We start from the raw sequence: 60,948 nt of genomic DNA on the forward strand, positions 1-60,948 counted from the left end.
GTTTGTATGTTTTCTTATCCGTTGAATATATACCTATGTGTGCAATTGTTGGCTCATATTAGAACCTGAGGAATTGTTTTCCAAAGCAAACAGCTAGACTCTTTTCTTTGCTTCTCTTTTCTTTTCTTTTTTCTTTCCTTTCCTTTCCTTTCTTTTCCTTTCCTTTCCCTTTCCTTCCTTCCTTCCTTCCTCTCTCTCTCTTTTTTTTTTGAGACAGGGTCTCATTCTGTTGCACAGATTGGAGTGCAGTGTTGTTATCACGGCTCACTGTAATTCCAAACTCCTCGGTTTGAGTGATCCTCCCACCTCAGCCTCCCGAGTAGCTGGAACTACAGGCATGTGCCACCACACCTGGCTAATTTTTTTTTTTTTTTTTTTGATATGGAGTCTCGCTCTGTTACCCAGGCTGGAGTGCAGTGGCATGATCTCGGCTCACTGCAAGCTCCACCTCCCAGGTTCACGCCATTCTGCTGCCTCAGCCTCCCGAGTAGCTGGGACTACAGGCGCCTGCCACCACGCCTGGCTAATTTTTTTGTATTTTTTAGTAGAGATGGGGTTTCACCGTGTTAGCCAGGATGGTCTCAATCTCCTGACCTTGTGATTCGCACACCTCGGCCTCCCAAAGGGCTGGGATTACAGGCGTGAGCCACTGCGCCCGGCCTACACCTGGCTAATTCTTTTGTATTTTTTGTAGAGACAAGGTTTCGCCATGTTGGCCAGGCTGGTCTCGAACACCTGGGCTCAGGTGATCCACCTTCCCCAGCCTCCCAAAGTGCTGAGATTATAGGCATGAACCACTGCACCCAGCCTAGACCATTTTCTAAAGCAATGGCACCACTGGCCAGGCATAGTGGCCCATGCCTATAACCTAGAGCTTTCTGAGGCTGATGTGGGACAATCATTTGCCCCCAGGAGTTCTAGAACAGCCTGAGCAACATAACGAGACTCCCATCTCTACAAAAAATAAAAAGTTAGCCATGGTAATGTGCACCTGTAGTCACAGCTACTCAGGAAGCTGATGTGGAAGAATCACTTAAACCCAGGAGTTCCAGGTTACAGCGAGCCATGATCACACCACTGCACTCCAGTCTGTGCAACAAAATGAGACCTTGTCCCTAAAAAAAACACAAAAGAAAAAGAAGGAAGAAACTCATTTAAAAAAAAATAATAAGGCCGGGAGTGGTGGCTCACGCCTGTAATCCCAGCACTTTGGGAGCCAGAGGCGGGCGGATCACCTGAGGTTGGGAGCTCAAGACCAGCCTGACCAACATGGAGAAACCCCGTCTCTACTAAAAATACAAAATTAGCCAGGTGTGGTGGTGCATGCCAGTAATCCCAGCTACTTGGGAGGCTGAGGCAGGAGAATCGCTTGAACCCAGGAGGTGGAGGTTGTGGTGAGCCAAGACCATGCCATTGCACTCCAGCCTGGGCAATAAGAGTGAAAGTCTGTCTCAAAATAATAATAATAATAATAATAATAATAATAATAATAATAAAAACAATGACATTATTTTACCTTCCCACCGGCAATGTATAAGGATTACAATTTCTCTGAATCTTCGACAACACTTGTTATTTTCTTGTTTGTTTTTGTTGTTGTTTGTTTTTTGTTTTTTGTTTTTTTGAGACGGAGTTTCACTCTGTCACCCAGGCTGGGGTGCAGTGGCGTGATATCGGCTCGCTGAAACCTCCACTTCCTAGGTTCAAGTGATTATCCTGCCTCAGTCTCCCAAGTAGCTGGGATTATAGGCGCACGCCACCATGCCCAGCTACTTTTTGTATTTTTAGTAGAGATGGGGTTTTGCCATGTAGGCCAGGCTGGTCTCGAACTCCTGACCTCAGGTGATCTGCCTGCCTCAGCGTCCCAAAGTGCTGGGATTAGAGGTATGAGCCACTGCCCCCAGGCCTATTTTCTGATTTTTATTGTGGCCATACTAGAAGACGTGAAGTGGTGTCTAATTGTGGTTTGGATGGTTATTACTAGCTGGGTGTGGTGGCTCACAGCTGTAATCCCAGCACTTTGGGAGGCACAGGAGGGAGAATTGCTTGAAGCCAGGAGTTCAAGACTAGCCTGGGCAACAAAGTGAGACCCCATTTCTAAAAAGAAAAAGAAAACATTAGCCAGGCCTGGTGGTGTAGCGGTGGGCCTCTGCAGTCTCAGCTACTCATAAGGCTGAGGCAGGGAGGATCGCTTGAGCCCAGGAGTTCAAGGCTGCGGTGAGCCATGTTCACGTTACTGCATTCCAGCATGGGCGACAGAGCGAGATCCTATCTAAAAAAAAAAATAGAAACAGGCTGGGCACGGTGGCTCATGCCTGTAATCCCAGCACTTTGGGAGGCCGAGGCAGGTGGATCACGAGGTCAGGAGATCAAGACCATCCTGGCTAACACAGTGAAACCCCGTCTCTACTAAAAATACAAAAAATTAGCCGGGTGCAGTGGCAGGCGCCTGTTGTCCCAGCTACTCCGGAGGCTGAGGCAGGAGAATGGCGTGAACCCGGGAGGCGGAGCTTGCAGTGAGCGGAGATCACCCCACTGCACTCCAGCCTGGGTGACAGAGCGAGACTCTGTCTCAAAAAAAAAAAAAAAAAAAAAAAATTAGAAACAGGCCGGGCACAGTGGCTCATACCTGTAATCCCAACAATTTGGGAGGCCAAGGTGGGTGGATCACCTGAGGTGAGGAGTTCAAGACCAGCCTGGCCAACATGGTGAAACCCTGTCTCTACTAAAAATACAAAATTAGCTGGGCGTGGTGGCACATGCCTGTAATCCTAGATACTTCGGAGGCTGAGGCAGGAGAATCGCTCGAACCCGGGAGACAGAGGTTGCAGTGAGCCGAGATCACGCCACTGCACTCCAGCCTGGGCGACAAGAGCGAAACTCCGTCTCTATTGATCACGACACTCACAGTGCAGTCCATCTTTCTTTTCTTTCTTTTTTTTTTGGCGGGGGCTGTGGGGGTTAAGGTCTCATTCTGTCATGCAGGCTAGAGTGCAGTGGAACACAGTTTATTGCAGCCTTGACCTTCTGGGCTCGAATGATCCTCTTCCGTTAGCCTCCCAAGTAGCTGGGATCACAGGCATGCAACACCATGGCCAGCTAATTTTTTCATTTTTAGTTTTTGTAGAAATGGGGTCTCCACATGTTACCCAGGCTGGTCTCGATCTCCTGGGCTCAAGTAATTTACCCACCTTGGCCTACCAAAGTGTTGGGATTATAGGCATGAGCTCGCTGTTTTACCCAAGCTGGTCTTGAACTCCTGGCTTCAAGGGATCCTCCAACCTCGCCCTCCCAGAATGTTGGGATTACAGGTGTGAGCTAACATGCCTGGCAAACAGCATACATTCTTTTTATTGCTTTAATAAAAATGTAATTTTATTTCTCTTTGAAGGATACCGTTGAGAAGTATAATTACTATGATGTATAATTTGTCCACTTAGGGGTACTTGCTTTTTTTTTCTTTACTTGACTCTTTGTTTTTTTTGAGCCAGAGTTTCACTCTTTTGCCCAGGCTGAAGTGCAGTGGCGCAATCTCGCCTCACTGCAACCTCCTCCTCCTGGGCTCAAGTGATCCTCCTGCCTCAGCCTCCCGAGTAGCTGGGACTACAGGCACCTGCCACCAGGCCAGCCTAATTTTCTTTTCTTTTCTTTTCTTTTTTTTTTTTTTTTTTGAGACAGATTCTTGCTCTGTCACCCAGGCTGGATGCAGTGGCACAATCTAGGCTCACTGCAACTCCTGCCTCCTGGATTCAAGCCATTCTCCTGCCTCAGCCTCCCCAGTAGCTGGGATTACAGGCGTGTACTGCCACGCCTGGCTAATTTTTGTATTTTTAGTAGAGATGGGGTTTCACCATATTGGCCAGGCTGGTCTCGAACTCCTGACCTCGTGATCCGCCCACCTTGGCCTCCCAAAGTGCTGGGATTACAGATGTGGGCCACTGCACCGGGCCCTAATTTTGTATTTTCAGTAGAGAACAGGTTTCACCATGTTGGCCAGGCTGGTCTCAAACTCTTGACTTCAAGTGATCTGCCTGCCTTGGCCTCCCAAAGTGCTGGGATTACAGGCATGAGCCACTGCACCCAGCCTCCAGTGTCTGGGAATGTGCCGTTTGTCTTACCAGGAATACATTTCCTTCCTCTTTTTTTTTTTTTTTTTTTTTTTGGCTAACTCCTACTCATCCATTAGATTCCATGATAGACATTTCTAGCATGGACAACAATCCATTGAATGAAAAACTGCCATTTGCACGTAGCTGGCTCTCCTGACTAATTCTGACCATTGAAGTGGGAGTGAGGTGGCATACATTATTCTATATGTCTTTCAGTTCTGAACAGAGGCATCCAAAAACTTATGCATGGCTCTCCTGTCTGCCTCTTGCTCCTCTGTGATAACTGAAGCAGAGAGTTTCAGACAGTGCAGCCACAAGATGATGGGAGACTTGTCATCCTGGGCTCCTGAATGACTGTGTGGAGCTGAGCCCCTGCCAGTCCATATAGGATGAATAGCCTGAGGGAGAAATCAACTTTGTGTTAAACCACTGAGCTTTGGGCTTGTTTGTTACTGCAGCAAATCTTGACCTACTCTGACTAATACAGAACCCAACTTAAATGTGGCTTCCCCAGAGAAGTCCTCCTGGATCACAGCCCCCAGAATCAGTTTCTTCCCCTTTTGTAAGCTTGTATGTTCTTACTTGATCATTACTGCAAACATAACTGTATAATTATTTGTGTGATGAGTTCATCATCTCTCTGCTCCACCCCATCTCCAAAACCCCAAGGGGAGACGACAGTGTGGATTTTCCATTGCTGCAGCCTGGACTCAAAATAGTGTCTGGTGCATAGTAGGTACCCTGGATACATTTGTTGAATGAAAGAGTTTTGTGGCAGGGCGCGGTGGCTCATGCCTGTAATCCCAGAACTTTGGGAGGCCGAGGCAGGCTGATCACGAGGTCAGGAGTTCGAGACCAGCCTGGCCAATATGGTGAAACCCTGTCTCTACTAAAAATACAAAGTTAGCTGGGCATGGTGGCACGTGCCTGTAGTCCCAGCTACTCGGGAGGCTGAGGCAGGAGAATCTCTTGATCCCAGGAGATGGAGGTTGCAGTGAGCCGAGATCATGCAACTGCACTCCAGCCTGGGCAACAGAGTGAGACTCCGTCTCAAAAAAAAAAAAAAAAGAAAAGAAAAGAGAGAGAGTTTTGCATCCTTTCAGCCAAAGGCAGCAAGACCAGGCACAGTGGCTCATGCCTGTAATCCCAGCACTTTGGGAGGCCAAGGCGGGCCGATCTTCTGAGGTCAGGAGTTCAAGACCAGCCTGGCCAACATGGCGAAACCCCGTCTCTACTAATAGTAAAAAAATTAGCCTGGGCATGGTGGTGCAAGCCTGTAATCCCAGCTACTCAGGAGGCTGAGGCAGGGGAATCACTTGAACCCTGGAGGTGGAGGTTGCAGTGAGCCGAGATTGCGCCACTGTACTCCGGCCTAGGCAATAGTGAGACTCTGTCTCAAAAAAAAAAGGCAGCAATTAGCAGGGCTCATTTCTAGAACATCATTCATGTAACCCACATGGTAATGGATGCATGAGAGGCGGGACTGGATGGCCCCAAGAAACAGAGGAAGTTTGACAAGGAACATGATCTATCGTGAGAAAGTACCTATCCACATAGTTAACGTTTTCTTCAAGACTGTAATTTGTTCCAACAACTGCTCTGCCTGGGAGGGATTTCCGGGCATGATTTATTTCACTAAGAGGCATGGGAACTGGGTGGAGATGCATGGAAACATTTTTTGAATAGTTGAGAGGCCCAGGATAAAATTCATGCACAGACGCCACAATGCAGTCAGTAGAAGGAAATGTTATCTTATTGGGTTCTACTCAAGGGCAGTTTTGAGTCAGTGCTCTAATGCCACCATACTGATTTGTTTTCTCAACTCTATTAAGGAATACTTGACATGTAATAAGCTGCACATACTTAAAATATTCCATAGCAGAACATGGGGGCACATGCCTGTAATCCTTGCTGCTCGGGAGGCTGAGGAGGGAGGATCACTTGAGCCCAGGAGTTTGAGGCTGCAATGAGCTGTGGTGGCACCATTGCACTCCAGCCTGGGAGACAGAGTGAGACGATAACAAAAATAAAATAAATTAGCTGGCCAGGCGCGGTGGCTCATGCCTGTAATCCACACCTGTAATCCCAGCACTTTGGGAGGCCAAGGCGGGTGGATTGCCTGAGCTCAGGAGTTCGAGACTAGCCTGGGCAACACGGTGAAACCCCATCTCTACTAAAAATACAAAAAATTAGCCGGGCGTGGCAGTGTGCGCCTGTAGTCCCAGCTACTTGGGAGGCTGAGGCAGGAGAATTACTTGAACCCAGGAGGCAGAGGTTGCAGTGAGTGGAGATCGCGCCACCGCACTCCAGCCTGGACAACAGAGTGAGATTCCGTCTCAAAAAATAAAAATAAAAAATAAAATAAATTAGCTGGGTGTGGTGGCACATGACTATAATCCCAGCTACTGGGGGAGGCGGAGGCAGGAGAATCGGGAGAATCGATTGAACCGGGAAGCGGGGATTGCAGTGAGCTGAGATCGCAGCACTGCACTCCAGCCTGGGTGGCAGAGCAAGACTCCGCCTCAAAATAAACAAATAAAATAAAATAGTCTAGTTCCTGTACATCTTCTCCAACACTTGTTAAGGTCAGTGTTGCTCATTTTAGAGGTTCTAGAGGATTTGGGGGGGTATCTGATTTCTATGTTATTTTGAATTTTCCTGACAGCTAATGATGTTCAGATTCTTTTTTTTTTTTTTCCCCACAGAACCATTCAAGTGTAACTTTTTTTTTCTTTTTATAGAGACAGAGTTTCACTATGTTGCGCAGGCTGGTCTTCAGCTCCTGGCCTCAAGCAATCCTCCCACCTCGGCCTCCCAAAGTGCTGGGATTACATGTGTGAGCTACCATGCCAGTCTTTTTTTTTTCTTTATAGAGACCAGGTCTCACTCTGTCACCCAGGCTGGAGTTAGTGGCACGATCTCAGCTCGTCACAACCTCCGGCTCCTGGGCTGAAGCGATCTTCCCACCTCAGCCTCACAAGTAGCTAAGACCAGAGACATGTGCCATCAAGCCCGCCTATTTTTTTTTTTTTTTGTAGAGACAGGGTCTCCCCATGTTGCCCAGGTTGGTCTCAAACTCGAACTCCTGGGCTCAAGCAATCCTCCTGCCTCAGCATCGCAAGTGCTGGGATTACAGTCATGAGCCACCGTGCCTGGCCATAATGGATATTCTTTTTTTTGAGACAGGGTCTGTCTCTCTCTGGTACCCAGGCTGGAGTGGAGTGCAGTGGCGCACTCACAGCTCACTGCAGCCTCCACCTCCTGGGCTCAATGCTCCCACCTTAGCCTCTGAAGTAGCTGGGACTACAGATGAGTGCTACCCTGCCCAGCTTTTTTTTTTTTTTTTTTTTTTTTTTTGTAGAGACCATGGTCTCACTATATTGCCCAGGCTGGTCTCAATCTCCCTGGCTCAAGTGATCCTCCTGCCCTGGCCTTCCAAAGTCCTGGGATTACAAGTGTGAGACACTGCACTCGGCTGAGAGTTTTGTTCTTACAGCCGACTGACAGATTCACAAGCAATGACACAGCTGATTAGGAATGATGTCAAGTGTGATCAGGTGGACCTGAGAACACACACAGGGCGACTTGCCCAAGCTGGAGGTCAGGACAGGCCTCTGAGCTGTGGGTGGGCAAGCTGAGGCCTGCTGGAGAAGAGGGAGAAACCGACTCCATTCATTTCCAGGCTTGCAGTAATTAATTAGCACAAATTAGGTGGTTTAAAACAGACGTGTATTCTCTCACAGCTCTGGAAGCTAGAAGTCCAAAGTCAAGGTTGGTGGTAGAGCTATGCCCTGTCTGAAGGCTCTAGAGGGGAATTCATAGTTGGGTCCTTCCTAGCTTCCCATGGTCTTTTTGTTTGTTTGTTTGTTTGTTTTTGAGATGGAGTTTCCCTCTTGTTGCCCATGCTGGAGTGCGGTGGCACAATCTTGGCTCACTGCAACCTCCACCTCCCGGGTTCAAGCGATTCTCCTGCCTCAGCCTCCTTAGTGCAGGTGCCTGCCACCACGCTCAGCTAATTTTTGTATTTTTAGTGGAGACAGGGTTTTGCCGTGTTGGCCAGGCTGGTCTCGAACTCCTGGCCTCAAGTGATCCGCCCACCTCAGCCTGCCAAAGTACTGGGATTACAGGCGTGAGCCACCGTGCCCCACCCATTTGACAAAAATTTTTTAAAATTAGCCAGGCGTGGTGGTGTGCTCCTGTAGTCCCAGCTACTCGGGAGGCTGAGGCAGGAGGATAGCTTGATTCTTGTAGTTGGAGGCTACAGTGAGCTATGATTACACCACTGCACTCCTGGGCCATAGAGCAAGATCGAGTCTCTAAAAATTAATCAATCAATCTGCAAAGACTCTATTTCCAAATAAAGGCACATTCACAGATACCCAGGGTTAAGACTTCCACATGAATATTTGGAGGACAGAGAATTCAACCCACAATCCAGGCTGACCTGTGACAGTGACAGTTATTTGGCATCCAAAGTGTGGCTACGAGTTTGATCTTGGAAAGCCTGGGACAGCCCAGCCAGGGGGTTCCTGAGGTGTAGGTGTGTGGTGACTGGCTTTTTTAAGGGCACGAATCTTTTGGGAGCAGAAGGAGGAAGACAGGAGGAAGGGAAGAAATTGTTGAGAGACCTGGGTCAGTCTCACCAGACTGAGTGCAGAAGCCGAAGACCCCTGGCCTCTACACTGGGCTCAAAGTGGTCAACTCCACGGCCAGGGGCAATGGCTCACACCTGTAATCCTAGCACTTTGGGAGGCTGAGGCAGGTGGATCACATGAGGTTAGGAGTTTGAGACCAGCCTGGCCAACGTGGTGAAACACTGTCTCTACTAAAAATACAAAAATTAGCTGGGCATGGTGGCACGCGCCTGTAATCCCAGCTACTAGGGAGGCTGAGGCAGGAGAATCGCTTGAACCCAGGAGGCGGAGGTTGCAATGAGCCGAGATTATGCCACTGCAATCCAGCCTGGGCAACAAGACAGAAACTCCAACTTAAAAAAAAAAAAAAAGGTGGTCAACTCCAACAGAATGTAGTGGTGTGTGCCCATGGTCCCCCCTACTCGGGAGGTTGAGGCAGGATCGTTTGAACCCAGGAGGTCAAGGCTGCAGTGAGTACTGATTGCACTACTGCACTCCAGCCTGGGTGACAGAGACGCTGCCTCAAAAATAATAATACGGCTGGGTGCAGTGGCTCACGCCTGTAATCCCAGCACTTTGGGAGGCTAAGGCAAGAGGATCACTTGAGCCCAGGCATTTGAGACCAGCCTAGGCAACATGGAGAAACTCTGTCTCTACTAAAAATACAAAAAATAGCAGGATGTGGTGGTGCACGCCGGTAGTTCCAGCTACTTGAGAGGCTGAGGTGGGAGGATCACATGAGGTCAGGAGGTCAAGGCTGCAGTGAGCTGTGATTGCACCACTGCACTCCAGTCTGGGTGACAGAGCGAGACCCTATCTCAATAAAATGAAATGAAATAAAATAAAATAAAATAAAATAAAATAAAATAAAATAAAATAAAATAAAATAAAATAAAATAAAAATATTACATTTTTAAAGTGGTCAACCCCAGCTGGGTGCAGTGGCTCACACCTGTAATCCCAGCACTTTGGAAGGTCAAGGCAGCAGTTCAAGACCACCCTGGGCAACATACTGAGTCCTCATCTCTACTTAAAAAAGACACATTAACCAAGCATGGTGGCACGTGCCTGTAGTGCTAGCTACTCAGGAGACTGAAGAGGGAGGATCTCTCGAGCCCAAGAGGTTGAGGCTGAAGTAAGCCATGATCACCCCACTGCACTCCAGCCTGGGTGACAGAGACCTTGTCTCTATTTCATTACATGTTGAGATGATAACATTTTGGATGCATTGGGATAAATAAAAAGAATTATTAAAATTGATATCACCTGTTTCTTTTTACTTTTAAAAAATGTGGCTAGTAGAATATTGAAAATTATATTTCATGTTATTTTTCTACTGGATTGTACTTCTCCAATTTTGGGTTTTTTTTTTTTTTTGGTTTGTTTGTTTTTGTTTTGTTTTGTTTTTTTAAACGGAGTCTCAATCCCGTCGCCCAGGCTGGACTGCAGTGGAGCAATCTCAGCTCATTGCAACCTCCACCTCCCGGGCTCAAGCGATTCTACTGCCTTAGCCCCCCGAATAGCTGGGACTACAGGTTCCTGCCACTATACCCAGCTAATTTATGTATTTTTAATAGAAACAGGGTTTCATCACACTGTCTAGGCTGGTCTCGAATTCCCGACCTCAAGTGATCTGCCCGCCTCGGCCTCCCAAAGTGCTAGGATTACAGGTGTGAGCCACAGCCGCCGGATTCTTTTCCAGATTTTTTTGGCATGATGGAATTTGTTTATAAAAATACCATTCTAAGCTGAGTGGAGTGGTGTGTACCTGTAATCCCAGCTACTCGGGAAGCTGAAGTCGGAGGATTCTTTGAGCTCAGGAGTTGGAGACCAGCTAGGGCAACACAGCAAGACCCTGTCTCAAAAAAATAATAATAAACATTAAAATTAAAAAACAGCTAGGTCCTTCTAGCTGTTTGTGGATTTGAGGGGTCAGACATAGCAGCTAAGAGACCAGGGACTGGGATGACGGATGCTGGACCCAGGAGGGCAGTGGTGGGAATAAGAATAACAAGAACAGTCATAATTCACACTGACGTGGTGGAGACCATGTGCCTGGCACTGTTCTAAGCATTTTGCATATTCACTTCATCCTTCTCCCAAGCACTGGAAGGGAGGCAGTATCACTACCCCATTTGGCAGATAAAGAAACTAAGGCAGTGGCCGGGCACCGTGACTCACCCCTGTAATCCTAACACTTTGAGAGGCTGAGGCAGGAGGATCACTTGTGCCCAGGGATTCAAGGCTGCAGGAAGCAATGATTGCACCATCACACTTCAGCCTGGGCAACAGAGTGAGACCCCATCTCTCTCTTTTTTTTTTTTTTCCAATGAATCAATTTTATTTTCAGACTTTCATAGTTAGTCTAATTAAATCAATTTAAAGTTCTCACTTTCTTGACATGCTTAAGAAGTATAGTGTAGTGGGTGAAATCATAGACGCCAGAGACAGGACTTCCTGGGTTAGAATTCCAGATCAGCAACTTACTAGCATGTAACCTTGGCCACATTATGTCATCTCTTTGCGTCTCCATTTGCTCATTGCTTGGCGATAGGTGATTGTCTCACCGCTCAGCGATAGGCGATGGTCTCACCGCTCGGCAATTGGCGAAGGTCCCATCTGGGTCGCCAAAATGTGCCCGGAATTGGTGGGTTCTTGGTCTCACTGACTTCAAGAATGAAGCCGCGGACCCTCCCGGTGAGTGTTACAGTTCTTAAAGGTGGCGTGTCCGGAGTTTGTTCCTTCTGGTGTTCAGATGTGTTCGGAGTTTCTTCCTTCTGGTGGGTTCGTGGTCTCGCTGGCTCGGGAGTGAAGCTCCAGACCTTCGCAGTGAGTGTTACAGCTCTTAAAGGCAGTGTGGACCCAAAGAGTGAGCAGTAGCAAGATTTATTGCAAAGAGCGAAAGAACAAAGCTTCCACAGTGTGGAAGGGGACCCGAGCGAGTTGCCCGACCCCGTCTCTCAAAGAAAAAGGAACTGAGGCAGAGAGTGGCGAGGTCCCTTATCTGAGCCATCTGGCTGCAGAGTCTGTACTGAGTGCAGAATCCAAAGACCCCTGGCCCTACACTGGGCTCAAAGTGGTCAACTCCAATGGAATGCGGTTGTGTGTGCCCATGGTGCCAGCTACTCAGGAGGCTCCGGCAGGATCACTTGAGCCCAGGAGGTCAAGGCAGCCATGAGTCCTGACTGAACCACTGAACTCCAGCCTGGGTGACAGAGGGAGACTCTGTCTCGAAAATAATACACTTGGGCACAGTGGTTCATGCCTGTAATCCCAGCACTTTGAGAGGCTGAGGAGGGCAGATACCCTCAGGTCAGGCGTTCAAGACTAGCCTGGCCGACATGGCGAAACCTGTCTCTATTAAAAATACAAAAAATTAGCTGGGTGTGGTGGCACGTGCCTGTAATCCCAGCTACTCGGGAGGCTGAGGCAGGAGAATCACTTGAATCCATGAGGTCGAGGTTGCAGTGGGCCAAGATCGCACCACTGTACTCCAGCCTGGGCAACAGAGTGAGACTCTGTCTCAAAAAAAAAAAAAAAAAAAAAGGGAATTGGGGTTGGACGCAATCTTGAGGGTGGGGCCCTCACACCATTCTCCTGCCTCAGTCTCCTGAGTAGCTGGGACTACAGGCACCCGCCACCATACCTGGCTAATTTTTTGTGTTTCACCTTGTTAGCCAGGATGGTCTTTATCTCCTGACCTCATGATCTGCCTGCCTCGGCCTCCCAAAGTGCTGGGATTACAGGCATGAGCCACCGAGCCCGGCTGAGACCAGGATGTCAAGGCTTCAGTGAGCCAAGATCATGATGCCACTGCACTCCAGTACTGGCAACAGAGTGAGACGGTGAGAAAAAAAAAAAAAAAAAAAAAAGAAGGCAGGTGAGAGGATATAAGATAAGAAGAGAATCTCAGCTGGGCGCGGCAGCTCACGCCTGTAATCCCAGCACTTTGGGAGGCCAAGGCAGGCAGATCACCTGATGTTAGGAGTTCGAGACCAGCCTGAGCAACATGGAGAAACCCTGTCTCTACCAAAAATACAAAAAATTAGCCAGGTGTGGTGGTGGGCGCCTGTAATCCCAGTTACTCGGGAGGCTGAGGCAGGAGAATCGCTTGAACCCGGGAGGTGGAGGTTGTGGTGAGCCGAGATTGCCATTGCACTCCAGCCTGGGCAAAAAAAGCGAAACTCCATCTAAAACAAAAACAAAACAAAACAAAACAAAAAATAGAAGAGAATCCCACCAAGAACCATGCTGGCACCCTGATCTGGGACTTTCTAGCCTCTAGAACTGTGAGAAGCAAAGGTGTGTTGTTTTAGACCCCAAGGCTATGGTATTTGTCACAGCAGCCCAAGGGGACAAAGACAGTAAGGTTGTGATAACTACTCCCATGCGGGGGGTGGGGAGGGGGGGGAGAGAAGGCAGGGAAGAGAAGGAGACCAAGGATGGAGATGGGGGAGAATTTTGAGAGTGGTAATCATCGTGCAGGGGTGATATTTGAATAAAGACTTGCGGCCAGGCACAGTGTCTCACGTCTGTAATCCCAGTACTTTGGGAGGCTGAGGTGGGTGGATTACTTGAGGTCAGGAGTTCGAGACCAGCCTGGCCAACATGGTGAAATCCCATTTCTACTAAAAATATAAAAATTAGCTGGGTGTGGTGGCACATGCCTATAATCCCAGCTACTCAGGAGGCAGGAGGATCACTGGTGCCCAGGAGGTCGTGGTTGCAGTGAGTTATGATCGTGCCACTGCACTCCAGCCTGGGCAACAAAGTGAGACACTGCCAAAAAAAAAAAAAAAAAAAAAAAAAGACCTGAAGGAGGTGACGGAGAGCCATGGTAAGAAACGTGGTCTGGGCAGAGGGAACAGCAAGTGCAAAGACTCTGAGGTGGCATTGGATCTGTTGAGTTTGAGAAAGGGTGCACTTGGCTGGTTGCAGTGGCTCAAGCCTATAATCCCAGCACTTTGGGAGGCCCAGGCGGGCAGATCACCTGAGGTCAGGAGTTCAAGACCAGCCTGGTCAACATGGTGAAACTCCGTCTCTACTAAAAATATAAAATTAGCCGGGTGTGGTGGCTCACACCTGTAATCCCAGCTACTCCAGAGGCTGAGGCAGGAGAATTGCTTGAACCTGGGAGGCGGAGGTTGCAGTGAGCTGAGATTGTGCCAGTGCACTCCAGCCTGGACTACAGAGCAAGACTCTGTCTCAAAAAAATAAAATAAATCAATAAATTAATAAATTAATGAAAGAGAAAGGGGTCAATTGTGATTGAAGGCGACTGGGAGGAGAGGGGAAAAAAGGAAAGTCAGGAAGGTGACTGCCCCTTTTGTGCCTTCTCCTTCTTGGATCACACCCTCATTCAAATCGTTCTTACCTCCTTCAGAGAGCTGAGGACAGAGCCCCGGGGCTGGCCACTAGAGGCCACCCTCTCCATGGCTCACAGGGTCACTGCATTGTCATCATGCAGTTGGCTCTCACTGGGCCCCAACTGTTCCTCAAATACCACTCTAAGCACTTTACATTGGTAAGTTCAGCTCATTCCCATACATCTTTATGAGTTAGACACATTTAAAACTTTTTCCTGGCTGGGTGCAATCGCTCATGCCTGTAATCCCAGCACTTTGGGAGGCCGAGGCTGGCGGATCACCTGAGTCAGGAGTTCGAGACCAGCCTGGCCAACGTGGTGGAACCCTATCTCTACTAAAAATACAAAAATTAGCTGGGCGTGGTGGTGTGCGCCCGTAATCCCAGCTACTCAGGAGGCTGAGGCAGGAGAATTGCTTGAACCTCAGAGGTGGTGGTTGCAGTGAGCCGAGATTGCACTACTGCACTCCAGCCTGGGCAACAAGAGCGACACTCCATCTCAAAATAAATACATAAATAAATGAAAATAAAATAAAAAATAAAAATTGTCCCTGGCCAGGTGCAGTGGCTCATGTCTGTCATCCTAGAACTTTGGGAGGCTGAGGCTAATCGTTTCAGCCTAGGAGTTCAAGACTAGCCTGAGCAACACTGGGAGACTCTATCTCTACAGAAAATTTTTAAAAATTAGCCAGGGGTGGCCAGGCGCGGTGGCCCACGCCTGTAATCCCAGCACTTTGGGAGGCCGAGGTGGGCGGATCACAAGGTCAGGAGATCGAGACCGTCCTGGCTAACACGATGAAACCTCGTCTCTACTAAAAATACAAAAAATCAGTCAGGCGTGGTGGCGGGCGCCTGTAGTCCCAGCTACTCGGGAGGCTGAGGCAAGAGAATGGTGTGAACCTGGGAGACAGAGCTTGCAGTGAGTCGAGATCGTGCCACTGCACTCCAGCCTGGGCAACAGAACGAGACTCCGTCTCAAAAAAAAAAAAAAAAATAGCCAGGGGTGGTGGCATGTGCCTGTAGTCCTGGCTACTCAGGTGGCTGAGGCAGGAGACTTGCTTAAGCCTCGGCAGTTGAGACTGCAGTGAGCCATGATCAGGTCACTTCCCTGTAGTCTGGATGACAGAGCAAGACCCTGTCTCAACAACAACAACCAAAATCTGTTTGGGCCTCGCAAGGTTAGAGAAAAAAAATTAAAAAATAAAATAAAATAAAATATTTTCCTGTAGTCTCAGCTACTTGGGAGGCTGAGGCAGGAGGATCACTTGAGCTAAGGAGTTTCAGGCCAGCCTGGGCAACATAGAGAGAACTTGTCTCTATAAAAAGTTAACTGATTACTTTTTAAAACAAAGGGTTTTTTTTCAGCCTTATTGAGGTATAATAGACATATACAAAACCATGCAAATTTTAAGCGTACAATCTGATGAATTTTCACACCTGTGAAGCCACTATTACAGTTAAGATACTGAATTTATCCACAGCTCCAAAAAATGTCTTCCTGCCTGAGGTGGTGGCTCACGCCTTTAATCCCAGCATTTGGGAGGCTGAGGTGGGAGGATCTCATGAAGCCAGGAGTTTGAGACCAGCCTAGACAACATAGCGAGACCCCTTATCTACAAATAAAATTTAAAAAATTAACCAGGCATGGTGGCTCCTGTCTGCGGTCTCAGCTACTCTGGAGGCTGAGGTTGGAGGATCAGAGTTGGAGGCTGCAGTGAGCTATGAAAGCGCCACTGCACTCCAGTCTGGACAACAGAGCCAGATGCTGTCTCGACAAAACAAACACTGAAAAAAACTTTCCTGGAGCACTTCATTCATCCCTCCCTCCCGCGCCTGCCTACCCCTGGATTTTTTTTCCCTGAGCATAATTCTCATGAAGATTCGTCTATGTTGTTGCGTGTATTCCAGCCCTATTTTGCACATGAGGAAACTGAGGCACAGAGAGGCGTGGCTTGCCCCGGAGGTCACACTAGTCGATTTGGTCCCAGGCCAGGGCGGGTTCTGGGTCGGCAGCCGGCGCAGGTGCGCTCGGGAGGCGGGGCGGGCGCTGCAGGTGCGCAGTCAGTCTCACCTGGGCGCCTGCCAGGAGGTCAGTCCTGGGCCCTGGGGGGCAGGACTAGGGGCGGGGCCAGGGGCAGGGGTTCCCCAGCTCTGCTGCCTCCGATAAGGGCCTGAAGGGGCTGTCGCGCTCCTGGCGGTGTGATAAGGAGGGCGGGGGGAGGCCGCGGGGAGGCGTCGGGGTTTGAGGTCCCCGCCTGGCGACCCGGGATCGGGGCAGGAAAGGCGGCTGGGCGGGGAGAGGGCGGGGCGGGGCATCTGGCTTGGCCACGCCCACCGTCATCCGGGGTCCTGGCCCGCTAAGATGGCGATGGTTACGGTAGCAGCAGCGGCGGCGGCTGTCGCCGGGCCCGGGACCCTAGGGACGGGGGCCGAGTAGCGCCTTCCCCGGGCCCCGTGAACCGGCTGCGGGTCGCCCTTGGGGGGCAGCGACCGCAGCCCCCCACCTGGGCCCTCGGTCCGCCCTCCCGGCGCGTCCATGAACTCAGTGTCGCCGGCCGCCGCGCAGTACCGGAGCAGCAGCCCGGAGGACGCGCGCCGCCGGCCCGAGGCCCGCAGGCCGCGGGGTCCCAGAGGCCCAGACCCCAACGGCCTGGGGCCTTCCGGAGCCAGCGGCCCCGCTCTTGGCTCTCCCGGGGCTGGCCCGAGTGAGCCGGACGAAGTGGACAAGTTCAAAGCCAAGTTCCTGACAGCCTGGAACAACGTCAAGTACGGTGAGGAGGGGGCCCGGAGATTGTGGGGGTGTCGGGGGCCGTTGAGGAAAACCAGACCCCGGTCCTGCCAGTTATCCCACCCTTGTTCCCGTCCTGAGTCACCTGCGGGTCCCCTCCCTGCCCGGCCCAGGGTGGACCTGTGGCAGGTCCAATAGTGTTTTCAAGCCCCGCCCATTCCCCTGTGTGACCTTGGGCAAGATCCTTTGCTTCCTGGCGCCTCCGTTTTTGCCCCTCTCTGTAAAATGGGTACAATAATCAGAACTGCCTTCCTTCATCCTGAATTGATGGTGGACACTCCTGTAGCTGTCACTGGGGGCCCCACCTCCGACGGAATCCCCAGAGCCACCCCGGAGATAGGAACTAGGATCGTGCCCATTTCACAGATGGGGGAATGGAAGCGCTGTTGCTGTCATGCAAGTGCTTTATCTCGCTGGGCGCTGCCCCTACGTCTCCCCAGGTTGGGTGGTTAAAAGCCGGACCAGCTTTAGCAAGATCTCCAGCATCCACCTCTGTGGCCGCCGCTACCGTTTCGAGGGCGAGGGTGAGCTGGTGGTTGGGACCAGGGTTGGGGGAGGCCTCTCCACGCCCGCCCGAGTGTCCCTGGTGGCAGCTGACAGACCCGCTCTTGTAGGTGACATACAGCGTTTCCAGCGGGACTTTGTGTCCCGCCTGTGGCTCACATACCGCCGGGACTTCCCGCCCCTTCCTGGGGGCTGCCTGACCTCGGACTGTGGCTGGGGGTGCATGTTACGCAGCGGCCAGATGATGCTGGCACAGGGCCTTCTGCTGCATTTCCTGCCCAGAGGTGAGCCATGGGGGGGAAGGGGTGCACTAGGAGTACAGGGTCAACTGCCATATCAGCAGTATTAGAATTACTTACCAACTACGAGTTCAAAGTCACGTTAGAATTGTGTGTCAAGTAAATTTTGGAGAGATGAGAGTTGTTTATAAGAGTTTCAGCCGGGGTTGGAAACGGTGGCTCATGCCTGTAATCCTAGCACTTTGGGAGGCTGAGGCGGATGGATCCCTTGAGGTCAGGAGTTCAAGACCAGCCTGGCCAATATGATGAAACCCCATCTCTACTAAAAATACAAAAATTAGCCGGTTGTGGTGGCACACGCCTGTAATCCCAGCTACTCCCGAGGCTGAGGTGGGAGAATCTCTTGAACCCAGGAGGCGGAGGTTACAGCAAGCCAAGATCGCGCCACTGCACTCCAGCCTGGGCAACAGAGGGAGACTCTGTGTCAAAAAAAAAAAAAAAAAAGTTTCACCAGGCACGGTGGCTCTTGCCTGTAATCCCAGCACTTTGGGAGGCTAAGGCTGGTGGATCATGAGGTCAGGAGTTCAAGACCAGCCTGGCCAAGATGGTGAAACCCCATCTCTACTAAAAATACAAAAATTAGCTGGGTGTGGTGGCAGGCACCTGTAATTTGGGAAGCTAAAGCAGAGAATTGCTTGAACCGGGGAGGCGGAGGTTGCAGTGAGCTGAGATCCGTGCCACTGCACTCCAGCCTGGGTGGCAGAGCGAGACTCAGTCTCAAAAAAACAAAAGAGTTTTGGCTGGGCACTGTGGTGCATGCTTGTAATCCCAGCTACCTGGGAGGCTGAGGTGGGAAGATTGCTTGTGCCCAGGTGTTCAAGTCTGCAGTGAACTATGATCCTGCCACTGCACTCCAACCCGAGTGACAGAATGAGACTCCAACAATAACAGGTCGAGTGTGGTGGCTCATGCCTGTAATCCCAGCACATTAGGAGGCTGAGGCAGGAGGATCGCTTGAGCATAGGCGTTCGACACCAGCCTAGGCCACATGACAAGGCTCCTGTCTCTACAAAAAAATTTTAAAAATTAGCTGAGTGTGGTGGCATGTGCCTGTGATCCCAACTACTCAGGAGGCTGAGGCGGGAGAATCTGTTGAGCTCAGGATTTAGAGGCTGTAGTGAGACGTGATTGTGCTACTGCACTCCAGTCTGGATGACAGTGAGATCCTGTCTTTATTTATTTATTTATTTTATTTATTATTATTATTCTTTTTTTTTTGAGACTGAGTCTTCCTCTATCATCCTGGCTGAAGTGCAGTGGAGAGATCTTGGTTCACTGCAACCTCTGCCTCCCAGGTTCAAGCGATTCTCCTGCCTCAGCCTCCTGAGTAGCTGGGATTACAGGTGCCCGCCACCACGCTTGTCTACTTTTTGTATATTTTTTTTTATCAGAGAAGGGGTTTCACCATGTTGGCCAGGCTGGTCTCGAACTCCAGGCCTCAAGTGATCCACCTGCCTTGGTCTCCCAAAGTGCTGGGATCACAGGCATGAGCCACCGCGTCGGGCTGAGATCCTGTCTTTAAGTAACAAAAAGTAAATAAATAAATAAGGATAAGTATGTGTTTCAGGAATATGTAAATTCTGTTGAATTACGGGGTTCAGGAGCATTCGCATTGTGTGCAGTGCATGTGTAGATGGGACCTCTGCCCCCCACACACTAGCACTGTTTGACTATGTGCTCCATTCCACCAGACTGGACATGGGCCGAGGGCATGGGCCTGGGCCCCCCTGAGCTGTCAGGGTCAGCCTCTCCCAGCCGGTACCATGGGCCTGCCCGCTGGATGCCCCCACACTGGGCCCAGGGTGCCCCTGAGCTGGAGCAGGAACGCCGGCACCGGCAGATTGTGTCCTGGTTCGCCGACCACCCCCGGGCCCCCTTTGGCCTACACCGGCTGGTGGAGCTTGGGCAGAGCTCAGGCAAGAAGGCAGGTGACTGGTATGGGCCATCGCTGGTGGCACACATCCTCAGGTGAGGGCCGCTGCAGGGATCACGGGAGTTGCTGGGTACCCGCAGGCACTCAGGCCTTCCCTCCTGCCCCCAGGAAAGCCGTGGAGAGCTGCTCCGAGGTCACCCGCCTGGTGGTGTACGTTTCTCAGGACTGCACAGGTAAGGGGCTGGGAGCCAAGATCACAGGGGCCCCACCCTGAGCCAGACTCTGCCTTACCCGATTCTTAGAGTGCATCTTCCTCAGACCTGGAACAAGTTGTGGGGCAGAGGGACACTGGGGAATGATGCAGGGCCTGTGCAGTGGGAGATAGTCCCTCTTCTCCGTCTCTCCCTCTGGAACAAGAAACTTCAGGGGCTTCTCCTTGAGTGATAGAACAGAGACATAAGGCCAGGTGTGGTGGCACATACTGTAGTCTCAGCTACTTGGGAGGCTGAGGTGGGAGGATTGCTTGAACCCGGGAGTTCGAGGTTACAGTGAGCTGTGATTATGCCATTGCACTCCAGCCTGGGCGACAGAGTAGGATCCTGTCGAAAAAAAAAAAAAAAAAAAAAGAGGCCAGGCGCAGTGGCTCGCGCATGTAATCCCAGCACTTTGGGAGGCCAAGGTGGGTGGATCACCTGAGGTCAGGTCACTCTGTCACCCAGGCTTCAGTGCAGAGGCACGATCTCGGCTCACTGCAACCTCTGCCTCCTGGGTTCAAGCGATTCTCCTGCCTCAGCCTCCCAAGTAGCTGGGATTACAGGCACGCACCACCATACCAGGCTAATTTTTCTATTTTTAGTAGAGACGGGGTTTCACCATGTTGACAAGGCCGGTCTTGAACTCCTGACCTCAGGTGATTCGCCCACTTTGGCCTCCCAAAGTGCTGGGATTACAAGCTTGAGCCACTGTGCCCAGCCCCTGTAATTTTTTTTTTTTTTTTTTTTTTTTTTTTTTGAGACAGAGTCTCACTCTGTCACCCAGGCTGGAGTGCAGTGGCACAGTCTTGGCTCACTGCAACCTCCACCTCCTGAGTTCGAGTGATTCTCCTGCCTCAGCCTCCCAATAGCTGGGACTACAGGCGCGTGCCACCACGCCCAGCTAATTTTTTTTTGTATTTTTAGTAGAGTTGGGGTTTCACTGTGTTTGCCAGTATGGTCTCTCTATCTCCTGACCTCGTGATCCCCCCTCCTCGGCCTCCCAAAGTGCTGGGATTACAAGCGTGAGCCACCGTGCCCGGCCACCTCTGTAAATTTTTTATGCAAAATTGTAGGTGTTTGGGAAAAGATTCGATTTTCAGAGAACCTTATCTCCAAAATGGGTCTAATCTACTTCTCTAGGAGCACAAAATGGGCTTACGTAGCTGCAAGGCAGGGGGCAGGAGAATGGGCCCAAGTAAATGGGACTGGAGGAGGAGGGACACACCAGGATGTTTGGTTTAGGGGCCGAGTGCCCAGTGCTCCAGTTTCTGTATTGGCAAACCGAGGCATGGAGTCACTGAGGACCTGTCAGGCATGGGGCTGGGGAGGAGCTTGAGAGAACAGTCTCTACCTCTCCCTGCTGTATATACTTTTGGTCTACATCCCAGGGCCTCAGTTGCCCACTCTGTAAAATGGGGATGTCCACACCTGCCTGGAGGTCCTGGGATTTTCTGGGGGTGTTTGGGGGGCACTAGAATGATGATTTTGGTTAGTGATAACAGTGTTGCCCTCTGAGAAATTGCAGGGTTGAGGTGGAGCCCCTGGGGTTAGAGGGCCACGCTGGGGTTTGAAGGGTGGCAAGAAGGTGACCTGCTGCTGTCCCGTCCCTCCAGTGTACAAGGCGGATGTGGCACGCCTGGTGGCCAGGCCAGACCCCACAGCCGAGTGGAAGTCTGTGGTCATCCTGGTGCCCGTGCGACTGGGTGGCGAGACTCTCAACCCCGTGTATGTGCCCTGCGTGAAGGTAGGTTCAGCTGAATTCTAGGACGCCTCCACCTGGGAGCCCTCCAGACTTGTTTAGTTTGTGTTAGGGCTGCTGTTTATGCAGCCCTCATCGCTTTTTTTTTTTTGAGATGAGTTTCGCTCTTGTTGCCCAGGCTGGAGTTCAATAACGTGATCTCGGCTCGCTGCAACCTCCGCCTCCTGGGTTCAAGCGATTTTCTTGCCTCAGCCTCCCAAGTAGTTAGGATTACAGGCATGCGCCACCACGCCCACCTAATTTTGTACTTTTAGTAGAGACGGTCTCACCATTTTGGTCAGGCTGATCTTGAACTCCCGACCTCAGGTCATCTGCCCTCCTCGGCCTCCCAAAGTGCTGGGATTACAGGCGTGAGCCACCACACGGGCCATCCCTTTTTTTTTGAGACAGAGTCTTGCTCTTTTGCCCAGGCTGGAGTGCAGTGGCACAATCTTGGCTCATTGCAACCTCCGCCTCCCGAGTTCAAGCAATTCTCCTGCCTCAGTCTCCCAGGTAGCTGGGACTACAGGCGCGTGCCACCACGCCCGGCTAACTTTTGTATTTTTAGTAGAGACGGGGTTTCGCCATGTTGGCCAGGCTGGTTCTCAAACTCCTGACCTCAGGTGATCCACCCACCTCAGCCTCCCAAAGTGCTGGGATTACAGGTGTGAGCCACCACGCCCGGCCCATCCCTTCTTTTTTTATACTATGCAGCACCTGCTATGTGTGCTCCCCACTGTCCCGACTGCTGGGGATTCAGAGGGGAACAGAACAGGCAGGAGTTCTGAGTGTGCCTGCTGGGAGCAGACGTTCTGATGGGAGGATGCTCAGCAGTGGCTGTGTAACCAAAGTAGCATCACTGTTTGGAATGAAGCCAGGCACAGTGGCTCAGGCCTGTAATCCCAGCACTTTGGGAGGCCAAGGCAGGAGGATCATTTGAGACCAGTCTGGGCAACATAGTAAGACCCCCATCTCTACACAGTTTTTTTTGAAAATAGGGCCTCACTCTCTTGCCCACGCTGGAGTGCAGTGACACCGTCTTGGCTGACTGCAACCTCCGCTTCCCAGGTTCAAGCAAATTTCCTGCCTCAGCCACCCAAGTAGCTGGGATTACAGGTGTATGCCACCACGCCCGGCTAATTTTTGTATTTTTAGCAGAGATGGGGTTTTCCCACGTTGGCCAGGCTGGTCTTGAACTCCCGACCTCAGGTGATCCACCCACCTCGGTCTCCCAAAGCGTTGGGATTACAGGTATGAGCCACTGCACCCAGCCTCTACACAACTTTAAAAAAACAGTAACCCAATGAAGGGCAGATGAGGGTAGCAGCAGAGCCTAGAAAAGCGCCTCTGCAGCCACCAGGCAAATGAGGAACCAGAGGAGAAGTGCTCCAGGCAAAAGGAACAGCAAGACAGAGACCCTGAGGCTGGAAAGTCCCCTATGTATTTGCATCCGAATAAAAGCCAGTTTTCCCAGTGACCCACAGAGCCCGGCACTATTTGTCCACACCACCTTCTTGATGTCGGGATATACCCCACCTTGACCTCATATCCTCCTTCCACACTCTGCTGCAGCCACAGGGGCCTCCTCACCTATTTCAGACACTCCCACCTCAGGGCCTTTGCGCTTGCTGCCCCTGCTGCTTGGAGCACTCTTTCAGCAGTGATGCATGTGGCTTTTTTTTTATTTTTTATTTTTGAGACGGAGTCTTGCTCTGTCACTCAGGCTGGAGTGCAGTGGCATGATCTCAGCTCACTGCAAGCTCCACCTCCTGGGTTCATGCCATTCTCCTGCCTCAGCCTCCCGAGTAGCTGGGACTACAGGCGTCCGCCACCACTCCTGGCTAATTTTTGTATTTTTAGTGGAGATGGGGTTTCATTGTGTTAATCAGGATGGTCTCGATCTCCTGACCTCGTGATCCTCCCGCTTCGGCCTCCCAAAGTACTGAGATTATGGACATGAGCCACTGCTTGGCTCCTGTTTTAAAATATTTTTTGCGTGGGGGGTTTTCCAATGAGAACCAGAAAACCTGAGACAAATTCTAAAAGAGCTGTAATGTTTGACCTCCTTACTTAAAATCACAAGGCTCCCTTCCCTCTTTTATTCTTTTCCATATAGTTGTCACCTCTAACACATGAGATAAATCATGTAATTGGCTGGGCGTGGTGGCCCATGCCTGTAATCCCAGCACTTTGGGAGGCAGGTGGATCACCTGAGGTCAGGAGTCCAAGACCAGTCTGGCCAACATGGTGAAACCTCGTCTCTACTAAAAATACAAAAATTAGCTGGGCGTGGTGGCAGGCGCCTGTAATCCCAGCTACTCGGGAGGCTGAGGCAGGAGAACTGCTTGAACCCAGGAGGTGGAGGTTTCGGTGAGCCAAGATCATGCTACTGCACTCCAGCCTGTAATCCCAGCACTTTGGGAGGCCGAGACGGGCAGATCACCTGAGGTTAGGAGGAGTTCCAGATCAGCCTGGCTAACATGGTGAAACCCCGTTTTTACCAAAAATACAAAAAATTAACCCGGGCATGGTGGCGGGTGCCTGTAATCCCAGCTACTCGAGAAGCTGAGGCAGGAGAATCGCTTGAACTTAGGAGGCGGAGGTTGCGGTGAGCCAGTTGGGCCACTGCACTCCAGGCTGGGTGACAGAGTGAGACTCTGTCTCAAAAAAAAAAAAAAAAATTCATATAATCATCTTCCTTGTTAGTCTCTCACACTAGGATGTCAGCTCCTGAGGGCAAGGGTTTTGTGGTCTTGATCACTGCTGCCCTCCAGAGGCTGGGTTCTCACAGAGGAGGTGTTTGCCAAGCGTTTGTTGAGTGGCTGCCTGACAGCACCTGCCTACCCTCCTCCCTGCAGGAACTCCTGCGTTGCGAGCTGTGCCTGGGCATCATGGGTGGGAAACCGCGACACTCACTGTACTTCATTGGCTACCAAGGTAGGCCCACCCCCTCCTCACTCCTCCCACCCCCCACCGCACCCCCACTCACCCCTGCACCCCCTGCAGATGACTTCCTGCTGTACCTGGACCCTCACTACTGCCAGCCCACTGTGGATGTCAGCCAGGCCGACTTCCCCCTGGAGGTGAGTGGGAGCCCCAGTGTGTGGTTGGGGCCGTGGCGGGTGGGCAGCCCAGCCTCTGAGCCTCCCTCGTCTGTCTGCCCCAGTCCTTCCACTGCACCTCGCCCCGCAAGATGGCCTTTGCAAAGATGGACCCAAGCTGTACCGTGGGCTTCTATGCTGGAGACAGGAAGGAGTTTGAGACACTCTGCTCAGAGCTGACCAGGGTGAGCAAGAGGAAAGCTGGAGTGGGGTGAGGGGGGCGGTTGGGCAGGGCTGGGGGTGAAAGAGGAACAGAGGCCTCGAGTCCAGCAGAGCTGGGGTGCTGCTTCCAGGCTAGGGGTCCTAACCTGGGAAATGTGAAGAACGTCCACTCCTGAAAAGGTGGGAACGCCAAAGCCAACTGTTAAGGCATCATCCCTTGGAGGCAGCTGTATCCAGGGGCTCAAGTGGTGGGAACCCTCCCTGTCTCTTGGCCCTGCTGTCCGACCAGGACTCTACCCTTATGGGGGCAAGAGATGGCCACCAGCCATTCTGGGCACCCACCCTCTGGTCACTGGAAGGGAAACGCGGGTTTTGCAGCAAAAATCCCAGGACTGTCAGTCTTTGGCTGAGCTGGGTCACATGCTCATGGCTGAGCCAATCACTGTGGCCAGGGGATGGAAGGTGCTGATTGGCTGCTCTCTCCTGGAGAGGTGGTCCTGAGAAGCACCTACTAAATAAACCTGGGCTAAGCAATATGGCTTGGCACTGTTTGTGGCTGACCCTGTCTGCCTCTTCCCGCCAGGTCCTCAGCTCCTCCTCAGCCACGGAGCGGTACCCCATGTTCACCCTGGCCGAGGGCCATGCTCAGGACCACAGCCTGGACGACCTCTGCTCCCAGCTCGCCCAGCCCACACTCCGGCTCCCTCGCACAGGGCGGCTCCTCAGGGCCAAACGCCCCAGCTCTGAGGACTTTGTGTTTTTATAAAGGGAGGGGATGAGGGGAAAGATACAACACTATTTATTTTTTTATTTATGTCATGTCGGCTGTGGGATCTTGAGCTCTGGCAGTGATGATGGTACTTCCTGTTGTCAGCCCCTCAAGCCCAGCTGCAACCAGTCTGGGGCCATTCAGCCAGGGACAGAGCCCACAGAGCCCATACACCTGTCTCCCACCAGCGGGGCCCTCCTGGCAGGGTAGGGGAGGACCCCGGGCACCCCCCTCAGGGCCTGACTCACGTACTGTAGTTTGCACTGGACGCCCGGGCCTTCCCTGTCCCAAAGCCCCCTTGGGGGAACTGTGGCTGCTGGGGGCCAATAAAGCTGTGTAACTTGATCGTGGGTGTGGCTGGGCGCAGCGTTCTGAGGGGATGTGGGGTCTGGGAGGTGTCTCGAGGTGAGAGTTCCAAGTCACGGGAAGTTTAAGTCAGCCTCAGTTTCCACATCCATAAAATGGGACGACTTCCTTACCCGCAGCTACACGTGTTTTTTAATTTTTTTTTTTTTTTTCAAGAGACAGGGTCTTGCTTTGTTGCCCAGGCTGGAGTGCAGTGGTGCAATCATAGCTCTCTGTAGCCTCAAACTCATGGCCTTAAGTGATCTTCCTTCCCCAGCCTCCTGAGTAGCTGGGACTATAGGCATGTGTCACCACATTTTGTAGAGATGGAGTCTCGCTAAGTTGCCCACGCTGGTCTCCAATTCCTGGGCTCAAGTGATCCTTTCACCTCGGCCTCCCAAAGTGCTGGGATTACAGGTGTGCCTGGCCACAGATGAGAGGTTCTCTGCAGCAGATAGTACTTGTGGGTGCGAGACCTGTCCAGGGCTTGATTTCAGGAGACGAGCCTGAGGCCCCTGCCTGCTCCCTGGTGCTCAGGAGCTGTTCTTGGGCCCCTGTTGTTTCCTCCGCTGCCGGCCCAGCTGGCGGAAGTGCAGCCGTTTGGGGTTGAGGCCAAAGGCCTGCAGTCTCTGGCGGCTGAACTCGCATCCACCAAGCATCACAGTGGGGCCCAGCAGCCGTGCCTTCTTGGCCCTCCTCCGCTTCTGGGGGGCTGGCTTCTTGTGGGGTGATACAGGGGCTTTCTCTTCCTGTGCTGGGGGACTCTCTGGCCCCATCAAGCTGCCATCAAGGGCTGGCAGCTGCCTCTGTGGGCCGGCTTCATCTCTCTGTGGCTTCCCTGTGGCTTCCGCGGGTGTCTCTGCCCTGAGGGAGAAAAGTCAGGGCTCAGCCCAGGCCTGTCAAGATCAGGTCCATTCTTGAGCACGCATGCCCCATTTTACAGGCGGGGAAAGGAGGGGCACAGTGAAGCGGCCGCACAGCGATCGAGGGCCTGCCTGGGATTCAGAGCTGGGTCTCAGGCCAAAGCCGGGGCTTTTCTACGGAACCCAAAGGCTAGATTGTGAGGCTGAGGATTCTGGTATTTGTGCTGGGCCTGCCCTAAGCTAGTCACATCAATTAACTCATTTTAGCCTTTTTTTTCCTTAGAGACAAAGTCTTGCTGTGTCGCCCAGGCTGGAGTGCAGTGGCGTTACCATAGCTCACTGCAGCCTCCAACTCCTGGGCTCAAGCGATCTTCTCGCCTGAGTCTCCCAAAGTGCTGGGATTATAGGTTGGAGCACACACCTGGCCTCATTTTAGCTTTAAATAAACTGTGTGCATCTATCACCCCTGCCTTCCAGACTGGGCGAAAGCGATCCTAATAACAGCTAAGACCTATGGGGCATTTACCATATCTTAATCACTTTACGAGAATTAACTCATTTCATCCTTTGCAACCTGATAAGGCAGAACCGTCTCTATCTCCATCTTATGAGAAAGAGGCCCAGAGAGGGGTAGCGACTTGCCCAAGGTCACACAACGTTGGTGCCCATACAGGATTCAAACCCAGGTCTCAGAGCGGGGGTGCTGCATTCCCAAAGTCATGCAACAAGAGGCTGACAGAGCCAAGACTCAAGCCTGGGCCTGACAGGCTCCCCACCCACGCTTCCCCAGCCAGCGCTGCTTACTCTTCTCGGCAGAGTGACTTGAAGACCTGCCGCTTTTTCCATGAGTTCTGGGCCTTCTGGCTGTATGCCCGCTTGTCCCGCAGCTCCTCCTGCTCTGACCTGCAGACAGATGCCCCTGTGTTGGGTGCTCTGGGAAGTGCCCGAGCTGCCCGCCCTGCCCGCAGCGCACCTGGCTCCGCCCTGCCCCCTGCGCATGTGGCCCCGCCGCACCCCGCCCCATCACCTGTACATGCAGGTCTTCTTTAGGGAGCACCACCGGTTCAGCTCCTTATCGTCAGCAGCGAGGATCTGCGTGGGAAGGGAGAGTGGGGACCTGCTGTGATATTGCCCAGGCGGGGCCTTCCCTGAGCCTAAGTCACGTCATTAGTCAAAACGGTAATGCCGCTACCACCCAGCAGGGTTGCCATGATGGCCAGAGGCAGCTGATCTCTACAGAGGCCAATGATTTTTGTAGAGGTCAGCAGATGGGGTAACAGGCTCAGAGAACGGATCCTTGCCCTAGGCCAGATGGCTGGGAAGTTGGCTGAATTGATTCCAGTTTGAGCCTCAGGGCCCTTGAGCTGTCACCCATACCCGGCCATCCCCAAAGCCTCAGAACGGGCAGGGGTCGCTGCCAACCACCAGGCTTCCTAATTACATATGAAACTGTCATTCCCAGCCTCCAGGCCTGTTTCCAAACCTACTGGAAGGCCATCAGAAAGAGGAAGTGACTGAATGGCCGATGGTATAAGCTCAGTACACATCGGCTATTTTTACTGACCATGAAAACGGTCGTGCACCTTCAGCCGTCATCAGTCAGGCATAGTAGGTACCCACAGCCTGCCAGGTGCCACACACTTTGGTCTCATTTCTGTTCCTTCCATAGTCACCAAAGTTGGGGTGCTATCAATTATTGTCTCACTTTACAGATGGGGAGTTGAGGCACAGATGGGGGAATCATTTGTCCAAAGACACAGCTGGTGAGCAGCCGAGCCAGGGCTTGAACCCACCTAGGCCCCCTGGTTCCAGAGGACACCAAGTCTTTTGTTGAGACAGGGTCTCACTATGTCACCCAGGCTGGAGTGCAGTGGCAGGCTCACAGCTCACAGCAGCCTCAACCTCCTGGACTCAAGCAACCCTCCTACCTCAGCCTCCCAAGTAGCTAGGACTAGATCTCCCTATGTTGCTCAGGTTAGTCTCAGAACTACTGGGCTCAAGTGATCCTCCCGCTTCAGCCTCCCAGAGTGCCGGGATTACAGGTGTGAGCCAGTGTGACCAGCCCTGCTACCAAGTCTTACCAGCCAGACTGCTGCTAATACATACTGACAGGAATAAAATAATATTGGCTGGGCCTGGTGGCTCACACCTGTAATCCCAGCACTTTGGGAGGCTGAGGCAGGCAGATCACATGAGGCCAGGAATTTGGGATCAGCCTGGCCAATATGGTAAAACTTATCTCTACTAAAAATACAAAAATTAATTGGGCATGATGGCACATGCCTGTAGTTCCAGCTACTTGGGAGGCTAAGGCAGGAGAATCATTTCAACCTGGGAGGCGGAGTTTGCAATGAGCTGACTTTGCACCACTGCATGCCGGCCTGGGCGACAGAGCAAGACACTGTCCCAATCAACCAATCAAAAAATAAACAAAAATAAAAAGTAATATTGGCTGGGTGTGGTGGCTCACACACAGAATCCCAGCACTTTGGGAGGCCAAAGCAGGAAGCTTGTTTAAGCCCAGGGAGTTCGAGACCAGCCTGCACAACATAGTAAAACATCATCTGTACAAAAAATATTTTTAATTAAAAAAAATTAATTGGGCATGGTGGCACATGCCTGTAGTCCCAGCTACTTGGGAGGCTGAGGTAGGAGGATCAACTGAGCCCAGGAGGTTGGCACCACTGCACTCCAGCCTGGGTGACAGAGCGAGACTATGTCTCAAAAAAAAGAAGTAATATTTACGGGGCGTGCCATAGGCAAGGCACTGTTTTAAGCCCCCACCTTGTAGAAGGTAGTAATGTTACCTTTGAGGCAAGGTAATGTTATTAGCACTGTCATTAGGACTATTAGCATTTCTTTTTTTTTTTTTTTGCGCTCTGTCACCTAGGCTGGAGTGCAGTGGTGCAATCTCGGCTCATTGCAACCTCTGCCTCCTGGGTTCAAGCGATTCTCCTGCCTCAGCCTCCCAAGTAGCTGGGACTACAGGCGCCTGCCACCATGCCTGGCTAATTTTTTTGTATTTTTAGTAGAGACGGAGTTTCACCACGTTGGCCAGGCTGGTCTCCAACTCCTGACCTCAGGTGATCCACTTGCCTCGGTCTCCCAAAGTGCTGCGATTACAGGCGTGAGCCACTGCACCCAGCCGAATATTATCATTTTCAAGATGAAGAAACAGCCTGCCATTTGTGGCATTTCTGAGCAACAGAGATTGGGACTCAGGGCCAGCTTTCTACCCCTTCAGCATACCTGGTGCCCCCTGCAGTGTCCCTGCCCGCCCGGGGCCCCTACCTCCTCAGTGCTGAGGCCAAAGTCGCAGGGCACCACTGTGCGGTACTTGAAGCGACAGGGCAGGTCGTCGATGATGTCCTCGTAGTCCAGCCGGTAATACTCATCCAGGTACTCCTCGAACGTCTTGTCCCCTGCTCGAGACAGAGCCAGGCTGCTGGGCTATGCCAGGCCCCGCGGAGCCCCCTGCCCACCCACGGCCTGCCCACCTGGGCCTCACCAGGTTCGAACACGGGCTTCTCCTGCCCCACGGCCGCGGCGAAGGGCGACTTGCGCTTCTTCTTGCCCGTCAAGGGGGCCTCACGCTTTTTCTTCCTCGGCTGGCTGGGGTCGTAGTCGGCGTCCATCTGCCAGGACGCACAGGTCAGATCCCACCAGCCCCCCGTCAGGGCCCCTGGGACTCCCTCAACCCGTGACACCTACGTTGAAGTTGGGGTCCTCACAGTGCAGCTCCTGCTGGCTCCAGTCTCCCTCCTGCTCAGGCCCGTCCCACGTGTCCCAGTTCCAGTCGTCTGGATGCAGAGAGAACAGACAGGTGGGGCCAGGGTGGGACCTTGGGCTTTAGTCCCAGTCCCCAGTCCCCAATCCCCAGCCCAGTGCCCCAGCTGATCTCACCTTCAAGCCCTTCTTCTTCCTCAAATTGTGGCTTCTCCTCCTCCACGGCCCCGTAGTACTCGTCCCCAAAGCACTTCTGCAGGGTCAGGGCTGGCGGTTACCAGGGCCCACTCGAGACAGAGGAGCTGAGCCCCCTACGATGCCGCCAATGACCCCCTCCTTGGCAGCTTTACTCCTGCAGCTAGGGCTCCCCACAGCCCTCCCAGCACCTAGCTCCTGAGGTGGGAGGCCCTGCATGTCCAGGATCCTCCGCCAACTCCCCTGCTCTCTACCCTGTGATGTACTGGCCGCCATTCAGTTCCACATATCCACAGTTCTTCGCCGTCCTACCCACCTTTGCCCCTGCGGTGCCCACCACCTGGTGCACTACTCAGGCCCCAGGTCTTTTTTTTTTTTGAAACAGAATTTCGCTCTTGTTGCCCAGGCGGGAGTGCAATGGCACTATCTCGGCTCACTGCAACCCTTGCCTCCCGGTTTCAAGCGATTCTCCTGCCTCAGCCTCCGGAATAGCTGGGATTACAGGCATGTGCCACCAAGCCCGGCTAAGATCTTTTTTTTTTTGAGACAGTGTCTCACCCAGTACCCCATGCTGGAGTACAATGGCACGATCTTGGCTCACTACAGCCTCCACCTCCCGGGTTCAAGCGATTCCCTGCCTCAGCCTCCCGAGTAGCTAGGATTAGAGGTGCACGCCACTACACCCTGGCTAATTTTTTGTATCTTTAGTAGAGATGGGGATTCTCCATGTTGGCCAGGATGGTCTCAATCTCCTGACCTCGTGATCCACCTGCCTCGGCCTCCCAAAGTGCTGGGATTACAGGTGTGAGCCACCGCACCCGGCCAGGTCTTTTTTTTTTTTTTTAAAACAGAGGCTCCCTCTGTCGCCCAGGCTGGAATGCAGTGGCATGATCTCGGCTTACTGCAACCTCTGCCTCCCGGGTTCAAGCGATTCTCCCGCCTCAGCCTCCCAAGTAGCTGAGATTACAAGCATACACCACCACACCTGGCTAATTTTTGTATTTTTAGTAGAGATGAGGTTTTACCATGTTGGCCAGGCTGATCTCGAACTCCTGACCTCAGGTGATCTGCCTGCCTTAGCCTCCCAAAGTGCTGGGATTACAGGCGTGAGCCACCGTGGCCAGTGAGAGCCATGTTTGTGTGAACTCAGCGTCATGTTGGGCCGGGAAGAGGGCTGCACCTGCATGAGCCGGTCGTGCTGGGCAGGGTCGAAGTCGTCTTCAAGGTCCTCCTCCTCGAGGCCCAGCGTCTCGTTGCCTGTTACTTTCCGCAGCTTCTCCAGCTTGGCCAGAATCTCCTTCCTCTTCAGGTTCTTCAGCTGCTTGAGCTCTTCCTGCTTCTTTGCTTTCTCCTGCAGGCCCAGGCAGAGAGGGGGAGGGCATGGGCTTTCCTCCAGGGCTGGAGGGTCCTCCCCAGCTGGCCGCCCCCACACTCACCCTCTTCTTTCGCTCCCGAGTCTCTTCCCTCTTCTCCTTTCTGCGCTCATCCTTACGGCGCACGGAGGACGTGATGCTGCGTGGGTAGGTCTTGACCTAGGCACAATCAGAAAAGCCCAGAAGGGCCGCAGAAATGATGTGGGGTTCCCTGGGCCTGAACCCTGGGGGCTGAGTCCTCCCCAGCCCCAGCCACACACCGATGCTGAGTCCGGCTCCTCGAAACGGAAATTGTACTTCTGTTCAAAGTCCTCCTGTTTCTTCAGAAACAGCTCCCCCTCGTCTGAGGAGTCATCCACAGCCAGCTGGACTGGGGGACCGTGGACCCTGAGGGGCAAGATGTGGTGATGCCAGGGGGCCAGCCAAGTGAGGTCGAGCCCCCCTTTCCTGCACGCCTGGGTACGAAGCGTATGAACTCATTTAATCCTCACAAGAACCCTACAAGGTGCACGCTGCTATTGTCCTCATTTTACAGATGGGGAAACTGAGGCATGAAAGTCTTGAAGCAGAACCAGGATTTGAGGCAGTGCCACCTGGCTCCAGAGCCTACACTCTGTGGCTCTGCCTTACAGAAGACTAACTCTGCCACCATCTTTGAAAAAAATACACACATGGTGCCCTCTGCCTCCTGGCCAGTGCCGCCTGGGAATACTTTATGAAGCGCACCCAAAATCTAGGTCCTGGGGAGATGCAGTGGCTCACCCCTCCTCTTCCTCCATTTCCTCCTCATCTTCCTCCTCCTCTTCCTCCTCCTCGTAGCGTTTGTTGAGGATGTAATCCCGCAGGAACCGCTCCCCTTCATCCAACTCAGGGTCGTTCCAGTATTCCTTGAGATGGGTCTGGGGGTGACAGGACTCTGGTCAATGGAGGACAGGGAAGGAGGGCAGGCATGCTCACCACATGGACCTCACAGCCAGCCTCTGGAGTAGGTGACATTAGCCCCATTTTGGTTTCTTCTTTTTTTTTATTTCGAGACAGGGTCTTACTCTGCCATCCAGGTGAGAGTACAGTGGTGTGATCATAGCTCACTGCAGACCCAACCTCCCGGGCTCACAAGATCCTCCCACCTTAGCCTCCCAAGTATCTGAGACTACAGGTGCATGCCACCATGCCTGGCTAATTTTTTCATTTTTTTGTAGAGTCATTTTGCTATGTTGCCCAGGCCAGTCTCAAACTCCTGGCCTCAAACAATCCTCCTGCCTTGACCACCCAAAGCACTGGGATTACAGGTGTGAACCACGGCGCCCAGCCTATCCCCATTTAAAGAGATGTAGGAGCTGAGGCCCAGAGATGTACATATCCCATCTTCAGAGGGTTACTTTCTGTAAATAGGTTGGATGGACGCGGAACACGCGGTCTACTCCATCAGCGACCATGCGTGAGAACTCACCAGTTCCTTCAGGGAATCTGGGTTCCGAATCTCTTTCTGTCCCTTCAGCCACTCGATGTAGTCGGCCTCCTCCTGGGCCTGGGGGAAAGCTAGCACTGAGCATCCGCAGATGCCCAGCCACCCGCCACCCTGTCCCCCAGCAGTCCAGTCAGGCCCCAGTACCCACCTTCTCCTGCCTGGTTTTGGCACGTTTCTGCAGCAAACTGGAGCCGCCCTCCCCAGCGCCGTCCTCGTCCTCACTGTCCTCCACAAATGCCCGGAAGCTGCCCACGAGAGAAAACAAGCCTCAGGACAGGCAGGCTGGCCCGTCTGCTGCCCCGGTATTTATTTTATATTGTAGAGCTGGGGTCTCACTATGTTGCCCAGGCTGATCTTGAACTCCTGGGCTCAAGTGATCCTCCCTCCTCTGCCTCCCAAAGCCCTGAGATTACAGGCATGAGCCACCTCACCTGGCTGGCTGCCCCAAGATTAACCCCATTTACTAAGCCCTGAGCTCTCCTCTCAACAAGCTCAGAGCAGTGCTGTGATGTTATTAACCCCGTTTAACTGATGAGGAAACTGAAGCACATAGAAAGTGACAGAGCTCAATTTGAACCCGTGCCTATCCAACCCCCGAGCCTCAACTTTCCTCCACTGGGCCATTCCCGCTCACCCAGCCTCACCTTTCCTTGAGCTGTTTCTGTTCCTCCACATAACTTTGCGATGATGTCTCCTGCAGAGAGGGCCATAGGTCTCAGGCCAGCCCCAGGCCCCTCAGCCCCCCGACCCAGCCTCCACCCCACCCACCTGGAGTCTGTGATTGGAAGTCTCCCCGTCTGAGTTCTCCTCGTCGACATATTTGCTGTAAAGGAAAAGTGGGGTCTTCAGAATGTATCTTCCAGGGCCCGCCTGTCCCCATGCCCATGCGGAGCAGCTATTCCAAGCAACAGCTGGCGGGGGTCATCGGAGGGCTATGGAATCACTGAGACTCCTGCTCTCAGGGCTATCTGCGATTCTGGTGAGTTTCCAGCATTTTTTTTTTTTTCTTTTCCAATCATGGGTGACAGCATTTCTTTTTTGGAGCCAGGGTCTCGCTCTATCCCTCAGGCTGGAGGGCAGTGGCATGATCTCGGAAAACTGCAACCTCCACCTCCCAGATTCAAGCGATTCTCCTGCCTCAGCCTCCCCACGTAGCTGGGACTACAGGCGCCTGCCACCACATCTGGCTAATTTTTGTATTTTTAGTAGAGACGGGGTTTCACCATGTTGGCCAGGCTGGTCTCAAACTCCTGACCTCAGGTGATCCACCCGCCTCAGCCTCCCAAGGTGCTGGTATTACAGGCATGAGCCACCATGCCCGGCCTTTTTTCTTTTTGAGACAGGGTCTTATTCTGTTGCCCAGGCTGGAGTGCAGTGGCCTGATCATAGCTCACTGCAGCCTCCATCTCCTGGGCTCAATCCTCCTGCCTCAGCCTCCTGAGTAGCTGGGACTACAGGTACACATCATCATGCCCAGCTAATTTTTAATTTTTTTGTAGAGGCGGGGTATGTTGCCCAGCCTGGTCTCAAACTTCTGTCCTCAAGCGATCCTATTGCCTCAGCCTACCAAAGTGCTGGGATTATGGGCATGAGCCACCATGCCCGGCCCAGGTTGCCAGCTTTTTTCCCTCTCCTGCCCCTAAGACCCCCATAGACCTGACAGGGCTGGGAACCAGGGGGTGGGGATGTAGGCCTTCTCCATACCCTGCCTTCTCCAAGATAACCTTCCTCTCGTAGTCCTTCAGGTACATGGGCCGCACTTTCTTCTGCTTCTCCAAGGCTTCTGGGTCCTCCTCACTGTCTGATGATGATGCTGTTAACCCACCAAAGACACCTGCCATCACCCACAACCCCCTTCTTTGCCGTGGCAGAGAATCCCACAGGGCAGGGCCAGGGTTAGACAGAGGATTCAAATCCCAAATCTACCAATTCCCAGCTGTCCAAGAGTATTGTGCTTGTCACCATCTGGTGGCGTTGGGGTCATTCAGTCAGTAATTCCTGTTTTGATTATTATTGTTGTTGTTATTATTTATTTACTTATTTTTTTTTTGAGGTGGAGTCTCATTCTGTTGCCCAGGCTGGAGTGCAATGGCATGATCTCGGCTCACTGCAACCTCTGCCTCCCGGGTTCAAGCTGTTCTCATGTCTCAGCCTCCCAAGCAGCTGGGATTACAGGTGCCCACCACCGCGCCCGGCTAATTTTTATATTTTTAGTAGAGATGGGGTTTCTTCATGTTGGTCAGGTTGGTCTCGAACTCCTGACCTCAGGTGATCTGCCTGCATCGGCCTCCCAAAGTGCTGAGATTACAGGTGTGAGCCACCGCACCCGGCCATTATTATATTTTTTTTGAGACAGAGTCTCACTCCGTTGCCTAGTGCATGGCGTGATCTTAGCTTACTGCAACCTCCGCCTCCCAGGTTCAAGCGATTCCCCTGCCTCAGCCTCCTGAGTAGCTGGGATTATGGGTGTGCACCACCACGCCCAGCTAATTTTTGTTATTTTTAGTAGAGATGGGGTTTCACCATGTTGGCCAGGCTGGTCTCGAACTCCTGACCTCAAGTGATCCTCCCGCCTCAACCTCCCAAAGTGCTAGGATTACAGGCATGAGCCACCATGCCCAGCCTGATTAATTATTATAATTAATTTTTTTGAGAGTTGGAGTCTTACTCTTGCTCAGGCTGGAGTGCAGTGTCAACATCCTAGCCCACAGCTCACTGCAGCCTTGAACTCGTGGGCTTAAGCAATCCTCCCACTTCAGCCTCCCAAATACCTGGGACTATAAGCGCACACCAGCATGCTCAGCTGAGTTCTGAATCTTTTGTAGAGATGGGGTCTTGCCGCCAGGCACAGTGGCTCATGCCTGTAATCCCAGCACTTTGGGAGGCCAAGGCGGATGGATTACCTGAGGTCAGGAGTTTGAAACCAGCCTGGCTAACATGGTGAAACCCCATCTCTACTAAAAATAACAAAAAAATAGCTGGGCGTGGTGGCACGCACCTGTAATCCCAGCTACTCAGGAGGCTGAGGCAGGAGAATCGGTTGAACCGGTGAGGCGGAGGTTGCAGTGAGCCCAGATCATGCCATTGCACTCCAGCTTGGGCAACAAGAGCAAAACTCCGTCTCAAAAAAAAAAAAAAGAAAAAAGAAAAAAGAAAGAAAGGCTGGCTAGGCGCAGTGGCTCACGCCTGTAATCCCAGCACTTTGGGAGGCCAGGGTGGGCGGATCACCTGAAGTTGGGAGTTCGAGACCAGCCTGGCCAACATGGAGAAACCCTGTCTCTACTAAAAATCCAAAATTAGCTGGGCGTGGTGGCACGTGCCTGTAATTCCAGCTACTCAGGAGGCTGAGGCAGGAGAATCGCTTGAACCTGGGAGGCGGAGGTTGCAGTGAGCCGAGATTGTCCCACTGCAACCCAGCCTGGGCAACAAGAGTGAAACTCCATTTCAAAAAAAAAAAAAGAGAAATGGGGTCTTGCTATGTTGGCCAAACTGGTCTCAAACTCCTGGCCTCAATTGACCCTCCCACCTCAGCCTCCCAAAGTGCTGGGATTAGATGCTTGAACCACCTGCCCAGCCTGGTGGAGTTGGAATCATTCAGTCAGCAATGCCCACCTTGAATAGTGCCAAGGACACAGTCATTAACCCCACCACCAGCTAATAACCTAGGCTCTGCTAAGGACTTGTGACTTGTGAAGCAATTCATTCAATAGTCAAAACAGATGAATTGTGTAAACTGGGTAAATCCCAATCTATCCTTAAAACAGCCCTGAGGGGAGATGCTACCGTTAGATATACTTTACAGGCAGGAAAAGAGGCTCAGAGAAGTCAAGTCACTTCTCTGAATCCACAGTCAGGAAAGGACCCCGGATTCTGCTCCAGAGGAAGGAGAGGTTTAGACAGGAGTGGCCCCGGACCTGTTCTGTTATAGAAGGTGGCATCTTTCTGATAAATGCGGGGGTCCTTCTTCTTCAACAAGGAGAGCGTTTTGTAAAAGTCCCGCTCCTGCTGGGGGTCAAATTCCTAGGGCAGGAAAAGGGTTGGGGATAGATTTCAGAAGGGAGATAATAAGAGCCCTGGCGCCAGCAGGTGAGCTCAGCGTAGGGATTAGGATGGAGGGGGGTGGATCTGGCTGGGGAGGTCAAACAGGTGGTCAAACAGCAGGAGGGAGAGGGGCCCTCTTGGGGTGGGCAGGGGCAGGCCACAGGTAGGTACAGGATATGGGTAGAGGAAGGTGAAGGGCAAGGAGAAGGTAATTCCTGGGGAAGACAAAGACTTGACAAGGGGCAGGTGGGCTGAGGGCACAAGAGAGACAGCGGGGAGGGGCTGGGCCAGGCCGCACAGTGGGGCCAGGATCAGGGCTGATATGAGAAGTTGGGCGCCCCACGTGGCGCAAGGAGTACACTAAAAAATGGCTAGACTCTTGAGGATGAAAGAGGAAAGGGGGGGGTTCTTGGGGGACAGAGTCGCCCCACACATCAGAGTGGGCAGGTGGATCGTGGCAGGGGAGAGAAAATCACGGGGATTTGGCTCCCCTGGGGAGAGGGGGGCACTGTCTGTCCCTCATGGGATGGGGAGCGGGGGATGGGACGCTCCCGCAGGGCGCTCTGGGGTTGGGGGTTCCCCCCGTCTACATCGGGGTCGGGGTGCAGTGGGGGGCTTGGACGCCTCCGCACGTCCAGGACGGGGCGGGGACGCGCACCACGCGCTCGTCGCTGGAGTCCGACTCGGAGCTGGAGTCGCTGCTGCTGTCTCGGTCCCCGTAGCGATCCTTCACTGCGGGACACAGACGGGATGCCCCCCAGGTCAGCCGGCGAGGCCACTCGACTCCCCACTTCCCAACCGGCCGGCGCGCGCAGGCTCCCGCGCGCATGCGCCCCGTACTCACGCCGCTGCAGTTCCTCGCGCTCCCGGTAGCGGTTGTACCGCGCGGCAAACGCCGCGTTCACCCGCAGCTGCGACGACCCGCGCGGTTCCGGCATGGCGGCTCTGTGGCCCATTGCGCACGCGCATTGAGGAAGCCCTGGACGGGGCGGGGCCGCCCTCAGTCCCGCCCACATCCACTTATAAACGAGGCGTACCGCTGCTAACCCCGCCCCTGGCTTTTCCGGGATCCCTTTCGCCTCATCACCGCAGTCACCGCCCATGGCTACGCCCCTGCGGGGAAGGCCGCGGCCACCGCCCACCCGCCCCACCCCCTGTGCTCCGGGCACCCAGCTGACATCTGGGGGCCCTTTCTCCACTCGCGGTTTCCTGCTTCCCTTCCGTTCCGACAGCGAAAACCGCTGCCCCACCCAGCTCACTCACCCTGGCGCCCTGGGAATTACTATTCTCTCCCCTCACCCACCACATCCACGATCCGCGACCCCCGTCCTCATCCCCATCAACATCCGGGATGTGTAACTCTCCATCCCAGACTCAAAAATCAGAAGCCACCCGTGCTGTGATCATGCACAAGTCTTAATTTAATGGGTAAAAACATTAAATTATTACATTTTTTCCAATAAAGCATAATAAATAGAATCCATTTCTTTTAAAACGCTGTACAAGAGACTGGAAAACAAGCTTCCAACAGAATATCAATAACTCATAACTCATTCTACCTTCTTATTGATTTGGGACGCTCCCCCCACCCCCCATGCCTGAAGCAACGTGCACACTTCAGGTCTCTGAGCACAGCCGGCCAAGGCCACCAGCTTCTAGGCTCCCTGGAGGTCATGACTTCACTCTTAAATGCTCTGCCCTTGGGTCTTGTCTGAGGCCCCAGCAGCCTGGGGCGCAGAAGAAACTGAACCGTTTAGGTGGCTGTGGCCTGCAGGAGCCCTTCTCTGTCCAACACACCAAAAGGAGTGAGAAAAACAAATGAGAAACGTCCCCCAAACACTCACACCCCCAAAACCAACACCTATAAGCCACAAACTGTGCTCCTCCCCTACTGCAGCAGTGGGCAGGAGAAACAAGAAGAGAAAGTGTTTCTTCCCCTCTCTTCTGATACATAACCCCACGGGGTTCTCTTGCTGGAGAGGGTGACCCCAGATCACAGCGGGGCCACCATGTGGCCCTGCAGGATGTCCACGAGGTCCTGAGCCCCTCTCTGCAGTGCCAGCTCCAAGGGTGTGAGACCCCTGGCGTCCCTGCGATGGAGATCAGATTCAGCTGCCAGAAAGCTGACCACAGCAGTGTGACCCTCTTGAACTGCCAGATGGATTGGAAGTGCCCCGGTGCCATCAGGCGCGTTGACATCAGCCCCGTGCTCCACTAGGACCTTCAGGGTGTCCAGGAATCCAGTGCGGGCTGCGTCATGGACTGGACTGGTACCGGAGGTGTCCTGGACATTGGGGCTGGCACCTTGCTTCAGCAGCTCCAGGGCGATGGCGGTGCTGCCAAACATCATGACCTGTGTGAGGGACAGAGGATCAGGAGGTCCTCAAGGGAGGAGATTCCACAAAAGGGGTCACTGGAAAGAGAAGGGTCATCCAGAAAGAGGCATATCCCAGAAACAGGAAATGCTAGAGGAGGCGTCCTCTAGTGAACGGAGAAGCTGCATAAGTCCCCAGGAAACTGTTTGAGATGCAGATAAAAAGTTCTTCTGGGAATAGGGACCCCCCCCCAAAAGCTGGTCACTCCCTTAAGAATGAGACCCCCCAACCCAGAGAACAGCCCCCATGGGAACTTTCAAGGAACCTAAGACTCTCCCCCAAGGGACCAAAGACGCCCCCAGATATGGGCAATCACCAGGAAATAGAAAATCCCCTCCAGGAAATGGGCCCCCAGAGATGGAGAACTACCCCCAAAGAATTGATAGTCCTCATAAGGGAAAAGAGATGTCAAAGGAAAGCAAACCCCTTCTCCGGGAAATAGCCTCCTCCTACATAATGGTGATGTCACCTCAGAGTACCTGAGAGCTCCTTTCAAGAAGCGGGATTCCAAAAGTAATAATAAAAGAGAAACGAGACTCCCCTGTAAAATGTCTCCCAGGGAATATAGGGATGTCTTGCAATCTGACATTGTTCTTCCATTGGGGCCCCCACACTATATCAAGGATCCGCATAACCTTTAGGAATGAAGACCCCACCCCCAAGTAACCAGATTTGTCTCAGAGAGCCCTCTACAAAATGAGGAACCCCTAGAGACAGGACCTCACCTTCCAGAGATCGGATCTCCCCATAGAAGCCCGAAGAAACGTGAGCCGTCCCCATGGAAACGGCATCCAATGGAGCTGAACCCGCACCCACGGAATAAGAACCTCCCCAGGGAAAGTGAATCCCCGGCACTCAGAGAACCAGGAATCCTCTCAGAGAAGATGCTAAAAAGCTCTCCCCTCCCCCCACAACCTAGCCTCACCCACCACCCACCTTCGAAGGGGGACCGTGGGGGAACAATGAAAGCCTAGAGAAGAAGGACCGGTTCCCAGTGGGTCACCACCAGGGCCAGGAGACCAGAGAGGAGCTCTGGGGTCTCGATCCTCATCCTGCTTAGCCGCCCCGCCCCGACCTGGACCGGCCCGGCCTCACCTGCAGCGCCGTCTTGCCGAAGCGGTTGAGGGCGTCGGGATGCACCAGCTCGCGGTGCAGAAGGCGGCGCACCTCCTGCACGTCGCCCCGGGCCGCCGCCCCACTCAGCCGGTCGCCGGCGCGAACCTCCTCCAGCAGCATGTCGACACTGGCGGCCTGCAAAGCCCCCCGCCCCGCCCCAGCCCGGCGCTGTCAGCGCGGAGCAGCCGGCGGGCGCTGGCCCGAACAGCCCTCCCGGGGCGCGGCCGCGGTGCACCCGGCTGCGCTGCTCTCCCGTCCCGGCTCCCCAGCCCGAGACCCCGGCCCTCCCGGCGGGCTCCTCCCCCTGTCAGCCGGAGGACTGCGAGGGGCTGGGAGCCGGGCCCAACCCTCGGCCTCCCGCGGGGCCCTGCCCGGCGCCCGCCCCTTGGGGGCCGGGTCTCCCCCTAACTCACCCTCCCTCCTCCTCGCCGGGCGGGGTCTGCTCTGAGCCTGCGCCGCCGCCGCCGCTGAGGCAGCCGCCAGGGGGCGGAGCCAACGTGCTCCCGGCCACGCCCCGAACGCCGCGGATTTGTTTTCTTACAAACTCGCTACTGTGTAGCGGCACCGCGTTGCCCGGCGCGCGACCTTACGGCGTTCCGCCCACAGGGCCTACATAACCAGTGGCTGCGCGTCGCCGGGGAAACTTCGGGCTCGGCGTGAAACGCGTCGCTCCTGATTGGTCAGAGTGTGGCAACCGGTGGACCGCCGGCAATGGCGGGGTTTTCGGTTTTCAAATGAACCCGGCAGGCGGGAAAGAAGGCTGGTTTAACTGACCCAGGGAGAAAGGTCAGGGGCAGGGTCGCGCGGGCTGCTCTGGGACCTCGGCGCCTCCTGGGGGAAGGGAGGCAGGGCTGGAGCCACCCAATCCGAGGTTCCACTACTAATAGACATTCATTGGCCCTTACTACGAGCTGGGCGCTTTATTTCATTCATTTATTCATTCACTGTGTGCAGGGAGCGTCCTGGGAGCTGGACGCGCACATTCAAACAACTAAATAATATTAGATAGTGTCAAGCACCGTGAAGAAAGGGAAACGGAGAGACGGAGTGGATGAGGAAGGGATCACCCTGCCAGGCTCAGACTGAGCCAGCAGGAAAGGAGCCTGCAGCTGCCACGTGGGAAGGCCTGGGAGGACATAGTCGCAGCCAGACAGGGACTCAGAGGTCTTCGTTCAAATATTTACTCAGCACCTCCTAGAGGTGCCCGAGTGGAGAGCACGCCAGTCGGCCCCTGCTGCAGGGACACCTATGGTCTGGGGCCAGAGACAATAGTTAATTTTTATTTATATATGTATTTATTTTTGAGTCAGGGTCTCACTCCTGTCACCCGGGCCGGCGTGCAGTGGTGCGATCACAGCTCACTGCAGCCTCGACTTCCCCGGGCTCAAGTGATCCTCCTGCCTCAGCCTCCCGAGTAGCTGGGACTACAGGGCGCACCACCACGCCCGGCTAATTTGTGTTTTTAGTAGATATGGGGTTTCACTATGTTGCCCAGGCTGGTGTTTTTTGTTTGTTATTTGTGTTTTGCTTTTAAATACAGATTTTTTTTTTTTATGTTGGGGTTCTTGCTTTGTTGCCCAGGCTGGTCCCGAATTCCTGGGCTCAACGGATCCTTCTGCCTTGGCCTCCAAAAGTGCTGGGATTACAGGCGTGAGCTCCTGCTCTCCGCCAATAGTTAAATCTTTTTAGAGTGGTAGAGGACTGACCAGATGAGCCATTGAAACGGAAAGGCAAAAAGCCGGGCGCGGTGGCTCACGCCTGTAATCCCAGCACTCTGGGAGGCTGAGGTGGGCGGATCACGAGGTCAGGAGTTCGAGACCAGCCTGACCAATATGGTGAAACCCCGTCTCTACTAAAAATATAAAAATTAGCTGCGCCTGGTGGCACGCACCTGTAATCCCAGCTACTCAGGAGGCTGAGACAGGAGAATCGCTTGAACCCAGGAGGCGGAGGTCGCAGGAGCCGAGATCGCGCCATTGTACTCCAGCCTGGGCAACAGAGTGAGACTCTGTCTCAAAAAAAAAAAGAAAAGAAAAGAAAAGAAAAAGAAAAAGAAAAAGAAACGGAAAGGCAGGGAGGGCCTCCCTGAAGAGGTGACATTTGATTTGAGACCTAAAGGTGAGGGAGGGAGACTTGTGGTTATATGGGGAAAAGCACACCAGCTGGGAGGCACAGCAGATGCTAAGGCCCAGAGGTGAGAGCGTGCCTGGTGTGGTACAGAGCAGGGGAGAGCAGGTAGGTGGGGTATCAGGATGGCAATTGTGCAGATCAATCCATGACTTTTTTATTTATTTATTTATTTATTTTTTAATTTTTTTTTTGGAGACGGAGTCTCACTCTTTCGCCCAGGCCAGAGTGCAGTGGCGCTATCGCGGCTCACTGCAAGCCCCGCCTCCCGGGTTCACGCCATTCTCCTGCCTCAGCCTCCCGAGTAGCTGGGACTACAGGCGCCCGCCACCGTGCCAGGCCTTTTTTTTTTTTTTTTTTTTTTTTTTGAGACAGAGTCTTGCTCTGTCGCCCACGCCCGACCAGGCCCTGGCTTTAATAAGATACGAATGCCGAGTGAAGTGGCTCACACCTGTAATTCCAACATTTTGGGAAGCTGAGGCGGGTGGATCACCTGAGGTCGGGAGTTCGAGACCAGACTAGCCAACATGGTGAAATCCCGTCTCTATTAAAAAATACAGGCCGGGCGCAGTGGCTCACGCCTGTAATCCCAGCACTTTGGGAGGCCGTGGCGGGCGGATCACGAGGTCAGGAGATTGAGACCATCCTGGCTAATACGGTGAAACACGGTCTCTACTAAAAATACAAAAAATTAGCCAGGCGTGGTGGCGGGCGCCTGTAGTCCCAGCTACTTGGGAGGCTGAGGCAGGAGAGTGGTGTGAACCCGGGAGGCGGAGCTTGCAGTGAGCCGAGATCACGCCACTGCACTCCAGCCTGGGCGACAGAGCAAGACTCTGTCTCAAAAAAAAAAAAAAAAAAATTAAGCCAGGCGCGGTGGCTCACGCCTGTAATCCTAGCACTTTGGGAGGCCAAGGCGGGCAGATAATGAGGTCAGGAGTTTGAGACCAGCCTGACCAACATGGTGAAACCCCGTGTCTACTAAAAATAACAATAATTAGTGGGGCATGGTGGCGCACGCCTGTAATCCCAGCTACTCAGCAGGCTGAGGCAGGAGAATCGCTTGAACCTGGGAGGTGGAGGTTGCAGTGAGCCGAAATCGTGCCACTGCACTCCAGCTTGGGCGACAGAGCGAGACTCCGTCTCAAAAAAACAAAAACAAAAATTAAGCCAGGCGCAGTGGCTCATGCCTGTAATCCCAGCACTTTGGGAAGCCGAGGCAGGCAGATCATGAGGTCAGGAGTTCGAGACCAGCCTGGCCAACATGGTGAAACCGGTCTCTACTAAATATACAAAAATTAGCTGGGTGTGGTGATGGGCGCCTGTAATCCCAGCTACTCGGGAGGCTGAGGCAGGAGAATCGCTTGAACCCGGGAGGCGGAGGCTGCAGTGAGCCGAGATCGCACCACTGCACTACTCCAGCCTCGGCGACAGACTGAGACTCCGTCTCAAACAAAACAAACAAACAAAAAAAGCCAGGCGTGATGGTGGGCGACTATGACTATAATCCCAGCTACTCGGGAGGCTGAGGCAGGAGAATTGCCTGAACCTGGGAGGCGGAGGTTGCAGTGAGCCGAGATCGCGACACTGCACTCCATCCTGGGCTACAGTGAGACTGTATCAAAAAAAAAAAAAAAGAAAAAAAAGAAAAAAGGAAAAAGGAAAAAAGAAGCGATGCTAACACGCGCCCTCTAGCGGCTACTGGGGGAACAGACTGGAGGTGCGAAGCAAAGGCAACAGCAGAGGACCAGGGCGATGACCCGGGACTGATGAATGGACAGACACGTGTTACCCACTCCCATTGCAGCACTTCAGTAATGTCCCCAAACAAGCACATAGGCAGCAGCTAGATTCATCTTTTTAATGACATCCTAAAATTCAGAGGAGGGGCCAGCGGGACCTCTGGGCTCAGCGGCTGTGAAGGAGGGACCCGCAACACCCGCTAAGGCAGGTAATTGCAAGAAGGCACTCGCGAGGGGGACTTCAAGCCCCTCTTCTATTTCTTCGTATAAAATCAGGGGGATGGGGAAAGCTCCAAGGGCGAGGGAAGCAGAGAGAGTTTCTCTCCCAGCCTATGGAATAAGGAAGAGGTGAGGAAGGGGCGGGTGCTGGGAGCAAGAAACTGACAAGTCCAGGACCTGCCCTCACACAGACACACACAGCCCGCACCTTCCCTCCCTCTAAAATCTGCATCCGGGGCTGTAAGGAAGCCCCGTGTTCAAGCCCCCATCTCTTCTCCCTTCTAGCTGGTACGAAGTTGGTAATCTGCAGAGAAAGAATGAGGAGGGGCCATCTCAGAAATGGGGAGAGGGGGGCCGGGCACGGTGACTCACGCTTATAATCCCAGCACTTTGGGAGGTCGAGGCGGGTGGATCACTTGAGGTCAGGGGTTCGAGACCAGCCTGGCCAACATGGTGAAACCCCATGTCTATTAAAAATACAAAAATTAGCTGGGCATGATGGTGCACACCTGTAATCCCAGCTACTAGGGAGGCTGAGGCAGAAGAATTGCTTGAACCCAGGAGGTGGAGGTTGCAGTGAGCTGAGATCGCGCCACTGCACTCCAGCCTGGGCGACAGAGTGAGACTCCATCTCAAAAAAGAAAAGAAATGGGGAGGGGTGAAGGAAGAGGGACAGCCTCCCACAGCCCCTCAATTCATCCCCTATCCCAGCACTCATGATCAACAAGGCTAAGAATGGGGCTAAACACAGGTACTGTAACCATAGAAACAAGGCAGTTTCCAGGCAGCAGATGGAGGTGCTATATGTTCAGCCCCTTCTCCAAACTCACGACCACCCTAGAACTGACGCTGACAACTGCCCCTGCTTTCTTTTTCCTTTTTTTTTTTTTTTTTTTTGAGCCAGGGTCTCACTCTTGCCCAGGATGGAGTGCAGTGGTGCAATCACAGCTCAGTACAGCCTCGACCTCCTGGGCTCAGGCGATCCTCCCACCTCAGCCTCCTGAGTTGCTGGGACTACAGGTGTGCATATCACACCTGGCTAATTTTTATATTTTTTGTAGTGAAGGGGTTTTGCTGTGTTGCCAAGGCTGGTCTGGAACTCCTGAGCTCAAGTGGTCCTCCCACCTCAGCCTCCCAAACTGCTGGAATTACAGATGTGAGCCACCACACCCAGCCAACTGCCCCCATTTTAAACACATGCAAACCAAGGCCCAGGGTGCCATGACAAGAAGGGGCAGTTTGCTTTCTTTTTCATTTTTTGAGACAGGGTCTCTGTCGACCAGGCAGGAGTGCAGTGGCACGATCTCAGCTCACTGCAACCTCCACCTCCCGGGTTCAAGCAATTCTGCCTCAGCTTCCTGAGTAGCTTGGATTATAGGCATACACCACCACACCCGGCTAATTTTTGTATTTTTAGTAGAAACAGGGTTTCACCATGTTGGCCAGGTTGGTCTCGAACTCCCGGCCTCAAGAGATCCACCCGCCTTGGCCTCCCAAAGTGCTAGAATTACACACGTGAACCATCACACCTGACCCTTGTTGGTTTTCTGAGCCAGAATGTGGTGAAAGCCTTGAGTCCCTACCCACTGCCTTTCCCTCACCCCATTGTCCCCAGGAGCTGGGCTGCCTTACCGCCACTCTGGGTGATGTAGCGAACCCAGGGCAGGGCCTGGTAACCACTTTTCTCAATGATCTTCATGTATCGGACCTGGAAGGGAATGAAAAGAGGTGGTCCAGGATTGCAGGAGGGAGGAGGCCAGGGCCAGGGAGAAAGAGACGGCTTAGGCCAAGCGGCTATGTGGCACAGGCTGGGATCGATGAGGGGATATCACATGGTCTTGGGGGGATGAGGTGGCACAGGCAACGGAATGGTGAATGGCTTTGGAGGTGGAGAAGGGACAGAAGTGAACAAGCCAGTGAGGAACAAGGTGGCACAGGCCGGGGGAGAGGGAGCACAGGCTGTGGGCAGATAAAGGTAACATTGCTCTAGGGAAAGACCAGGCAGCCTTCAGAGGAGTGTTGACACAGGCCAGGGGACTGAAGTGACTCGAGCCAAGGGACAGGAGAGAGGGGAACCCACCGAAGTCAAGGGGAGGAGCCTCCCTGCCTGCTTCTCTCACCTGGATCCCAGAGACGGTGAAGTAGGGGATCTCAAACTTGACCCCGATGGGGGGCCGGCCCTCCACCTCTTCCTTTTCCACACTGGGGAGGCCAAAGTGGGCTCGCATCAAGTACTCCTTGCCCCCCTGAGGGAACATGGGGGCATCAGGTACACCAGGGTCCCCCTACCTTCCCGAGACCTTCCTTACAGCAACCCCTGGAGTCAGATCTGCTCACAGCCCATTTCACAGACAGGAAAATAAAGGCTCCTTAGCCTGGGCAACATATTGAGATACCATCTCTACAAAAAGTTTAAAAATTAGCTGGGTGCGGTGGAACATGCCTGCAGTTTCAGCTACTCAGGAGGCTGAGGCAGGAAGATCCCTTGAGTCTGGGAGTTTGAGGCTGCAGTGAGCCATGATCTCACCACTGCACCCCAACCTGGGTGACAGAGACTCACCAGGGAAGATTCTGACTGCAAAACCCAATCAGGGTTTTTTTTCTTTTTTTAACTACCATGTCCTGTTTTACAGGCACTGATGATCCACCTCTCCCAAGATCATGGGGACAAACCAAAACCTCTAGTAGCCAAGGGATGTGGGTCACCTCATCCTGCCCATTTCACAGACAGGCAAACTGAGCCTCCTTAAGTGGAAATGGGTTTCCCAAACCCACCCAGCTCAGCAAAGCAATAGTGAGGAAGGTGAACCCAGGGCTGGTTTCCTCAAGACATTGGCAGGGGGATATTTAAATCCACACGCTTCCCGTCATGGAAGTTTACACGTCTGTGAAATAGACTGGCCTGGTTTCAAGCTTGATCACTTGCATACATACGTACCTCTCTGATTTACTTGTATTTCTTTTTTCTTTTTTTTTTTTTTTGAGATGGAGTCTTACTCTGTCGCCCAGGCTGGAGTGTAGTGGTGCGGTCTTGGCTCACTGCAAGCTCCGCCTCCCAGGTTCACGCCATTCTCCTGCCTCAGCCTCCCGGTAGCTGGGACTACAGGCGCCCGCCACCACGCCCAGCTAATTTTTTTTTTTTTTTTGTATTTTTAGTAGAGACGGGGTTTCACAGTGTTAGCCAGGATGGTCTCGATTTCCTGACCTCATAATCTGCCCGCCTCGGCCTCCCAAAGTGCTGGGATTACAGGCGTGAGCCACCGCGCCTGGCCTTGCATTTCTTTTTTCTTAGTTTTTTTTTTTCTTGAGACAGAGTTTCACTCTGTCACCCAGGCTGGAGTGCGGTGGCGTGATCTCAACTCACTGCAACCTCCACCGCCCGGGTTCAAGTGATTCTCCTGCCTCAGCCTCCTGAGTAGCTGGGACTACAGGCGCACATCCCCATGCCCGGCTAATTTTTTTTTTTCTTTCTTTTTTTGAGATGGAGTCTCGCTCTGTCACCCAGGCTGGAGTGCAGTGGCGTGATCTCTGCTCACTGCAAGCTCCACCTCCCGGCTTCAGGCCATTCTCCTGCCTCAGCCTCCCGAATAGCTGGGACTACAGGCGCCTGCAACCACGCCCGGCTAATTTTTTGTATTTTTAGTAGAGATGGGGTTTCACCATGTTAGCCAGGATGGTCTCGATCTCCTGACCTCGTGATCCGCCCACCTCGGCCTCCCAAAGTGCTGGGATTACAGGCGTGAGCCACCGTGCCCTGCCCTAATTTTTGTATTTTTAGTAGAGACGGGTTTTCACCATGTTGGCCAGGCTGGTCTTGAACTTCTGACCTCAGGTGATCTGCCCGCTTCAGCCTCCCAAAGTGCTGGGATTACAGGTATGAGCCACCATGTCCGGCCTTTTAATTTTTTTTTTTTTTTTTTTTTTTTGAGACAGAGTCTCGTTCTGTTGCCCAGGCTGGAGTGTGCAGTGGCACAATCTCAGCTCACTGCAACCTCTGCCTCCCGGGTTCAAGCAATTCTCCTGCCTCCGTGTCCCGAGTAGCTGGGATTACAGGCATGCGCCACCACACCCAGCTAATTTTTATATTTTTACTAGAGACGGATGTTAGCCGTCTCTATGTTAGCCAGGCTGGGATTTCAGGCGTGAGCCACTGCGCCCAGCTCCTCTTAATATTTTTATAGAGGCAGGGTCTCACTGTGTTCCCCAGGCTGGTCTCCACCTCCTGGGTTCAAGCGATCTGCCCGTGTCAGCCTCTCAAAGTACTGGCATTCCAGTCATGAGCCACCACACCTGACTGGGTCTCTGATTTGTTCTCTGCCTTGTTCTCATGGCTCCTGGGCAGCCCCCACACTACTCCAGTCCCCTCCACCCCCAGATCCCCCGCCAGTCCCTGGTGCTTACCGGGAAAGACTTAATACTCCAAATCACGACGTTTCTCTCCGGCACATACTTGGCGCTGCCCACACTGGTCTTGAATCTGGGGGAGTCGGCATCGCTGGGTACAGGCACAGATATCTCCACACCGTTGGCCACTGACTGTTTCTTAAACTGCCCCTTGGCCTGTCAGGGGAGCGAGCATGGGGCATGAAGAATTCGCTTGCTCATCCTTCAAATATTTACCAAGCCCTTTTTTTTTTTTTTTTTTTTTTTTGAGACGGAGTCTCACTCTGTCGCCCAGGCTGGAGTGCAGTGGCGCGATCTCGGCTGGCTGTAAGCTCCGCCTCCCAGGTTCACGCCATTCTCCTACCTCAGCCTCCTGAGCAGCTGGTACTACAGGCACCCGCCAGCACGCCCAGCTAATTTTTTTTGTATTTTTAGTAGAGACGGGGTTTCAGCGTGTTAGCCAGGATGTTCTCGATCTCCTGACCTCATGATCCGCCCACCCCGGCCTCCCAAAGTGCTGGGATTACAGGCGTGAGCCACCATGCTTGGCTTGGCCTTTTTTTTTTTTTTTTTAGACGGAGTCTTGCTCTGTCACCCAGGCTGGAGTGCAGTGGCACAATCTCTGCTCACGGCAACCTCCGCCTCCTGGGTTCAAGCAATTCTCCTGCCTCAGCCTCCCAAGTAGGTGGGATTACAGGCATGTGCCACCACGCCCTGCTAATTTTGTATTTTTAGTAGAGACAGCATTTCTCCATGTTGGTCAGGCTGGTCTGGAACGCCTGACCTCAGGTGATCCTACTGCCTCCGCCTCCCAACATGCTGGGATTACAGGTATGAACCACTGCACCCAGCCTGAAGGGTCATTTTGAATCAGGCAAAGGTGTATGGTGCTGTCCACATGGAAAGCACCAAGAACAGGGCTTCTTGAGCCTCATGGGTGTGGGCCTGAGTTCTAACAGTTGTTGGCTGTGTATCTGCAGGCAAATGCCTTAACTTCTGTGTGCCTCAGTTTCCTCATCCGTAAAATGGACAGGATAAGGATCCCCACCTTAGGATTGTGGAGGCCTGGGCTGAGAGGGCATATGAAAGGGCTTGTTGAAAAAAGCCGGGCGTGGTGGGCCACACCTGTAATCCCAGCACTTGGGGAGATGGAGGCAGGCGTGGTGGCAGGAGCCTGTAATCCCAGCTGCTCGGGAGGCTGAGGTAAGAGAATGGCGTGAACCCAGGAGGCAGAGGTTGCGGTGAGCTGAGATCGCACCACTGCACTCCAGCCTGAGTGACAGAGGGAGACTCTTTCTCAAAAAACAAAAAAACAAACAAACAAACAAACAAAACCCTTCAGTCCATCATAGGAGAGTTATTATTTTATTTGATAACAGATTTTTTTTTCTTTTTTTCTTTTTTGTTTTTGGAGATGGGGTCTAGCTCTGTCATCCAGGCTAGAGTCCTTGTCTCACTACAACCTCCTCCTCCTGGACTCAAGCAATCCTCCCACCTCAGCCTCCCAACTAACTGGCACTACAGGCACTCACCACTTTACCAGGCTAATTTTTGTATTTTTTGTAGAAACAGGGTTTCGCCCTGTTGCCCAGGCTGGTCTCAAAGTCCTGGGCTTAAGTGATCTAACCACCCCGGCCTCCCAAAGTGCTGGGATTACAGGTGTGAGCCACCGCACCCACCCGAGATCATGCATTGTTAATAAGCGTTCCCCCAAGGCCCACCTTGACCATGATCTCCACGCGGCTGTGGGAGAACTTCTCAATGACAGACTCAATCCAGATCAGTGGCTTGACCTGTGGGAAGAAGAAGGGGGGAGTTCTTGGAGACTCCATGTTGACTCTCTTCTTTTTTTTTTTTTTTTTTCTTTTTTTGAGACAGAGTCTCGCTTCTTCGCCCAGGCTGAAGTGCCATGGCGTGATCTTGGCTCACTGCAACCTGCACCTCCTGGATTAAAGCAATTCTCGGCCGGGCGCAGTGGCTCACGCCTGTAATCCCAGCACTTTGGGAGGCCGAGGCGGGCGGATCACGAGGTCAGGAGATCGAGACCATCCTGGCTAACACGGCGAAACCCCGTCTCTACTAAAAATGCAAAAAATTAGCTGGACACGGTGGCATGCGCCTATAGTCCCAGCTACTTGGGACGCTGAGGCAGGAGAATGGCGTGAACCTGGGAGGCAGAGCTTGCAGTGAGCCGAGATAGTGCTACTGCACTCCAGCCTGGGTGAAAGAGCCAGACTGCGTCTCAAAATAATAATAATAATAAAATTTAAAAAAAACAAATAAAGCAATTCTCCTGCATCAGCCTCCCCAGTACCTGGGATTACAGCATATGCCACCACACCCAGATAATTTTTGTATTTTTAGTAGAGACAGGGCTTCACCCTGTTGGCCAGGCTGGTCTCGAACTCCTGTCCTCAAGTGATCCACCCGACTCGGCCTCCAAAATTGTTGGGATTACAGGCGTGAGCCACTGCGCTGGGCCCAGGGTCGCTCTTCAGCCTACCCCAACCTACTCCACCCAGATGGGGCTGGACCCTGCCTCACCTGGGTGCTGAGGCGGTACGACATGAGCTCAAAGTCACCATCAGGAGGGATGAAGGAGATGGTGCGGTCGTTGTCAAAGCGAGAGAGCCGCACGCACTGGTGGAATTTTACATCCTCCAGCTCTACTGATTTGTTCTTGCTGCCTGAAACTCAGAGTGGAGAGTGCAGAGTGACCCTGGGAACCAGGAAAGGATCCCTATCCCCACCTTCCCTGCCGACCAATATCACCTATTTCACATATGGGAAACTGGGGCCCAGAGAGAATGAGCAAAAACTGGCACAGTAGAGCTGGAATCTGAACCTAGTATCTGTACAGGATCTGGCTTGGTTTTTTTTTGTTGTTTTTTTTTTGTTTTTTTGAGACAGAGTTTCACTCTTGTTGCCCAGACTGGAGTGCGATGGCATGATCTTGGCTCACTGCAACCTCCACCTCTCGAGTTCAAGCCATTCTCCTGCCTCAGCCTACTGAGTAGATAGGATTACAGGAATGTGCTACCACGCCCAGCTAATTTTGTGTTTTTAGTAGAGACGGGATTTCTCCATGTTGGTCAGGCTGGTCTCAAATTCCCCACCTCAGGTGATCCTCCCTCCTCGGTGTCCCAAAGTGCTGGGATTACAGGCGTGAGCCACTGTATACCCGGCAGTGTCTGGCTTTTAAATATGATGCTGAGGCCTGGCGTGGTGGCTCATGCCTGTAATCCTCGAACTATGGGAGGCTGAGATGGGCGGATCACAAGGTAAAGAGATCGAGACCATCCTGGCCAACGTGGTGAAACCCCGTCTCCACTAAAAATACAAAAAAAATTAGCCGGGCGTGGTGGCTGGTGCCTGTAGTCCCAGCTACTCAGGAGGCTGAGGCAGGAGAATCGCTTGAACCCAGGAGGCGGAGGTTGCAGTGAGCCGAGATCATGCCACTGCACTCCAGCCGGGTGACGGAGCGAGACTCCATCTTAAATCAATAAATCAATCAATAAATAAATAAGATGCTGAGCCAGGCACAGTAGTTCACACCTGTAATCCTAGCACTTTGGGAGGATTTTGCTTGAGGCCAGGAGTTTAGACCAGCCTGGGCAACATAGCGAGACCCCCGTCTCTATAAAAAATTTAAAAAGTAGGTGGTCCATGCCTGTAGTCCCAGCTACTCGAGAGGCTGAGGTGGGAGGATCAGTTGAGCCTCAGAGGTCAAGGCTGCAATGAGCTATGATCACACCACTGCACTGCAGCCTGGGTGACAGAGCGAGACCCCATCCCAAAATAAATAAATAAATAAGATGCTATTCTATCTCCTCCTCCCAGTAGGATGTCATCTCTGTAAGAACGCGGGTTTGTCTTTTTCTTCACTGCTGTGTCCTCGGAGCCTAAAACTGCACCTGGCACCCAATAGTCGCTCAATCATGAAACAGCCTTTGCAGTCAACCAATGGCTGCAATACTGGCCGTGACCAGCAGATGGTGAGCGAGCGCTTATTTCAAAACGGGCTGCGATTCTCCAAGTCCCCACGTGGGCCGGGTTTGCGACTCCCCTGTGCACTTCTCAGAAGAAAGGTCCCCTAAATGCTTACGGCCAGTGAGCTCGAAGAGCACGCGGTCATTGAGGCCCAGCCGCAGCTCTGGCATTCCCGACAGAAACACCTTGAGCTTGATGGTACCGACGATTTCGCTCAGAAGGACGCTGCCGTTGGCATTGACCTGAGGGAGGACGTTGGGTATAGTCAGCAGGCATCAAACTCCGTCTCCCGCAGCCAGGCCGTGGAAGGGGTGCCGGGGACGTGTGCAGGCTCACCAGCAGGTTGACAGACTCTATGACATCAATGAAGACCTCGTTCTTCTTATACTTGATACCCTCGGAGCGCCAGGACACAGCGTTGGTGACAGTGGGTGGCACCCGTGACTTGCCTGTCTCCAGCTTGTTGCTCTGCTGAGTGATGTACCTGGAGGGAGGGCGGCAGGGACAAGCAGCTGGACCCAGGGACAACTCTGTGGACCTCCAGTTCCTTACACCCACAGTCCAGCCCATGGCTGCCTCCAGGGGTCCACTCACTCCTGCAGGATCTTGCTGTCGGTGGTCTGCGGGAAGCCAAAGTCCATGAGCTCGTCCAGCAACTCGTAGACGATGACAAAATTGTCCCGGATGCTCTCCTCCTCCAGCTCCTTGAAGTATTCGCAGAATACCTGGGGGTCGGAGGAGAAAGAGACCCACAAAAGTGTGCCTATGGGTTGGGCATAGTAGCTCATGCCTGTAACCCCAGCACCTTGGGAGGCCAAGGCACAAGGATCACTTAAGGTCATGAGTTCAAGACCAGCCTGGGCAATATAGTGAACCCCTATCTCTTTTTTTCTTTTTTCTTTTTTTTTGAGACAGTCTCGCACTGTCACCCAGGCTGGAGTGCAGTGGCACTATCTCGGCTCACTGCAACTCCTGCCTCCGGGGTTCAAGCGATTCTCCTGCCTCAGCCTTCCGAGTAGCTGGAACTACAGGCGCGCACTACCAGAGCCAGCTAATATTTGTATTTTTAGTAGAGACGGGGTTTCACAATGTTGGCCAGGATGATCTCGATCTCTTGATCTCGTAATCCGCCCATTTTGGCTTCCCAAAGTGCTGGGATTACAGGCATGAGCCACCGGTGCCCGGCCATGAGCCCCTATCTCTAACAACAACAACAAAAATTTTAATAGGAGTTCGAGGCTGCAGTGAGCCATGAGGATGCTACTGCACTCCAGCCTGTGCAACAGAATAAGCCCCTGTCTCAAAAAGAAAAAAGGCCGGGCATGGTGGCTCATGCCTGTAATCCCAACAATGGGAGGCCAAGGGAGGCAGATCACTTGAGGTCAGGAGTTTGAGACCAGCCTGGCCAACATGGCAAAACCCCGTCTATACTAAAAATACAAAAATTAGCCAGGCATGGTGGCACCTGCCTGTAATTGCAGCTACTAGGGAGGCTGAAGCAGGAGAATCACTTGAACCCAGGAGGTAGAGGTTGCAGTGAGCTGAGATTGTGCCACTGCACTCCAGCCTGGGCAACAAAGTGAGACCCTGTCTCAAAAGAAAAAAGAAAAAAGAAAAAGTGTACTGAATGCTTGAAAAATTAGGCAAAAAAGGGCGGGTATGGTGGCTTCTTTTTTTTTTGAGACTAAGTCTCACAGTGTTGCCCAGGCTGGAGTGCAGTGGCGAGATCTTGGCTCACCACAACCTCTGCCTTCCAGGTTCAGGTGATTCTCCTGCCTCAACCTCCCCAGTAGCTGGGATTACAGGCGCACGCCACCATGCCCGGCTAATTATTGTATTTTTAGTAGAGACGGTGTTTCTCCATGTTGGCCAGGCTGGTCTCAAACTTCTGACCTCAAGTGATCCACCCGCTTTGGCCTCCAAAAGTGCTTTGATTACAGGTGTGAGCCACTCGGGAAGGCTGAGGCAGGAGAATCACTTGAACCTGGGTGGCAGAGGTTGCGGTGAGCCAAGATCACGCTATTGTACTCCACCATGGGCAACAAGAGCGAAACTCCTTCTCTAAAAAAAAAAAAAAAGAAGGGAAGGGAGGGGAAGCGCTTCCAGGATTTTTTTTTTTTTTTTTTTTTTTTTGAGACGGAGTTTCACTCTGTCACCCAGGCTGGAGTGAAGTGTTGTGATCTTGACTCACTGTAACCTCCACCCTCCAAGTTCAAGCGATTCTCCTGCCTCAGCCTCCTGAGTAGCTGGGATTACAGGCAGGTGCCACCATACCCGGCTAATTTTTGTATTTTTAGTAGAGAAGGGGTTTCTCCATGTTGGCCAGGCTGGTCTCGAACTCCTGGCCTCAAGCAATCCACCCACCTCAGCCTCCCAACGTACTGGGATTACAGGCATGAGCCACTGTGCCTGGCCTTTTTCTTTTTTTTTTTTTAAGCACAGAGACAAGAAGTCACTTGCTCAAGGTCACACAGTGAGGAAGCAGGGAAGCTGCGATTAGATGCCAAGTCCTTGGGCTTAGCTGAGCCGTATGCTCTCTGAGACATTCTTGGTCCCTGCCCTTTAGGGAGAGATGACTTCATAAGCAGCTGATGAGATGCAGAGTGATGGGGCTTTGATGGCAGATGCACAGAGACTCAAACAAGGCCCCAGGGAAGGGCTGAGCATGGTGGCTCCCACGCTTTGGGAGGCCAAGGCAGGAGGATTGCTTCAATCCAGAAGTTCTAGACCAGCCTGGGCAATATAGCAAGACCCCATCTCTACCAGAAAAAAAAAAAAAAAAGAAGACCCAGGGAGATCTGGGAAGGCTTCCTATCAGAAAAGGATCTTGAATCTTGAAAGAGGCGGGCAAGACGGGTAGACAGATAGACCAGTTAGCCAATGGGAGGCTAGTACCTACCTCTATTGTCTTATACAGGAAGGAGTACACTAGGGAGGCATTGGCATTCTTTGATGTGGTGGCCACCACTAGGGGCAGCAAGGTTAAGGATAAGGTACCATTTATGGAGAAGTAAATGGAATACAGACCCCGAACCTCCACCCTGTCCCTTGCCACCACCCTCATCTCTACCTGCCCCTGCCCCCGAGCCTAAGCCACAGAGATGTGCGGTGCAACTCCTGTCCTCAGCCCACCCTCTCTTGGCCTGAGCTGCCACCATCGCCGACAGCCCCCACACCCACCTCCAGGGACACCACATGGGGTGGATACAGTAGAGGTTGCTGTGTTTGATCCATAGGAAGTGGACCTGGCCGTGGCTCAGCAGTGGGGCCAGGGTGCCTTCCTCCTCCCGCTGTACCAGCAAAGGCATGAAGTGCTCAATCTTGCTCATGGCCACGTCGCCCTTGTAGTTGCGGCTGATCAATGGCTGAGGGTGGAAGGAAAGGGCCTAGTCACCACCAGCATCCAGGAACCTACCACGCTGAGGAGGCACAGTGCCTGGTTCTGACCCTACTTCCTAGCTGAGGGGCTTGGGCAAGGCTCTGCCTCCTTGTGCCTGTTTCCTGCTCTGTTTCTATGGGAGTGTGATGACAACAGCTAATGGGTCTAGGGCCCTCACTAAGTGCCAGGCTGTGTTTTATTAAAGGGTAGGCGATGGCTGGACGCAGTGGCTCACGCCTGTGATCCCAGCATTTTGGGAGGCTGAGGCGGGTGGATCATGAGGTCAAGAGATCGAGACCATCCTGGCCAACATGATGAAACCCCGTCTTTACTAAAAATACAAAAAATTAGCTGGGCATGATGGCGTGCATCTATAGTCCCAGCTACTCGGGGTGCTGAGGCAGGAGGATCACTTGAACCTGGGAGGCGGAGATTGCAGTGAGCCGAGATCGTGCCACTGCACTCCGGCCTGGCGACAGAGCAAGACTCCATCTCAAAAGAAGAAAGAGAGAAAGAAAGAGAGAAAGTAAAGAAGGAAGGAAGGAAGGGAAGGAGGGAGGGTAGGAGGGAAGGAAGGAAGGAAGGAAGGCAGGCAGGCTGGCTACTAAAAAAAGAGTAGATGTTTACTAACTTATTAGTTCTTGCCACAACCCTGTGGGGTAGATGTTATCATCATCTCCATTTCACACAGGAGAAGTGAGGTTAGAAACCATGTCCACTGGAAGCATATGGAAACTGGGGATTGATCTAAGGCATCCTGGTCCAGAATCCCTGCTGTTGCCCCAGACTTCATTTGCACCAAAGTCGGATTATTTAAAACAACAACAACAACAAAAAAAAAAAACAAAGAAGAGGCCAGGTGCAATGACTCACTCATGAAGACCAAGGCAGGAGGATCGCTTGAGGCCAGGAGTTTGAGACCAGCTTTGGCAACATAGCGGGATCCCTCTACAAAAAATTTCAAGAATTAGCTGAGCATGGTGGCCTGCACCTCTGTAGTCACAGCTACTCTGGAGGCTAAGGCAGAAGAATCAATTGAGCCTAGGAGGTCGAGACTACAGTGAGCTGTGGTCATACTACTGCACTCCAGCCCGAGCAACAGAGTGAGACCCTGTCAAAAAAAGAAAGAAGAAAAGAAAGAAAGAAAGAAAGAAAGAAAGAAAGAAAGAAAGAAAGAAAGAGAAAAAAGAAAGAAAGAAAGGAAAGAAAGAAAGAAAGAAAGAAAGATAGATAGATGGATAGATAGATAGATAGATAGATAGATAGATAGATAGATAGATAGATAGATGACAGTTCATATGATTGTGCCTGGTAGTCAGGAAGACACCCATAATAGTAAACACTTCTGTCTGGGCACGGTGGCTCACGCCTTTAATCCCAGCACTTTCGGAGGCTAAGGCGGGTGGATCATGAGGTCAAGAGTTCGAGACCATCCAGGCCAACATGATGAAACCCCGTCTCTACTAAAAATACAAAAATTAGCTTGGTGTGGTGGTGCATGACCGTAATCCCAGCTACTCAGGAGGCTAAGGCATGAGAATCACTTGAACCCAGGAGGTGAAGGTTGCTGTGAGCTGAGATCACACCAGCCTGGTGACAGAGCGAGACTCCATCTCCAAAAAAAAAAAAATTAGTTACCACTTCCTAAGGTTGTTTTGTCCAGTGTCTGAACAGGGAGGACCCATGGCAGGTTCTCAAACATCTTAGCTCTCACTATTAATATTAACGGGAATATTATTTTCACCACCACTCTTATTTTGGCTATTAAATGACAAGACAGGCTGACTGCAGTGGCTCACACCTGTCATCCCAACACTTTGGGAGGCTGAAGCAGGGGGATAGCTGGGGACCAGGAGTTCAAGACCATCCTGGGCAACATAGCAAGACTCCATCTGTACAAAAAAATTAAAATAAAAAATAGGCCGGGTGCGGCCGGGCGCAGTGGCTCACATCTGTAATCCCAGCACTTTGGGACGTCGAGGTGGGCAGATCACAAGGTCAAGAGATTGAGACCATCCTGCCCAACATGGTGAAATCCCATCTCTACTAAAGATACAAAAAATTAGCCAGGCGTGATGGTGCATGCCTGTAATCCCAGCTACTCAGGAGGCTGAGGCAGGAGAATCACTTGAACCCGGGAGGTGGAGGTTGCAGTGAGCCAAGATCATGCCATCGCACTCCAGCCTGGGTGACAAGGCGAGACTCTGTCTTGAAAAAAAAAAAAGAAAATACAAAAATTAGCCAGGCATGGTGGCACGCACCTGTAGTCCTAGCTACTCGGGAGGCTGAGGCAGGAGAATTGCTTCAACCCGGGAGGTGGAGGTTGCAGTGAGCCAAGATGGAGCCACTGCACTCCAGCCTGGGTGACAGAGCGAGACTCTATTTCAAAAAAAAAAAAAAAAATTAAAAATAGCCGGGCATGGAGGGGTCAGCCCGCAGCCCCAGATATTCAGGAGTTTGAGAGCAGCTTTGGCAACATAGCGGGATCCCTCTACAAAAAAATGTCAATAATTAGCCAGGCATGGTGGCCTGCACCTGTGTAGTCACAGCTACTCCGGAGACTGAGGCAGGAGGATCGCTTGAGCCCAGGAATTCCAGGCTGCAGTGAGCTATGATCGCACCACTGCACTCAAGCCTGGGAGACAGCAAGAGACCCTGTCTCCAAAATAAAAAAAGACAAGAGGAATAAAAGGACTTCAGGAAGAGGCAAGGCAGCCACAGATGGGGGGAGTTAGAGGCCCCTGTTCCAGTTGCCTTCCCCAGGTATTAACACTGTGGATGCCGACAGTGATGGAGATAATTTCAATTTGCTGAGTCCCTAATATTTCCAGAAAGGCCACTGTGCTAAGTAGTTTACACGCAGCGAGTTGTATTAATTCTCATTGGGTGGGGAGCTCTGTTGCTCCCATTTTTACATACAGAGAAACTGAGGCCCTGGGAGGCGAACCCCTTGGCCTCAGGCACAAGGCGAGTGAATACTGGAGGTGGGATTCCCAGGGATTGCAGGGGGAGGGGGTGTTCCCAGACCTCTTCCTGGCCCGCGCGGAGGGGTCGCCCCTGAATCCCTGGGAGCGAGACCTCACCTGTCCGTCTCCCAACTCCTCATGCCCAGCCTCACCTTGCCCTTAACGTCCAGAATGAAGACAGCCGAGGCGGACATGGTGGCGGCCGAAGGACTTAGGAGTCGGGGAGGGAGCGCCGGGAGGCGATGGCGGCGCCGCTTCCTTCTTCCTGCGGAAGCGCCTGCGCCCAGGTGAGAGCCCAGGTGTGTGCGTCTTAAAGGGGAGGCGGCCAGGTGAGCAGCGCTGTCGGCCAACGTGAAGATGGCTGCGGGGCCAGGAGAGGTACTGCGACTTCAGATGGGTCTGCTGCCCCCCTTCACTTTCCCTAGCCACCCAGGAGTAATGACGGGTGGAGACCCCAAACCAATCAACCATCCTTCCATCCATTCATTCATCCTTCCTTTCATTCATCTATCTATCCATCCATTCATTCTTGCATTCATTAATCCATCCATTCATTAATCCATCCACGCATCCACTCATTTAGCCATTCATTAATCCATCTTCCATCGATTCATTGATCCGTCCATCCATTCGTCATCCATTTCTTCATCCATTTTTGCATTCATTTATTCGTCTATCCATTATCCATTCATCCATCCATTTATTCATCCATTCATTCATCCCTTCTTGCATTCATTCATTTATTCATCTTTCCATTCATCCATCCATTCTAACATTCATCAATTTATTCATCCATCCATCCATCCATCCATCCGTTCATCCATTCTTGCGTCATTAATTTATTCATCTATCCATTCATCAATCCATCCATCCATCCATTCTTGCATTCTTTAATTTATTCATCTATCCATTCATACACCCATCTATCCATTCATTCATCCTCTCATTGATTCATCCATCCATTCACCTTCTTTCTCCTCTGTCTCACCCACACACGTCAGCCCCCATACAGCAGGGACTTTGTCTTGTTCATGTTTATGTCCCTAGT

At 52.6% G+C, this 60,948-nt stretch overlaps 4 protein-coding genes and 1 non-coding gene across 10 annotated transcripts; 1 reads left to right on the forward strand and 4 right to left on the reverse strand.

Annotated features, from left to right (window-relative positions):
- The first annotated feature begins 16,446 nt into the window (after positions 1–16,446).
- Positions 16,447–25,940, forward strand: ATG4D (autophagy related 4D cysteine peptidase). Of its 2 annotated transcripts, none has more exons than XM_031004248.3 (10): positions 16,447–16,878; positions 17,336–17,419; positions 17,510–17,683; positions 19,390–19,666; positions 19,740–19,804; positions 21,439–21,569; positions 24,422–24,500; positions 24,570–24,646; positions 24,730–24,849; positions 25,410–25,940. In XM_031004248.3, exons 1-10 carry the CDS (start codon positions 16,644–16,646, stop codon positions 25,590–25,592), a joined length of 1,425 nt encoding a protein of 474 aa, XP_030860108.1. In that variant the 5' UTR covers positions 16,447–16,643; the 3' UTR covers positions 25,593–25,940. The 2 variants fall into 2 exon arrangements, with proteins under 2 accessions (XP_030860108.1, XP_063557070.1); XM_063701000.1 differs by having other exon boundaries at positions 16,735–16,878; positions 17,262–17,419.
- On the reverse strand, positions 23,563–23,622 carry LOC115931679 (U7 small nuclear RNA). The gene has a single exon (XR_004068125.1). It is a non-coding gene; the product is annotated as a U7 small nuclear RNA (small nuclear RNA).
- On the reverse strand, positions 25,615–38,600 carry KRI1 (KRI1 homolog). The gene is made up of 19 exons (XM_031004247.3): positions 38,451–38,600; positions 38,265–38,338; positions 37,480–37,585; positions 35,270–35,378; positions 34,334–34,388; positions 34,210–34,259; positions 33,714–33,810; positions 33,548–33,625; positions 32,860–32,996; positions 32,358–32,484; positions 32,161–32,256; positions 31,905–32,075; positions 30,707–30,782; positions 30,515–30,603; positions 30,312–30,438; positions 30,095–30,225; positions 27,831–27,895; positions 27,608–27,706; positions 25,615–26,804 (listed from the first exon to the last, which is right to left on the reverse strand). The coding sequence occupies exons 1-19, from the start codon at positions 38,560–38,562 to the stop codon at positions 26,474–26,476; spliced, it is 2,130 nt and encodes a 709-aa protein (XP_030860107.1). The 5' UTR covers positions 38,563–38,600; the 3' UTR covers positions 25,615–26,473.
- A 406-nt stretch (positions 38,601–39,006) lies between these two features.
- Positions 39,007–41,623, reverse strand: CDKN2D (cyclin dependent kinase inhibitor 2D). Its single transcript, XM_019016677.3, has 3 exons — positions 41,511–41,623; positions 41,077–41,232; positions 39,007–39,959 (listed from the first exon to the last, which is right to left on the reverse strand). Exons 2-3 carry the CDS (start codon positions 41,215–41,217, stop codon positions 39,600–39,602), a joined length of 501 nt encoding a protein of 166 aa, XP_018872222.1. The 5' UTR covers positions 41,218–41,232; positions 41,511–41,623; the 3' UTR covers positions 39,007–39,599.
- A 3,445-nt stretch (positions 41,624–45,068) lies between these two features.
- On the reverse strand, positions 45,069–60,179 carry AP1M2 (adaptor related protein complex 1 subunit mu 2). 5 transcript variants are annotated; one of them, XM_004060004.4, is made up of 12 exons: positions 60,053–60,179; positions 56,764–56,920; positions 56,455–56,522; positions 54,150–54,280; positions 53,892–54,039; positions 53,671–53,797; positions 52,110–52,252; positions 51,287–51,358; positions 49,584–49,742; positions 47,303–47,428; positions 46,815–46,890; positions 45,069–45,486 (listed from the first exon to the last, which is right to left on the reverse strand). In XM_004060004.4, the coding sequence occupies exons 1-12, from the start codon at positions 60,092–60,094 to the stop codon at positions 45,464–45,466; spliced, it is 1,272 nt and encodes a 423-aa protein (XP_004060052.1). In that variant the 5' UTR covers positions 60,095–60,179; the 3' UTR covers positions 45,069–45,463. The 5 variants fall into 5 exon arrangements, with proteins under 5 accessions (XP_004060052.1, XP_018872135.1, XP_055227803.1 ...); XM_019016590.2 differs by having other exon boundaries at positions 52,110–52,258; positions 60,053–60,175; XM_055371828.2 differs by having other exon boundaries at positions 52,110–52,258; positions 60,018–60,116.
- Positions 60,180–60,948: the final 769 nt, after the last annotated feature.

Source organism: Gorilla gorilla, chromosome 20 (genome assembly GCF_029281585.2).
Source record: "Gorilla gorilla gorilla isolate KB3781 chromosome 20, NHGRI_mGorGor1-v2.1_pri, whole genome shotgun sequence".
Taxonomy (NCBI): domain Eukaryota; kingdom Metazoa; phylum Chordata; class Mammalia; order Primates; family Hominidae; genus Gorilla; species Gorilla gorilla.

Excerpts from the sequence above, each read along its gene's own strand:
- ATG4D (XM_031004248.3), top strand. The coding sequence starts at position 16,644 with ATGAACTCAGTGTCGCCGGCCGCCGCGCAGTACCGGAGCAGCAGCCCG. Across the intron at positions 21,570-24,421 it reads TGTATGTGCCCTGCGTGAAG|GAACTCCTGCGTTGCGAGCT; the intron begins GTAGGTTCAGCT and ends TCCTCCCTGCAG. Across the intron at positions 24,501-24,569 it reads GTACTTCATTGGCTACCAAG|ATGACTTCCTGCTGTACCTG; the intron begins GTAGGCCCACCC and ends CACCCCCTGCAG.
- KRI1 (XM_031004247.3), bottom strand. The coding sequence starts at position 38,562 with ATGGGCCACAGAGCCGCCATGCCGGAACCGCGCGGGTCGTCGCAGCTG. Across the intron at positions 32,076-32,160 it reads CTCGGGAGCGAAAGAAGAGG|GAGAAAGCAAAGAAGCAGGA; the intron begins GTGAGTGTGGGG and ends CTGGGCCTGCAG. Across the intron at positions 30,226-30,311 it reads GAAGCCCGTGTTCGAACCTG|GGGACAAGACGTTCGAGGAG; the intron begins GTGAGGCCCAGG and ends TGTCTCGAGCAG.
- CDKN2D (XM_019016677.3), bottom strand. The coding sequence starts at position 41,217 with ATGCTGCTGGAGGAGGTTCGCGCCGGCGACCGGCTGAGTGGGGCGGCG. Across the intron at positions 39,960-41,076 it reads TCGGCAAGACGGCGCTGCAG|GTCATGATGTTTGGCAGCAC; the intron begins GTGAGGCCGGGC and ends TCCCTCACACAG.
- AP1M2 (XM_019016590.2), bottom strand. The coding sequence starts at position 60,094 with ATGTCCGCCTCGGCTGTCTTCATTCTGGACGTTAAGGGCAAG. Across the intron at positions 54,281-56,454 it reads TCCTGTATAAGACAATAGAG|GTATTCTGCGAATACTTCAA; the intron begins GTAGGTACTAGC and ends TCCGACCCCCAG. Across the intron at positions 52,259-53,670 it reads GCTCTTCGAGCTCACTGGCC|TTTCAGGCAGCAAGAACAAA; the intron begins GTAAGCATTTAG and ends CTCCACTCTGAG.